The sequence below is a fragment of the Choloepus didactylus genome, chromosome 3 (assembly GCF_015220235.1).
Source record: "Choloepus didactylus isolate mChoDid1 chromosome 3, mChoDid1.pri, whole genome shotgun sequence".
In the NCBI taxonomy this organism is placed as follows: Eukaryota; Metazoa; Chordata; class Mammalia; order Pilosa; family Megalonychidae; genus Choloepus; species Choloepus didactylus.
The window spans coordinates 212303008-212375096 of NC_051309.1; the positions used below are offsets into that span (position 1 = coordinate 212303008).

Consider the following 72089-nt stretch of genomic DNA (forward strand, 5'->3'; position numbering starts at 1 on the left):
GGCAAAAATGAAAGAAAATGTCATTACACCCATTTCCATTCTTTGCACTAAAATAAAGAACAAAAAACATTTGAAAATCATTTTGAAAAAAAAAAAGAAATAGGGTTCTACTAAGATCTGTTTCAAACATGGTTGTGATTCTTGTAACCAAGAAGTTAGGATTTAAGGGATGGTTATGATTACTGAATCATTATTTAGATATTCCTTTTTACTTTCTGGTATATTAGACAGAGGGAAATAACTGAAATCTCTGAACTGTAATCCAGCTGCCTTGATGTCTGATAATGATTGTATAGCCTTTATCTTGTGCCCCTGTGACAGTAAAAACCTTGTGACTAACCTTCACTTGTACCCATTTTATTCAGTTTTTCAATTTTAGAGTCTTATGGTCACTAAAGATGGCCCCAAATCTTTATTAATGAAGGATCTTGGGTCAGCCCAGAACTAACCCACCCCAAGTCCAAAGTTTTCTTGATAACTGAAGCTGGATCTAACCAAAATAGGCCCACCTGACATGTACAGTAGCTTAGACTTTAGTCTATAAGCGACCTATACCTTATTACAATACTAAAAATCATACCCATCAACAAATTAAGGCTGCCATTTTCTTACATACTGTTCTGTGACTAAGTGTGTAATCAATCTGCGCATGCTCAATAATTAGATCACCTTTATTTACATCATCTGGAGCCATTGTGCTCATTATCCCAAAATCTGCCCATCTTTTAATACTATAAGACTATCAGTTACTGGACTTCAGGAGACAGATTTTTTAGGCCAATAAGCCATCTGCTCTCCTGCTTCACGCCTAGCAGTAAACCATCTCTTTGAAACCCCAATGTCTCAGGAACTGGTCCTCTGAGCACACTGGGCAGAGAACCCACTGCCTTGGTCCAGTAACATTCTCATTCCTGGTTTTGTCCTCTAGAATGTTCCAAAGTATTTCAAAACAGTGTTTATCTAACTTTAATTTTTAAAAATAGTTTTAATTTTAACCAATAATTAAGGTCATACACTCCCATTGTAAGAAAAATGGAAAATACAGAAAAGCATTGTCAAAGAATAATTTTTAGAAAAGTATAAAACCATTACTGTCACACAAATGTAAAAGGAACACATGTCAAATATTTTATTTAACCAGTAAGATGTTTCAAACCGTTCAAAAGAGAATTTAAAGAGCACACAAATACAAGCAAAGGAGCATGTTAAAATGAATTTACAAATTATTGCAAACCAGTCAGTATCCATTGGGCAAAATCAATTACATTTCAGCTGGACGAATTCATTTGCATTTCTACGGACAAAATAATATGCAATACTCTTAAGTTTTCTTCAATTGACAGTTGCAGTACAGCTCAAAGGCAATGAGTACCTGAAAAATGTGGGAGAGAGGCTACTCCTGAAAAGTGTGGGAGAGAGGCTACTCGAGAGCCTCCCCCCTTTTTTTGTCCACTTGTCTTTCACAAATCTGAAAAAGAAAAGAAGAATACGCTGTAAACGCACAACACAGAAATACACATAATCCAGAGTATATATGGAAATTAAACAATGGACCTTTATTAAGGAAAGCTTATTAAGCAAATTAAACAAGTGCAACATTTTAGGTCACACTTCTCTACCAGGTGCCCACCTGCACAGTGCGCCTCTGGCAGCGTGAGGAGCGCTCGGCGCCGCCCTCCTTGCTCAGAGCACTGCAGGTAAACAGAGCAAAACATTTAGGGGCCATCGGATACCCGCTGGGAATCCCTCAGGGGGCGCAGAGAGGAGAGGTTATATCCACAGGGCCCACGGGCAGGGAAGGCAGAAAAACTTTCAGAACTGAAATCCGCTGAGAAGCAGTAAAGCTGCGCAGCAACCCAGACGGGTGCGGCGGCCGGGGTCGCGCCGCCCCTTTCCCTCCCCGCCCACCCGGCACCGCGGAACCAGGGGCGGGGCGACCTTTGCTCGGTCCCCAAGGCGTCCGGGCCGGGCGGGGCCCAGCGGCCTGGCTGCGGGGCGAGGCGCCCGCGCCTCCGGGAGGCCGGGGCCCAGAGCCCCGAGAGCGCCGCGCACCGGGTGGCCCCGCCGCCTCCTGCTGGCACCTTGGGCCCCGCCCAGCCAGGGACGGGTTTGGCCACGGCGCCCGCCCCTCGACGGCCGCACCTGGGCCCGCGGTTTCGGTCAGACCCGCCCGCGAGCTGGTTTCGATTAGAGACGGCGGGAGGGCGGAGCGGCCCGGACGCTGGGAGGCAGCCAGGAGCCCGAGTGAAGACGGGACCGCGGCAAGCGCCGCAGACGCCGCGCAGGAGACAAAGAACGGGTCGACAGTATCAGGGTGCAGGGGCGCAGGATCCGGCACTCTTGGCGCTGACTTCGGGAACCAGAGTCCGGGGCGCTCTCCGGGTGCGCAGGAGCGCGCCAGGGACGGCGATTCGAGGACGCGGCGGCGGCGAAGGCAGCAGGTGCACCGGGCGGCGGGAGCGCGGCGCGGCGACCGGGCATGCGGACGCCGCTGGTGATGACGCTGGGCATGGTCCTGGCGCCCTGCGGGCTGCTGCTCACCCTGACCTGCACGCTGGCGCCCGGCTGGCGGCTGGTAAAGGGCTTCCTGGACCAGCCGGTGGACTTGGTGCTGTACCAGGGCCTGTGGGACACGTGCCGCGAGCAGAGCAGCCGCGAGCGCGAGTGCGGCCGGCCGGACGAGTGGGGCTACTTTGAGGCCGAGCCTGTGCTGGTGGCGCGGGGACTCATGGTCACGTCCCTGGCCACCACGGCCCTGGGGCTTCTGCTGGCTTCGCTCGGCGTGCGCTGCTGGCGGGACGAGCCCCACTTCGCGCTGGCCGGCCTCTCCGGCGTCGTGATCTTCGTCGCGGGGCTCCTTAGCCTCATCCCGGTCTCCTGGTACAACCACTTTTTGCAGGACCGCACCGTCCTGCCCGCCCCGTCCAGCCCCGTCACTGTGCAGGTCAGCTACAGCCTGGTGCTGGGCTACCTGGGCAGCTGCCTGCTGCTGCTGGGCGGCTTCTCGCTGGCGCTCAGCTTCGCGCCCTGGTGCGAGGAGCGCTGCAGCCGCTGCCGCAAGGCGCCCGCGGCCCACCCGCGCCGCAGCAGCATCAGCACCGTGCACATCGACTGGCCCGAGCCAGAGCTCACGCCCGCCATCAAGTACTACAGCCAGGGCCAGCACTTGCCGCGGCCCGCCGAGCTCGGAGACGCCCGCAAGCCCAAAGTTGGCTTCCCCATGCCGCGGCCGCCACCTAAGACCTACACCAACCCGGTGGACGTGCTCGACGGGGAGGAGAGGGCCGAGTCCCAGGGCGGCTCCTCACGCAGCACCCGGCCCTGCCGCAGCTCGCTGCCCTGCGACTCCGACCTGTAGACGCCGGCCCCCGGTCTTGTCTGCAGGCTGGGGTCTCATGCCGGGACTGAGGGTGACAAAGGACTCCCCTTGCCACTCCCCAATCCCTGCAGGCCTGAGTTTGCGTGTCGTCTGGCCGCTGGCCAGACACCTTCCTGTAACCGATTTGGAGGGTGATCTTCCTTTCCTGTGGACTCTAGACTCTTTGGACAATTCGTTCACGTTGGGTTTGATAGGGTTTGGTTTTCACCTCCAGAGGGATTTCAGGGCCGGAGAGAGTGGCAGGCCTTTTCATTTTTTTAGCTGAAGGATATAGAGGGTGGCCTGAGCATCGCATTGTTAGAGAATAATTACCAAAAAAAAAAAAAAAAAAAAAAAAAGTTGATCTCAGCAAATAGAGGCAATGAATACCTTGAAGCAACAATATTCTGAAACAGGATGATTCTTGCGTCAATTTAAGTATTATATTATCAATTTCGGCTGTATAACTCATTTTCATGCAAACTCACAAGAAGCCAATATATCTCTGGCTGTTTGATTGAAGCTCTTAAAATATCTCTCAAAGCCATGGAAATACAGCACCTTTAGTGACTTTTATGGAATGAAACATCCTGATTAATTCATATCTACATTTCTTCATGCATATGTAGGATTTATCTTTTCTATCACTTTTGGTGTGAAAGTTGAGCTTAACTCCAGAGTTTCTCTTCTAGAAGCCAGAAGGAAAATGAAGGGACTAACTTTATGCTGTTTTGTATTCCTTGGAAACCTCACCTTTTACATAGTGGACTCTACATTTAATATTTGGTACAAAGTGGAAAATACAGGCAGTTCAAAAACATGTTAGGTTGAAGTATGTATTTATATATTTTCTATTTATAAATAAAATATGAAAACAGTTTCAGTAAATCCACAAAAGCTTTGTTGTATCCAGTACCACCTTTGGGAGTTTAAGTGTTCCTTAATAACTATTTCTTGGCCTCCCAGACCCCTCTTTGAAATCTAACACCCTGATTTTTGCAACCCCTAGCATACAACTACAAAAAGAAACCAACAGGCCCCATTTAAATCCTCAAATGCTTTGTTTTCAGGTTCATGCTATTTTTTTCTGCAAAGCCAAGTCTATTGTTGAAAAAACTAGAAGCACCAGTTTCCACTAGAGGTAAGAATAGAAATCTTTTCCTCTTGTAGCATAAGAGCCTAAAATCCCAGGTAGGCAGATAAGTGTTCCCTGGGACTAAATCCCCAGCAGAGCTGACTTTAATACCACGTAGTTGATTTAGGGGTGCCTTTAACTGAACTGAATCTCATCTTAAAACCCACCTTTGATAGCTATTTTGGAGGTAGATTATTCAGTTCAGTAAGCAATAATAGAGAGCTATATAGTGGAATTAATGAAACAGCACATGCTGTTTATTAGCAGTGGAAGAGAGTGATTTAGGCCATACTTCCCTTGCCATTTTGCACTAAAATCACTGGACTCTTTTTGAGACCAGATTTTAATGTGCAGCCATGTCACTTGGAGATCTTTTTCAAATGCAGATTCTAATTCTGTAGGTCTGAAGAGGGGCTTGAAACTCTGACTTCCTAACTAGCTCCCAGAAGATGCCAATGAGAGTTCAGGGCCCACACTTGCAGCTGTAAGGCTTTGGTTGGGACTGTCCCGTCCTCAAATTCCAATTCCAGCTGGTGGTGCATTATCAGACCCCTGAGCACCTGCTGCCTTGATGAGCCAGGGGACTTGCCCCAGGACACAGAGCCAGCCAGGTCAGAGAGATGATGGTGCTGCGCTTTTCAGCTAACACCTCAAAAGGCAGAGACGTCAGGATCTAGCAGACAACATAAGGATTTGGGGTTTCTGACAAGTTCTACAGAATCTTTCCTGCATCAGAATTCTGAATATTTCTAGGGAAGTCTTGGCAAAAACAAACAAAACTAGCATTTGTATGCAACCCCCCTCCCCCCATTATTCTCCACTGACTTACATTCAAAACACTTCCTCTCCAGTGATGATGATGATTTTGTTGCTGGTAGTTAAAACTGTATTTTTCCCTATTGACACACACACAAAAAACCCAAAACACCCTTTAATAATTATTAACTTTTATTTGCCATAGAAACATTCAAGATGGCATGGAAAGGGACTCCCACATCAGGCTGGAAAGTTTGGGGCCAGGGAGTGGTTCTCCGCCACAGCAGTGTACACTGATGATGGGCTTCAGATTTAAGGTGTCAGGTGACGCTTAGCCTCAGTTGAGGGACTGGCCAAGCAACTACACTGCAGTGAAACCAAAAACATGGATCAGTAGTGCCGCTTGCTTCAAGCCCTTTACAGCTATGATGTGCCATCACAGCTCATTTGTAATCCTCCCATTCACCACCTGCAGTATGTGTCCCCATTAACGGGTAAAGTCTTCAAAATTACCCCAGCTATGCCTGGAGGAAAGTAGAGCAGAAACTGCATTAGCACAGCTCCTGCTCTAAGTGTTCCCCAATCTGGCTCTGATCTAGATGCACGCCCTCAGGAAGGAGGAATGAGGTTTACCAGCACGCAAGCTGTTTAACCGTTGCAGAGGCTCTGGGAGGTGCTGTTAAATGCATTTTGGCAATCACCCCCATTTTCATTGCATAGATCATTCACTCAGTAAGTTTTGAACACATGTCGTTTTACCAGAATGCTTGTGGGAGCCGTAGAAAACAAAACCATTCCAGGCCCCCTGCGTTTGTGGAACTTACATATTCTAGCATGGGAGACAGTGTTCCTGCAAAATGAAGAAAAACAAACCAGAGACAAGGGCTAGAGAAAAAAAGGATGGTATTTTGGAAAAGGTGGTCCAAAGGAAGCTGTACTTGAACAGAGAACTGAAAGAAGAGAGAGGTGAGCATTCCAGGAAGAGAGAACAGCAAGTTCCAAATCCCCTCTAAGGCAATATCAGTAAAAACAGGCTGATGGAGCAGTCTCAGTACCAGCATGCTCTACTTCCTTGTAGAACTGGGTGATGGGGACAGGAAGCCAATGGTGGTAAAACTGAGTAAGCAAGGCTGGGTAAATCTGGCTGTCTACTCCCTATAAGCTAATGACCCCTTTAGGAGGGAACACACTCTGGAACATTCTGTTCTGCCTGTATTTAGGCAGCTTCACAAATGCAGTAGATGGAGAAGACATTAGAACCTCAGAGCCTTACCACATCCCCAGAAGGGCTGGAAAAGTTCCAAACCAGGAAACCCACCCCAAATATTCAATTTGGCCTTCCTATAATGAAGGTCTGTCATTCATCTCTTTAAAACTCTCAGGATCTTTCTCACATAATATCCACTCTTAGGTGAGCTAAATTCCATTCATGATTTCACTGAAGATTTTGCTTACCCATGTTACTTTCTCCACCCACCCCTCCCCCACACACCTTAAAATACTCCCTCACCCCTTCTGTTGGGAAGTGTATTTAAAAGTGTCACTTACATGTGGTTTAATCCCTGGTGTATATTCCCCCTTTACCTCTAAATTGAAGCTAAGGGCACAGATAGTTTCCATTTACCTTTATAGTCCTAGAATAGATACTAACATTTCCTCAGGCCTATTAACAATTTAATAAAGTTATTTCTAAAACCTGTTTCTGTACACTGTGTTTCCTCACTTCCTAGACAACCCAGCCACTTGTAGAAAGTGATCTGTGGCCCCAGGGGTTTCTGCAACTCTGAGTGTTTCCATTTACCTCTAGCCCAGGGGAGAGGGCCCCTGGTGGGGAACCAGTGGGCCCCAGTAGCAACATTGCTTGTCAGTTATAATTTGCTCACAAGGAGCAGTCAAAGCACAACTCAAGCCTTCTCCTTTCCCAAATCACTACGGAAAAGGTCTTTCTCCATGTGTGGGAAAGGAGGAACATAAGGGACTCAATCATGACTTCAAAGGAAAGCTTATTTGGTATTCTCTCCCAATATTCCCAACTTCCTCTCACCCACATTCTTGTATTTCCTCACTGCACCCAATAACATGACTTCCAGCAACTCTCCATCAGGCAGGATCGAACATAGGAAAACAAGGCTTAATTTGTTCAAATCCAGAAAAAGAGAGACAAGGCTAAGCTGGGGGACAAGGCTGACTACAGAGTTTGATTCTCTAGGAGGAGCGTGTTGAGATAATGGCTTAAGTCCAGGCTTGATTTAAGCATGACTACCTAACTCTTGTCCAACTGGCCTGTCCAAGTTATACACAGTCTAAGGAGGAGGTGAGCAAGCAGTCCCACTTGTAAGCTAGTGAGTGTGCTAACTAGGTGGAGAGCCTGACAGAGTAAAGGCATTTCACAGGTACTAAGTGCCTTGCCCATGCGTATTGCAAATGTCCCCTCCCCTCCGCCATCGCTGCTTCCATTCATGTTAGTGGCTCTCAAAGGGCTGCCATTAACCATGAGACTGAAAGAGGCTAAACAAGGTCACTGCAGCTTTTCTAGAACTTAGGTGATATACCCCTCCTACAGTGTAAGCCCTGCCTTTGCTGGGCTTTAGTTTCCTCACCTGTATAAATGGGAAGAGTGAATCAGATGTTAATAGAAAACCAAAATTTAATGTTGAGGATGAAGGTTAAGAATTAGATGAATCCAAGGAAAGAAAGAAAATCTGATCAGTGGAGGCTAGGGAAGCTGACTGACCTTAAAATTAGTACTTGGTCTGATAACAACACACTCCATCTCTTACTTCGCAGTTTTCTTTAATTCCTCAAATTTCCCAGGAGTATTTAATAGTAGAAACTTAGTACATCCATCACCCTCCCCCATTTGTTTCCTAAACAGTGCCTGAGTTGACTCTTAATTACTGGCAATAGATACTGTTTCGATTTGCTAATGCAGCCATTATGCAAAATACCAGATATGGATTGGCTTTTATAAAGGAGATTTATTATGCTACAGATTTACAGTTCTGAGGCCATAAAACCGTCTGAACTAAGGCATCAGCCAGAGGATACTTTCACTAAGGAAAGGCCAATGGCGACTGGAATGCTTCTGTCAGCTGGGAAGGCATGTGGCTGGCATCTGCTGGTCCTTTGCTCCCGGGTTCTGGTTTCAAAATGCCTTTCTCAAAAATGTCTCTGGACTTCTGTCTCTCTTAGCTTCTCTCAGCTCTCAGCTTGGTTCTCCTGGGGCATTTCTTTTTAATCTGGAAGTTCTCTCTTAGCTTCTCTGGGACAAACTCTGGGCTTCATCTCTTAGCTTAGCATCTCCAAATGTCCTTCTGTCTGCATCTCCCAGCATCTCCAAACATCTGGCTCTGTGTGGGCTCTCAGCTCTCTTAAAGGACTCCAGTGATCTAATCAAGATCCACCCAGAATGGGCGGGGTCACACCTCCATGGAAATTATCTAATCAAAAGGTCTTACCTGCAGTTGGGTAGTCACATCTCCATGGAAACAACCTAATCAGAAGGTACCACTCTAATCAAGACTAATAAGTTTGCCCCCACAAGATTGCATTAAAGAACATGGCTTTTGTGGGGGACATAACAGATTCAAACCAACACAGATACAAAAGGTCATGTTTTGAATAGGTCTCTTTCAGCCTAAAGCACAAAACAATTAACTTTTCTAAAGCTCCTTGTTCTTACAGAAAAGAACCCAAACCTATTACCGTATTACAGAAGTTCAGTTTCTATAAAGAAATTCAAGTCTCACACTGTTCCGTGTACAGAAATTATTTTAGATATTAGAACAATAGAAGACTCTTACAGTTGATAACATACCATTTCTTTAAATAGAGAATATTATGAAATTGAGTTATTAAAACTCAGAATTAAATCCTTCTGGCAAAAATGAGGTGAGTTAACATTCAGATCTGTTTTGTAAATTCTTGAATGGGAATAGCATAAAAGGATATGTTGAACTAAATTCAGGTGGGATAATGCTTAGGCATACACTCACAGCAAAACAAAGATAACAAAAGGGTTATCTAAGTTTGGGTAAAGGGGGCATATATGGCATACTAGGAGATTTGGCTGCAGTCAGCTCTCTTTTTCCAAGGAAGGAGAAATAAGAGGTGTTTCTGGGGTCCAAACAGGAAACAGGGCCTGCAGACTAGCAGGGTTAGGCTTAGAGTAACCTTCCAGTACAGAGCTTGCAGAAGCAGAGCCAACCATAACGCACACCCTAGAGGTTTGGAGGGAAGGTTAGGATCCCATAGCAGACCAAGGCAGGATTTAGCCTGTCCAGAGAGAATGGTGATACTGTAGAACATCACTCATACATCATGACACACATCATGCTGTAGAACCTGATTCTTCCATATTGTTCTTATATACTTGGTGCAGAGGGAGAGGCAGAGTCTTGCCAGGGGCAAAACTTGGCAGAGAGGTTGGCTATGGGAGAGGGTAGCCAGAAAAACCTGTGATTCACCCTCTCAGATGCAGCTGAGCCCCTGAAGCAATTTAGTGACAGTCTCCAAGCTGGAGACAAAGCCCTGCCTCTTCATCAGAGGTAGAGCCCCCAGCGTTTGTTCTTCAGGTCAAATTGAACTTTATTTGGGAATTTTGATTTGTCTCCCACACAAGCAATTAATATTGATTATATGACATTTCTCAGGATATCCTAGGGAATCCCCACTGGCAAATTAACTTAGAAGCACCCAGAAATTGTTCAATATCTTCAGATTTGATTGCAAAGCACAGTTTATTTAATGTATGGTATGTATAGTAATAAGCCTAAGATTTACATGCCTGGAAGTCTGCACAAACTCATTCTGCAAGAAGCCAAATATGTATAGTCTAGAGAAGATGCAAGCAAGAAAAAAATCTTCCAACTCAAGTTGGGTTTATTATAATTTGTATTCATGCTATCAGACCCAAGTAGTTGGCTAAGCAGTGTACAGGCATTTCCATTCAAGGCGCAATAAGGCCTGTGTTAGGTTCTGTTATTCCCATTTTTATAACTGGGGAACAGGTTCAGGATTAAGTGATTTGCTCAAGTTTGCTGCTATCAGATTTTAGACCAAACTCCTGCTGCGTTACTCTGTCTCCCATCAAAGACTCAACGCACTTGATCCCTCATACATGGGTGTGAATAAAGTAGTAATCTGGGAAGACAAGCAGACGTATTAGCAGTCAAAGGGGAATTGAGTTTTAAATAGCATTTCCATATTTCCCTCAGAGTTCAAAGATAGTTGAGAAGAATCCTGGTCCATACCCTACTATGTCCCTACCTACAGTATCCACCCTAATTTCCACTTTAAATAAGGCTTAGAAAATAATTTATCAGAAAAAGTATATTTACCAGTTCTGTTATTTTCAGAATCAAATGAGAGCATAAGAAAAACACTGCTTTTACAGTGTTCATCAAGTATACACTTGATATTCATCAAGCGTATACTATCTTAGCAGCAAAATATAACAGGAGAGGGAGTGGCAGGAAATAACATCTGAATATTACTACCCTGCAGGAGCTTGACCTTTATCTTAAAAGGTAAAGATTCACAAGAGTTCATTCTATTTTGTAAAATGGGGAAATAGGCTCAGAGAAGTCAATTTGCTCAAAGTTAGCATCAGAACCAAGATTTACATCCAGAACTTCTGACAGGTACTGGCCAGGCACTTTGCTTCTGTGGATAAACCATAACTGAAATTACATGGAGACTGCATGTAAATCTGACCCTACCTATGAATATTCAGTCATTCCACACCAGATACAAACCCAGGTGAAGTCCTCCAATTTAGAAACAAGCAAGTAAAAAGTTACTGTTTACCAAAACATGTTACAGAAATTAATACAGTACACTACACAATGAAATGTATAAACCATTTTTATTGAGGTGTTTCAGCTCCTTTTTTATCTGGTTAGTCACTTTGTAAAGAGGTTAATAATTCCTGTGGGAAAAGAGACAAAGTTAGAGAATATGCATTACCTAAAGCAAAAATGTAGAGGTGTTTGAGCTTGGCAGGAAGTTAGCAGAGATTACATAAAGTTTATGGAAAACACCAATTAATCCTAAGAACATCCCAACCTACCCTACGATAGGATCGAGCCCTATTTGGAAGTCCACCAAAAGCTGAATTCCTTGGCTACTATTTCATGCATGTTTCACTTTATTCAGCCTTTAACTGTTCAAACCAGAGTCTAAAGAAAAAGTTACTATTAGTTTGATATACATAATAGCAACATTCACCAATAATAAGAAGCCCTATAAGTCAATGTTGCTTATTTTCACTTAGCTAGGATTTTCAGAAAGGACATTCTTTAACTGTGTCCCACAATCATATTTTCTCAGAGAGATATCCCAGCATACCTGTTCATCGTAGGCTTCATTGACAAAAGTTGCACTGTTCATTAGATTCTCTTCCTCTTGGTCATTTTCTTTATAGCAGGTCAAATTTCTTGATGATGCTGTAGTAGTTCTAGAGGAAGGAAGGGAGGGAGGGAGGGGAGGAGGAAGGAAATCAGAAGAACTGTTCCTTGACATGGAAATTGGGATTGGGGTATTGTTAATATGTCCCCTTATTGTAAATTATGGTTATAGGAATTATGCCTTGTTTTAATTATCCCTTTAACAAAGCAAAAAACTTATGATGTTTTGATAGAAACACCATTCTGTTATTCTTGTTTTTTTTTTTAATCCAATGAATTTCTTGCTCTTGGATGAAACTTGGTGCTCTTGCTTTAAATTCTTCCTGAGTTTCTTTTTTTCACCTCCTAGCAAAGTTTTCCTCCAAACTATCATTTGAGGTGAATCTTCTCACTTTATTCCTTATATTGTGCACTGACAGCTGTTTAGGCAGATTTTACCTGCATAAATACTAAAACCACGTGATGTTGTTAAAAGACGTCCCGAATATTATTTTTCCAGATCATCTAACAGATGATGGCTGCTGCATCACGTAAATTCTTCCTCAGAGGACAAATTTCTAAGAATGGATTTATAACTCCACTGTTAATCTTATTTTATAAACATTAAACTGTTCCAAGGAGATATTAAAGCTGCTCACCTCTTAAATTCATGTTCTCTCCTGAAATACACAAATGCTCCCAGAGCTGCCAAAACCACTGATAAGGCAGAGGTTACACCGAGGGCGATGTGGCCAGGGGACAGTGTGGGTGCTTCTTTTTCACAGTAGTCACCACCATATTCCCTCAGACAGCTGCACTTTCTCAGCTCTCCTTCCACTGTACAGATCCCCCTCCCATTGCAGAAATCGCTGCTACAGGGTAGATGTTCCACCCTCTGTGAGTCCTGGGGATGAACAGAACGTCCTCTTTCCTTGGTTTCTAGAGTCTTGCTCTCCCTAGCTGGAATAAGAGCAGTCAGTGTTTTTCTGACAGGATAGTCCATCACTTTTTGACCTGAGTGTCTAGCCTCGGTGGTCTTGGTAGTTTGGAGAGGTTGGCTAGCTTTTGGAGTTGGCCTTTTTCCAGGCTCTGGTTTTTTAAATATTTGTGTCGGATGTGTTTTCTCTGGATAGATACCTGCAAAAACAGTAGGTATAAGGTGTGGTTATATATATATATTTGTTATATATACATATTTGTTAGTTAAGAACCATTTTGAGAGAACAAGAATTTTAGTGGACTTAACCAAATAAGTTTGGATTTACGAAATCATAACCACTACCTGCGGGACACTGATTACGTGCTTCAACTTGGCGGGCCTGGGCCAGGGGACCTGATCAGCCCCTGGGGAGGGTGGTGGGCACGGGCGACAGCGCCCTCCACAGCCCCCCAGGCCTGGGAAAGTGAGGCCGGAGGCAGGCCCCATTTCCTCACCCAAAATACCACCGTTAGGGGAGGCTTGCCGGAGGAACCGCCTTTTCCCCACCCCCTTATCTTGCCCGGACACTCCCCGTTGCCAGTGCAACTCCCATCACCACCAGTGCGCATACATTGTTGCCAGACACCGTTGCCAGAGGAACTCCTGCCCCTTTTCAAACAACCTCCGTGCTCTCTTAGAACCAATCCTAACCTCCGCACCCTCTCAGAACCAATCCTAGCCTTTATCCCCTCAGTATTGACTTGTAACAACCCCCGCCCTCTATGCCAGCCTATATAACCTGTGCTCACCCCTAATAAACTCTCTTAGCTTCTTCACCCTCAAAGAACCGTGTCCTGCCTGTTCCTTCTCGCCGCCCTCCACACCTTGCACGCCTCCGCAGGGGACCGGGCCCAGTCCCCCGCCTCGCCCTCGCCTCCGGGAAAGAGCCCCCGCCGCCGGTACCCTCCGAGCAACGCCGAGAGCCGAGGGTTCAGCAACCGGCCGCCCCCCCCCCCCAGATAAATCAACTGCGACTGCAACTGGCGCCCAACGTGGGGCGCGACCTCTCCACGCAGCGATCCAGTACACCACCCGCTCGCCCGGACGCCTCTCCAGCTCCCCTTCTCCTCGCCTGCAAGGTAAGGGCCGCCTCTCCTTCGCTGCTCCCGGAGCCGCTTCTCCCTCGCCGCTCCGCGTTAGGGGCCGCCTCTCCCTCGCCGCTCCGCGTTAGGGGCCGCCTCTCCCTCGCCGCTCCGGAGCCGCTCCTCCCTTCCCCAATTATCCCGGCTGCCTCTCCTTCTTTTCTTCTATGACCCCCATTCCTCCTAACGCTCTCCCTCTTTCCCTCCATTACTTTGCTGTAGTCCTTTGTGTGTTTGTTTCTTTGTTTGGCGCCGTGTACCTCTTTGCAACCGCCCCCCCCCCAGACTGCTCCAAAATGGCGAACTTCCTCCTTCTTCTTCCACTAAGGGGAGGAAGTGCTCTAGTGATGACGTCAGCCCTAAGCCGGGCTGGAAACCGCATGCGCTTTACCCCGCCCTTTCAGAGGGCGGAGCTAGTCCGCCATCTTACGCCTTAGGCCCTGCCCTTTCACAGGGCGGAGCTAGTCCGCCATCTTACGCCTTAGGCCCTGCCCTTTCATAGGGCGGAGTTAGTCCGCCATCTTACGCCTTAGGCCCCGCCCTTTCACAGGGCGGAGTTAGTCCGCCATCTTATGCCTTAGGCCCCGCCCTTTCACAGGGCGGAGCTAGTCCGCCATCTTATGCCTTAGGCCCCGCCCTTTCACAGGGCGGAGCTAGTCCGCCATCTTATGCCTTAGGCCCCGCCCTTTCACAGGGCGGAGCTAGTCCGCCATCTTATGCCTTAGACCCCGCCCTTTCACAGGGCGGGGCTGGTCCGCCATCTTGTGTCTTAGCCACGCCTACCGCGCCGCCATCTTGCGACGCTTGGGGCCTCCCACTTCCGCCTCCCCCTTCGACAAGCTCCCCCTCGGAGCCGCTACCGGCAGTTGCCGCTACTCCTCCCACCCCGCCGACTAACAACCCCTGGCTGCCTTCTACACCTCAAGGCAACCCTTAGGACAGCGCTGCCCCTACCCCCACTGCCGTGGCAGGCCCTCTGCTTTAGGTGCACCCTGCTAAAAGCCGGCTTAGGAAAATTTGCCCCGCAGTGCGGCTCTGGATCAGCCTAGCTTCAGATCTAGTCACTCTGGCTGTTCATGTATTTGGAGAGCCACCAGAAAAAATTGTTTGGCCCCTGGACGCAGGCCAAACCCGCCTACTTATCCGTGATAACCCGGACATGCAAATCCTCTTGGAAGGATTTCAAGGGGAATTCAGCTGCCATTATCCTAGCCATCGACTGTTACAGGGGCTCGCCAAGCTTCCCTTCCGCAGCCCCTTCCATCCTTTCCCCTCCTCTGCACCCATCCCAGGTGCCACCACCGTCTTCACTGATGCCTCCAAAACCCGTTTCGCCTTTCTCTCTTATTCCCAGGACCACCCGGAACCCCGCCTATTCAGTTATGTCAACCTTCATTCAGTCCAAGTGGGGGAAATTCTGGCGGTGTCATACGCGCTAAACACCCACTGTAACCACCCAGTAAACATTTTCACAGACAGCCTCTACACGTATCAGGTCTGCCGAGTCCTCGCGTTTTCCACCTTTTTCCCGGGAAACTCGGCCATTGATAAAGCACTTTCTGACCTCAGGAGCATCCTGGAGCATCGACAGGATCCTTGGTTCATTAGCCACATTCGTAGTCACTCAGGCCTTCTGGGGCCCCTAGCTAATGGCAATAGTATAGTAGACCAAGCGGTCTCAGCTCAGAATACCCAAGCTATGCTAACCCACACGGCAGCCCCTCCGGGGGATGCTGTTAACCAGGCCAAGTTATTGCATTCCAGGTTTCACTTTTCGGCTACGTCGTTACATCATCTATGTGGCCTCCCCCTAAATACCTGTAAACATCTTGTCCGCAATTGTGCAACTTGTGCGCCCTTTGCGCCGCTTGGCCCCCTGCAACCTCAGGGAGTCAACCCACGAGGCCTAAAACCCAATTCTAGATGGCAAATGGATGTAACTCATGTTCCGTCCTTTGGGCGCCTCAAGTATGTACATGTAATGATTGACACCTTCTCGGCCATGTGTTATGCAGTCCCCCTCGCCGGGGAAACGGCCAAACACTGTATCAAGGCCCTAAGACAAGGAATTCTCTTCATGGGAGTCCCCTGGGACATAAAAACGGACAATGGGCCTGCCTATCGCAGTGCCTCCTTTGCGGCCTTCCTTCAGTTATATAACATCACCCATCATTTCAGCATCCCCTATAATCCTCAGGGTCAAGCCATTGTGGAAGCAGTCCATCGCCGCTTAAAAACACAAATTGAAAAAGAAAGGGCAATGCTCCCCCAGGCAACTCCAGGGGACCTTATCATAGCAGCCCTTATTCACCTTAATCTACTCACATTCAATAAAGAAGGGCTTTCGCCCCTACATAAACATTGGGGGCCCTCGTATAGGCCCACCCAGGCCCCGATGGTTTACTGGAAGGACCCAGAGAATAATGCCTCGAAGGGTCCCTCCCCACTCCTCGCCCAGGGGCGCGGGTTTGCTTGTGTTTTCCCAGATGATGCAGCACAACCAATCTGGATCCCAGGAAGGGCAATCCGGCCCGCCACCAGCAACCATGCGTCTAACGAGACGAGAACGCCGTCGTCTCTGCAACCTGGTGCACCAGATAACAACAGTACACCTGGGCCTGGACCCCAGTCCGAGTAAATTCCTCCAACCCCAATCTTACCTCCTCTTGTTGGCTTTGCCTCTCCACCTCCTTCCCCCTGTATGAGCCAGTTGCCTCCAACCTCTCCTTTTCAGAAAACACAGAGGACAGCCCCTCGAAATGCAATTGGAATACCTCTGCCGTCCCCCTAACCTTTCATTCAGTCTCCTTTACAGGAAAGTGCATCCACCCTCGCTCAAGTAACTCTCCCAACCTCACAGCTTGTGCCAACTACTCATCTCCCAGCAGCTCTGCCAAGTTTCTTATTCCCCACAACTCCTCCCAATGGCTCTGCTCCTCTACAGGACTTACCCCCTGCCTTAATGTGCAAACCCTCAATTCAACTAATGAAACTTGCCTCCTAATTGTCCTCATCCCTAGGGTCCTATACCACAGCGAGGAAGACTTCTTCCTCCGCCTGGAAAGAACTGCAGCTCCTGCCCCTCTGCAAAAGCGAGAGCCCATCACCGCCCTCACGATTGCCTCCCTCCTAGGTCTTGCAGGCGCTGGCACCGGAATCGCTGCGCTAGCCAGTCAAGGCTCCGCCCTAACTCACCTCCGGGCGGCCGTTGATGAGGACATTCGTCACCTACAAAACGCTATTTCCCATCTTAAAAATTCTGTTAACTCCCTCTCTGAGGTCGTGCTCCAAAACCGCTGAGGTCTCGACCTTCTTCTCCTCAAAGAAGGAGGCCTTTGCGCCGCTCTAGGAGAAGAATGCTGTGTCTATGCCAATTCCACAGGTCTCGCCGAAAACAGCCTAAAGAAAGTCCGAGAAGGACTAGAACAGCGCAAAAGGGACCGTGAAGCTGCCAACTATTGGTCCCACATCTTTACCTCCCTCCTCCCTTACCTCCTCCCCCTCATAGGCCCCCTACTAATAATTATTCTAGCTCTCACCCTAGGACCCTGGGTTATCCGCAGACTTCGCCAACTTGCTAAAAGCCAGGCCAATACCAATGCTGTCCTCTCATCATTTGTGCAAATCCAGTATCAATAACTTGCCTCCACTGAAGAAGCTAACCCTCCGCCGCGTCGCCACCCTCGTCCATCCCGCAAGCAGCGAGGCCCTTGTCGAGCGCCCGGGCGCCACACCAACGCCGAGCTCCAGCCTCGCTGAGCCACCGTCAACCCCTTTTCCCCTCCCCGGCCTCCCCCTTCCCTCATCCCTTAGCGGACCTCTCCGGTAAGCTTCTTCCTTCAATTAGAAAAGAAGGGGGAAATGCGGGACACTGATTACGTGCTTCAACTTGGCGGGCCTGGGCCAGGGGACCGGATCCGCCCCTGGAGAGGGTGGTGGGCACGGGCGACAGCGCCCTCCACAGCCCCCCAGGCCTGGGAAAGTGAGGCCGGAGGCAGGCCCCATTTCCTCACCCAAAATACCACCGTTAGGGGAGGCTTGCCGGAGGAACCGCCTTTTCCCCACCCCCTTATCTTGCCCGGACACTCCCCGTTGCCAGTGCAACTCCCATCACCACCAGTGCGCATACATTGTTGCCAGACACCGTTGCCAGAGGAACTCCTGCCCCTTTTCAAACAACCTCCGTGCTCTCTTAGAACCAATCCTAACCTCCGCACCCTCTCAGAACCAATCCTAGCCTTTATCCCCTCAGTATTGACTTGTAACAACCCCCGCCCTCTATGCCAGCCTATATAACCTGTGCTCACCCCTAATAAACTCTCTTAGCTTCTTCACCCTCAAAGAACCGTGTCCTGCCTGTTCCTTCTCGCCGCCCTCCACACCTTGCACGCCCCCCCGCCGGGGACCTGGCCAAGTCCCCCGCCTCGCCTTCGCCTCCGGGAAAGAGCCCCCGCCGCCGGTACCCTCAGAGCAAGCCTGGGAGCCTAGGATTTAGCTACCGGCCGCCACCCCCCCCCCCCCAGACGAATCAACTGCGACTGCAACTACCATTACTTTTGGTCAAACAAACAAACAAAATTGTTAAAAGCTTTTATTTAAAACTTCATGGCTTAATCTCAAGGCTCTTAAAATGTTTTGGTTTCAGGATAACTGGAGTCTATTTATAATACCCATCTATATTTAAATGATTGTATGCATAGTTTTAGCCAAAATAGACTCTTTAAGTTACAAATTGTTTTATTCTACAAAGATTATTGTGTCAGGTAGTAAATACCTGGACTAAGAAAATTTTTAAGATGTAAATACATTTATCTGCAATTATCTTAACGTTTTTGGTCCAAGCAAAGCATATTTAGTGAGATCTACAGGTTGCAAATACTGAACCAGATTTTAAGTTCGAAAGGCCCAAATATGAGACAGGAAGTAGGCAACAGTGTGCTTCTATCCAAAGAGGACTCCAAATATTAAGTTTGCATTTAAGGTGTGTGGTGGTTTGGAGCTATATGTACCCCAGAAACACATGTTCTTAAACTTAATCTATTCCTGTGGATGTGAACCCATTGTAAGTAGGACGTTTTGATGAGGCTACTTCAGCTAAGGTGTGGCTCAGCCCAATCAGGATGGGTCTTAATCATATTAACAGAGTCACTTAAAAGCAGAATAAAATTCAGGCAGATAGGAGAGAAAGCCACAGGAAGCAAGAAACTGATGGTCAATGGAACCTGGAAGAGATGGGGAGGCCAGGAGAGGCCGCCATATGCATTGCCATGTGCAGAAGAGCCCAGGATGTGGGATCATTGGCAGCCAGCTCCAGAACACCAGTCTTTGGGAAGAAAGCATCACCTCAATGACACCTTGATTTGGAGTTTTTCATAGCCTCAAAACCACAAGCTAATAAATTCCCAATTCCCACTGTTTATGGCAACTCATTGCATGGCATTTGCTTGAGCAGCCAGGGAAACTAAAACATGATGTCTCATCATGTTCTCCACTATTACGGACACAAGTCTTTTTCCTCCCTTGGACACTAAAGATGGGACTCCAGGGGGTGGGGAGACAGCAGCGTTAGCAGCAAAACTGCTTCCTGCATCTGCCTTGGATTGGTATCACAGGAGTGTTTCCACTCTTGGACAGTTTATGGCCCTTGGTGGTAGGGCATATCCAGCCTAACTCCATCCTCTCAGTGACCCACCCAGAGCTTTATAAAAGGGTCTGGGTGAAATCATTATTCAAGCACACAGTCATCTCTTTGGTCTAGGTCCACAGGAGTGGGAGGGCAAGAGAAGGTATGTTAGGTTTCTGGTTCAGTCCTAAAAGTAGGCGGTGAAGGGAACAAATTTCTCAATCACTGATCCTCCGCCTCAAGTCCCTGCCCACTCAGGACTTTTAACAGAATGTCCCTCATTTGCTGGACCCTGCAATCAACTCTGGGAGTCAAACCCATTATACTTCTTATTTGAGATGAAGTGATTAGGATTCAAAACAATTTCATCTTCCAGTCTGTTGGGTTTTAAAAGGAAGGGAATTTAAGTTGAGAAGTTAGAAAATGACTTTTAGAGTGAAGAGTTCTTGTCAAGATGTGTTCTTTCTTAGTTATGACCACTTTCAGTACAGCACCCACAGTGTCTTCAATTCTATAGCTTTCTGGACTTGGACACCATGTGAGCTATAGTTATAGGATTAGAGGATGGTGATTGCAACAGCATCAGATGGTCACTCAGCTGACTGGCCATGACAGGACTTTTCCATGAAGGCACTATTTGGTCCAGTATTTTTATAACAACCATCTAAGCTAGAATTTAAGTACTAAGATGATGGTGTTAAGTGCTTTATAAACATTCTCATATACATCTTAGCAATCCTATGAGATAGAAAGTGCTGTTTCCACCTTAAAAAGTGGGACACCAAGACAGGCCAAAGAGTTTGCCCAACATCCTTCCCTTAGGCTATGGCTCACAATAGGATCAATTTAAATGGACTGAATCAAATCTACCTTAAATGAGTGTTCTTTCAGACAATACATGCACTCTCGAATACTTTGGAGCTCACTATAATATTGCTTGTTCTAAAATCAAATCAGAGGGCACAGCAGCTTTCCACAAAGAGACCACATAGTCTATATCCAATTCCTCCTAGTTAGAAATTTCCTATTCTGTTTAAAGAGTCCACAGTGATGATGAGGTGTTTTAGTTTGTCAGGGCTATTATGACAAATAGCACATAATAGGTTGGCTTACACAACAGGAATTTATGGTCTCATGGTCTGGGAGGCTAGAAGTCCAAAATCAAGGTCTCGACAAGCCACGCTTTCTCCCAGAGCCTATAGTGTTCTGGTGCTGGCTTGCCACAATCCACAAGCCTCCTTGGATTGCATCTCTGCCCTGTCACATGGTTTCTCCTTCTAGTTTTTACTTGGCTTAGTCATGTGGGTCTGTCTAGATTTCCTCTTCTCCTAAGGAGGACTCTATTCATATGGATTAAGGCTCAATTTGGCCTCATCTAAATAGGATATTCAAGAATGCTATTCACAAATGAGTCCTTACCTTAACAATAACATTAATAATAAATATAAATGGGCTTGCATCCACAAGAACAGGGGTTAAGTCTTGAACACGTCTTTTTGTGGAGGACATGATTCAATTTCCAACCCAAAGCAATACTTCGGAGGCTACAAGCTTGAGGAAGATTACAGAATTAGATATTACTTAAAGTAAGCCATGCACGGTCATGAAGACTGGGTCCTGGGTAGAAGTTACTCACAATCCATTTCATCAGATCCATCCAGACAGTCAGCGTGACCATCACAAACTTGCTCCGTGGAAACGCATTTCTGACCATCCTTACAGGACTGCGAGAGGGCAGGGCATCTGACTTTTTCAATACATTTATTTCTGTCAGCCAGGTAGTACCCGTTGGGACATTTACAAGTCTTTCCTTCAGGGTTTGGTAAACAGATATGGCTACATCCTCCATTGTCTTTTGCGCAGCCATTACTACCTGTGGATCGCCAACCCCCACAAAACAAAACACAGTAAGCTGAGTTAGATTAGGTTTCAGAATTTTCTTCTGAAAACTTTCTGCAAATAAACTATCAGAGTCCATAGAGTCAGAATCTAGAGTATAGGTTACCAGGGGACAGATGGGGGAAGAGAATAGCAAGTGAAGAAGAAAATAATAATTAAAATATGAACTATTAGAGTTATAGGACCCAGATATTTTCCCCAAAGTAGATAGCTCTTCAATTTAATTTCTTTGAGTCAACTAGGTCCCAAGTAATTGGTGATTCTTCTTTATGGATAAGGATGGCTTTAGAAGCCTCATGGTTCAGATACAGGACTGGCTTAAGGAAAACTGTGGTTAATTCTGGTCATTTAAGACCCAGTGTGAGTTCTCTTCTCCCTTCACACCAAGCACCCACCATTCGAGCCAGAAGAGCCTGAGATATCGAGCTCTCTTTAGATGAATAAATGGAGGCCGTTGTTTCTATTATCCTTCGGAGAGTCTGATTAAGTTAACCATTTATAGCTCACCATAGTTCCCCAAGGCTTATATTTTAAGCTTTAACTTCTAGTAAGGTTTACCTTTTGAGATGTTCCAGTAATTGTGGAATAGGTATGTATGTAACCCAGATAAAATCTACTTTAGGGTGACAGGGACCCTCTTTCCAGCTCTCAGAACTAAGCCAGTAGATCTTCACTTGGTTGATCATTTATATCTCTGAAGAATCCAAAGAAGTTTCTCCCCACAAAGCCAAGATTTCAGGAGTTTAAACATGACTAACACCGGTTTATAAAGTTTAGTTATCAGAAACAAAACAATGGAGCAGTATTTCCTCACGACTAATAAACAGGTATACTGTTAGTGGTATGTGTAGTAAACTATGTGTATTAACTATTTGACCTCACGTTGTTGACTTCAGTCTCACCTGGGAAAATATTTTGTCTTTTACTACTTTAATCATGCCCATTATCACCCTCCCCAAACATTAAGTTGGATACCCCACTTGTGTTTGTAAAAAAAGGTGGAGTAAAACACCTGAGCCCACTAAGTTGAAATACTTGCTTGGTTTCAAAGCTTAGCTAACACCACAAGTAGACACAAATGACAATGAGTAGAATGATAACTAGCTCCACTGTAGAGCTAAAAGAGGATTTAGATTATACCACAGTTGTAGCAGATTCAGTCTACAATAACAGAACTGAAAATAGAGCTCAGGTCTACCAATCCCCACTCCAACATACTTACCACTACCCTATTTCCCAGAGAAGTAGCAGGACTAGTTATTTACCAGGACCAGACTGTAAATGAACGCATAACGACCAAAGGGTCACGCAGATCTAAAGGAACCTGCCAGGGAAATATTACAATTGGACAGGAAGATGCAGCATCCCCTCCATGGGAAATTCAGTAAACGTCAGTGTTATTTGTACAATCATTGCAAGTTTACTTACCCTGTTGACTAAATTTACTAAACACTTTTAAGTCCACAACCTTCTGGTCTACTGGGAACCACTGGTCTTCTGAAAGGTCTACTTTGCTGTACCAAATTTTAGTGACTTCGGCTGAAACAAAAGCCAGTGAACAACCATTAACAAAAATGAAACTTTAACTTAAGGCAACTTTCTGGGCAACGAACATTGCTTAGTATGAATACTGTCACTTGACAGCCTAAACTCTAGCTCAGTAGCAAGAGTTTCACAGAAGAGCCATCTGTTTTTCCAAACTTGTTTCCGGGAAGAAACTTCAAGACAAATAAAATCTGTTACATACCCTTCTCCACAATAAAGTTAAATGTTCATAAGCTGTGATCAGCACATTCACATATGTCCAGATATCCAAAGATAGAAAATTAGCATGCAGGACACTTAAATGCAGCCCATGCAACTGACGAATAATGATTTAAAACACTGTTTGAGAACATTTCTGAAAATGGCTTATTTGCAATAAGTCACTAGGCGATTTAAAAATAGATGGTAAAGGTCCCACTACAAACCTAATAAATTAGCATCTCTGGGAGTAGGATCTGAAAACCTGTTCTTAAAAATCTTTCCCTGCAATTCCAATGTGGTCAGCCCAATTCCAGCCATTCCCAGTCAATGGAATGGCTTTGGGGAATTATAAAGAGACATTTATTTTAAACAGCTTTTTCCAATTTTACCAAATCTAGATCATAGTCTGAGATGATATACTAGAGCACCACAGATTAGGACAATCCCTTTGAAATACTAAAGTGACCTACAAGTATAGAATGCTCTATAATTCACCCAGGATTTTCATGTGTATTTAGTCAATAAAAGAGATACTGTCCTCATTTGATAGGTAAGGTGTTACAGCTACTAATTGGCAGAGCAGACATATACACCTAATTTCAATTTGTGTGTGCTTCTCTCTATACTGTACCATAGTGTCCTCTAAGTACAGAGCTGCTTACGAAGGACGGAAACCTCAGGCAGAAAGAGATTAAGTGTACTCATATAAGGAATAAACAAATAAGTAAAAGCTTGCCCCTCAGTCACAAAATCACTGTTACACACATATTTAGATTAGGTAACTTTGTTAGTTACTCTCTCAAAATAATGGTGCTGCCAAGGATCAGTGCTAGGTAGTAGCAGATATGCTTTAGAGTAAATTCAGATCACAAGGTAATCAGATGCAGAAGTAAGACCTACCATCATCAACTGTTGTCCAGAACATCCTGCCTTGACCACACGTAAAGAGGTTAAGGCCCTGAACTCCCCTGCGGTCTGCTCTGTAGCTAGAGCCATCTCGTTCAATACTTTCTATGAGCTCTCTCCCTAGAAAGAGAGGTTCAGTTAATTTTGCTTAGCCTAAACAACAATGCTACACCCTTAAGCTGCTTACGTCTTATTCCACTCCTCCTCCAGGAGGGCCCTGTCTACCATGCATTCTCTGAAGGCCAGTTCTGCTTCATTCACTCTACTCTAAGGGTGATGACAAATACACATGAGAAAATTTTTGTGCAAGTTCTCAATCTCATTCTTGCACGAAGTGGTAATGGTTTGACTCTGCAGGCTACTTAGGATGGGGGAACACTGTATTTGTTTGGAAGGTCGTGGCAGAAAATGTAAATTTTGATCTAAAAGCTATCTGGCATTATGGCTCAAAATCAGCAAGCAGAACTTGGTTATTTCATTCAAGTCTCAAAGAGTAGGTCACCATGGCTTACCAGTATCAGCCCAATACAGTCGGGTCCCTGAATCTGAAAAGGACAGGCCAGTGGGGACCTGGGATTTCTGCCACAGCACCTTTCTCCTGCTGCCATCCATAGAAGCACATTCGATGCTGGAGCTGTGCCTGCTACCCTCCCGGGATCCCAGGTTCACAAAGCACATAGCTGCTGTAGGAGGGTGGAGCACAACAGAAGTTGGGCGGTCAAGATTTTCACTGAGCAAGACAATGGGGTACTGTCCTTTCGAGGAAATGACACTGATGTGAGGATTCTCACTGTCAATCCAATATATGTTTCCACTCAACCAGTCCACTGCAAGGTCAATCACTGCCCCCTCCACAGATACAATGTTCCTCCAAGAGAGCTTTCCAGATTCTTTGAGCCTCAGTAGTCTGATATCGCCATTATTCAGTTCTGAAAGGTAGAGAGTCTTTTCTTGGACCAGGTAATCCACTGAAGCAAGCTGGTTCACATTTGTAAAGGGAAGTATCCTATGTTCTGGTAAGGTTGCTTGTCCTTGTAAAACGTCTATGTTTTTCAGATAGACCTACAGAAAGAAAACTGGGTGAGTCAAGACTGATTCAGCATCTCGATTTTGCATTAACATTAAGGTACTGAAGTTCAGGTTTCAACGTATTCTATTTTTTAAAGCAGTTATTTTTCTCCCTTCCTGGGGCTCTAAGCACTTAAAATTCCTTGAATCCATGTGTTTTAAAGATTTGCCCATCTTTAAGTAGGGTTCTATTAAGATCTTACTGACACTGAAGTTAATCTTTCCCCCAAAAGCTTGTTTTGTCATTTTAAAATGCCAACATTGACAAGTCCTCTGGATAGAAGAAATCAGGGGTGACTTGCTTGTCAGTATCTTTTCATCCCCCTATGATTTAATAAAATGCCCTCAAAATGTACTTATCCCCAGGCTATACCCCAGCCAAGCTGCTTGCATGTGGAGTTACTCTGCCTCATCACGTAGGCCCTTCAACCAGTTTAAGCACACTCTCAGCTCCCCAGCCTCACTGGGTTCTCACAGACTAAGCATCTTGCAAGGGAATTTTAATAGGGTGGCCTTTACCTAATTATTTCAAGATATTTGATTTTGATAATGGTAGCCCAAGCTGCTAGCACACAGTGAATAACAATTTTTTTTTTGTATTTGAAGAATAGCTCAAGGGAAAGAGCCCCCTACTATTTATAAGCATAGATGAAGAACCCAAATTACTTAAGGTATGAATACTTAGAATGAAATCAAATATGGACCAAGGACTGTCATGTTAGTGAGTACCTGCATGATAACTGTGGGTGACACAAGGAACACAAAAGCAGACTCCTTGAGTGGAACACAGTGGATGCCATCATCTGCAAGCAGGAGTCCCACTGGGCACTGACAGCTTCCCTTGGATAGTGGGCTCAGAAGGCACAAGTGGGAACATCCAGCGTCCAGACAAGGGTTAGGAGACCTGGGCTGCAGCACTTCATGCATTATCTAGAACGAAACAGTGAGATATCACTATGCATTATTGAATCTATACAAAGAGGAAGTGAATAAGTCTTGCTTTTGCATCATTACAGATGCATGTCACCCAAGTTGCTATTTGGGCAGCTCATGTATATAGCCTGTTCAGGGAGAATCAGAGGGAAGTTTTGACGGGTACAGACCTTGAGTCCATAAGGCTGTCCCAAACGCTTGATGAGGACAGCCCTGTTCTTGCCTGTTGTCTTCTCCACACTCTGTACTGCTCTTGTTTTCATTTCAGACCAGAAGACTTCATCTTCAAACACAGCAATCGAAAAGGGGCTCTTGATTTGTTTTAGCTGCAAAATCTAAAACACTGAAGGTGAGCTTTCTGGGATAGGTTTTATACACAAGACACATGACAGTTCATACAACCTAGAATCAAAAGGACACTTACACTAATACCAGTACCATCTAAATTGGCAGAGCCAATACAGTGAAATTTGTCATCAGACCAGAATATCTTCCAACTCAAGTGGTCAAGAGCTATGCTACTTGGCCAGCCAAGTTCTTGATCTATGAGTATTTTTCTGCTGCTGCCATCCATTCCAGCTTGTTCTATTTGAGGTTCTCTTCCAATTTCAGACCAGTACATTAACCTGTGTGGATAAAAGTCAGTTTGAGATAAAGTATCACCTCATAGAAAAGAATTTCAATTCATTTCTTATAACACTGGTTTTCAGCCTGAAGATTTTCCCTTCAAACATAAATTGGGTCTGTTCCTTAAGTGTAATTGTGAAGTATTACAAAAAGGATTATATTAAAATGTTGTGGTGATGTACAGTCACCATTTGGGGATAAAGTATCTATCATGGCAATTGTTTAAGAATCCTAGGACTACAATAGTCCAAAACATGGAAAACATCCAGGGAACCTGGCAATATTTTCTAGGTTAGAAAGCAGGCTGTTTTTGTGGGCAGATGTGTGCCTCAAACCTTGTTCTTGGCCATAGGCTCTAGATGCACCAAAACCACTAAAAATTTCCTGGGACCATGTTGACAGAATTCTTGGTTGAGGATAAACAGGTGAGAAAGCAGAGGGAGGGTGCCTGATCTGGGTTACCTTTGGACCCTGAGTTCTGCTGTATCTTGTTCCCTTACATTTGATGCACATATAGCCATCCCAGTTAGGGAACTAGGTTTGGCTCTGACAAGTAGGAAAGTTATCTCTAAGTTCCAGTACCTTTACAGAGGGAAAGCAATTCTAGACAAAAGAACCCAGTCTCCACCCCAATTCACAATTATTCCTCCACCCCCACAAGCATGTTATTATAAGTTAAACACCTTTCCTTAGTTCCATTATCCCTACCCACTGCCTATTTAAAGCCACAAAAATGCTCTCCTGCTTTATTCAGGGGTACATTTATTATTTTTGCAAAGGAAAGTACAGGTGATCCACCAAGTGAAACGCACTTAGGTTTTGATTGTAATTCTTTACTTTACTGAAATAAAAGACTTTTTCCAGAGGTTATAAAGATTATATCGCTGTAAGATTTAAAGTCAAGTCAGATATATTTTCTATTCACTCATTCCATATTGAGTGAACACAACCAAAGTAGCACTAAGGGGGGGAAGCAAGCTTAAAGGACTTGAGTAGATATTTTTACCTCTCAACTCACCCATTCAGGGGATCTAAAGCCAAAGATCGTGGTTGATTCAAGTCATTGTCTAGGACAACTGTGTACTCAGATTTTCCTCTCCAAGTGGCAGTCAACTGGATTGCTAGGATCTGGCCAGCTGTCCCATCAGTCCAGTAGAGATTCCTCCCAATCCAGTCAATTGCAATACAGTCTGACTTTATCCCTGAAGAGACAAAACCATTCAACATGTGCTCTTATGTTAAACTACGGCTTTAACCAAGTTTGAGCTCACAGGCACTAGACTTGTACCAACCGGTGTATGCATTGCCATTAAAGCAATTTCTTTAAAATGCTCCCAAATACTATTGTCAGAAGAAGATGACCATTGTAAATAATGGCTACTGGCTGATAGTATGGCAGGCCCCTGTGTTGACTGAGATGACAATGCATCTTCACATTTCTAAGAAACTCACAAGTCTCGCTCTCTTTTCATTTAGAAAGTATAATTAAACCAACGTCTAGAAAACCAATGGCCACTCATTCTGGTTTTCATGCTATGTGTATTCAGTAGGCACAGGATGAAAGCCTGTACAAAGGGGCCTACCTTTTACTATGGTCCCTTTCTTCTTTGTGTCCATACTTATCCACTTAATACTTTCTCCATTGAAATCTGCCCAGAAGACTTTCTGATCCACCAAGTCATAGTCAATAGAGAAGATAATCAGGTTCTTGTCTGTAGTTGCCAGAACATCTTCTTTCAAACTCCTTAATCCGTAGAGGAAAAGATTAAACTGAATCGCAACAAGCAAGACTGGTTCGGTACCTGTCAAATAAGAAATGCTCTCAGCATGGCCTTAAAGGAGTTTGAACTGAGAACCCAGCACTGGCTAAGGAATTGGGGGACAAAGTAGTCCCGGGTCTTCTTATTGCCCGGGCTGTGATTACCGGCTAGACTGTAGCTAGTTAGTTCTTCCCTCAATGTAGTGCTTAGGCTAATAACTAGGTGTGCCAGTTTGAATACATTGTGTCCCCCAAATGCCATTATCTTTGATGTAATCTTGTGTGGGCAGACGTTATCAGTGTTGATTAGATTGTAATTCTTTGAGTGTTTCTTTGGAATGTGCCCCACCCAGCTGTGGGTGATGACTCTGATTGGATAATTTCCATGGAGGTGTTGCTCCGCCCATTCGGGGTGGGTCTAAGTTGAGTCACTGGAGCCATATAAATGAGCTGATGGACAGGGGGATCTCAGTGTAGCTGAGAGTGAGCTTTTGAAGAGGAGCTACAGCCAAGAGGGACACTCTGAAGAATGCACAGGAGCTGCAGATGAGAGACAGTTTGAAGATGGCTGTTGAAAGCAGACTCTTGCTCCAGACAAGCTAAGAGAAGACAAATACCCCAAGTGCAACTGAGAGTGACATTTTTGAGGAACTGCAGCCTAGAGAGGAACGTCCTGGGAGAAAGCCATTTTGAAAACACAACTTTGGAGCAGACACCAGCCACATGCCTTCCCAGCTAACAGAGGTTATCTGGACACCATTGGCCATCCTCCAGTGAAGGTACCCGATTGCTAATGTATTACCTTGGACACTTTATGGCCTTAAGACTGTAACTGTGTAACCAAATAAACCCCCTATTATAAAAGCCAGTCCATTTCTGGTGTTTTGCATTCCAGCAGCATTAGCAAACTAGAACACTAGGGTTTAAAAGTGTTTAGAATAAATGCATGATTAGCTTAAACTGAAAACCACATTTCTAACTGAATATTTGGAGGTAGGTGGGCAGGAAAGAAGCTTTTGCCAGGACTTCAGACACCTGCCCTAACTTCAAGTAAAGCTGGCCCATGGGTACAGCAGCCAGAGTCATCACTTTGTGTTAGAATAAGCCTCTTTGGTAGGGATGATGAGGCTCTAATTTAGTCTGAAGTTTGGGAGATAAAAGGGTGGCTTTGGAAATATGCTAGAATTACTCTCAAAATAGATGAAGCAGGTAGGAGCAATTAAGACCCAAGAAAGGGAGATTTGCACTAGTATTCCTGGAAGATGCAGGAACTTCAGAGCTCATGAGGCAGGGCTTAGATTCTAGTCCCAACTCTAGCATACCTGTGGCTTTACAGGTGTGGCCATCAGGCTCCAGAGAGTAGCCAGGACGGCAGGTGCAGCTGTAGGAGCCCTTGGTGTTAACACAGGTCTGGCTGCAGGGCCGACTGGCCACCTTCTGGCACTCATCCACGTCCTCGCAGATACGGCCACTGCTCTCCAGCTCAAAGCCTTGCTCGCAAGCACACACCTGAAAGGGAGATTGGAAAGCATTAAGACTTTCTGAAAACAGCACAGTATAAAAAAAAAAAGGACTCAGCATTGATAGAAAAAGCACATGGAAACTTCCCACTATGTGGGACCTGACTCCCAGGGGCACAGATCTCCCTGGCAACACAGGATATGACTCCCAGGGATGAATCTGGACCTGGCATCATGGGATTGAGAATATCTTCTTGACCAAAAGGGGGATGCAAGATGAAATGAAATAAAGTTTCAGTGGCTGAGAGATTCCAATTGGAGTCGAGAGGTCACTCTGGTGGACATTCTTATGCACTATATAGATAACCCTCTTAGGTTTTAATGTATTGGAATAACTAGAAGTAAATACCTGAAACTACCAAACTCCAACCCAGTAACCTTGACTCTTGAAGACAATTGTATAACAATGTAGCTTACAAGGGGTGACAGGGTGATTATGAAAACCTTGTGGATCACACTCCCTTTATCCAGTATATTAATGGATGAGTAGAAAAATGGGGACAAAACCTAAATGAAAAATAGGGCAGGATGGGGGTGTGTGATTTAGGTATTCTTTTTTACTTTTATTTTTTATTCTTACTCTGATTCTTTCTGGTGTAAGGAAAATGTTCAAAAATAGATTGGGATGATGAATGCCTAACTATAAGATGGTACTGTGAACAGTTGATTGTACACCATGGATGACTGTAAGGTATGTGAATATATCTCAATAAAACTGAATTTAATTAAAACAAACAAACAAATGAACAAAAAGCACATGGCAAGACATCCTATTTTGGTAACTCAGACTATTCTTCGGACCAACTCCAATTTGAATACAGTCACCTTCTTTGTCTTATCAACTCTTCCCTACACCTCACATCCCGGCCCCACCATGGAACCTGTCTTAGCAAGGGGTCAAGGTTCAGCCCAGGACACTAGGACCCCAGCAGAATCAGTCGGTGAGAAGGCACACAGACTTAACTGAGCTGGTGATCTACCAACAGAGATATAATTCAGACCAGATATCACAAAGCCGTTTTCTTCTACCTGTCCATCAGAATCGAATTCACATTGTTCGGTCAATAATGCTAGACTAGAGCACAGGTGGTCCACAATTTAAGGGCAAGGCATATTCCAAAACTCATTTGGAAGCAAGTACTCAATTCCTGGCAGCTGCAGCATGCAGGGATTGCTTGATTCTTGGAGCAATCCACAAAAACCTTGTGCTTTGCCCTAAGTGTCACCCAGAGCTCACAGGTCAGGGTGAGAAGAACCAGGGTAGCAGGTGCCTGGAGACTGGGTGGGGGGGTTGCAGGAGACACACACAAAAAGCTAAGGAAGGAGCAAGACAGGATGCACCAGGAGCTGGGAAAGGCTCAGGTCCAGGAAGCATGAGCAGATGGCTCTGTTGGCTCTGCCACGTAAGGCTGAGGAGTTAAGGAGTAGTCAGGGCCAACCTGAATGAGAAAGTTGCTCCCTTTTGTCCACTTTATTTCTAAGCTAAGTTCATCAGCTGCAAGAGAACAGTGACTGAACCCACTCACAGGTCCATCCGGAGACTGGTAGCAGGTGTGGGAGCATCGGCCTTGGCTGCAAGTTGACGGTGAACACTTTCCACCTTCATCGGAGCCGTCGGCACAGTCTTCCTTCCCATCGCACACCAGGCTGATGTTGAGGCAGGTATGGGAGCCGCACTGAAACTCATGGCTCTGGCACTCCTGAGGGAGGCCTGGAAAGAATGACTTTCTACTTAGGGTTTTCTAGTCTATCCCCACACATCCCTCCCACAGCAAGTCTTCCCTCATGTATAATTAAGTCCCCTGCATTCTAGTAAAAGAATGGGTCTCAGGCTTGCGAGTATTTGGTTGTTGGGCTAGTTTTCCACTTCAAAGGGCAAGAAGCAGAGGTCTCTTGGAAACAGCCTGCCTTCTGCCCTCGGAGAGAGCCTGCACTTACACCCAGCTTCGTCGCTGCCATCCCTGCAGTCACTCTGCCCGTCACAGAGCCAGAGGTCGGGCACACACTGGTCTCCACTGGCACAGAACCACTGCCTTGAGCCACACAGAAGTTCCTCAAGGCCACACTCCTGGGGAGACAGAGACTCAGTCAGTGCCACCTGCATTTAGAGCCCAGGAAGAGGTTTTCGGAGGAAGAGGAGACCTGGGTTACAAAACAGCTCTCAAGACCCATCCACACAAGACCATACAGAGCCTAAAAACCCAGAAGTGACAGGAATCATGAGACACTCCATCTGTGGTGGGAGATGAGGAGAGGAGTCTCTGGTGATCCAAACCTGGGTGGGAAGTGGGAAGAAATGTCTTATTTTGTCAAACTGACCCATCGGGAAGTCTTAACTGCATTTAAGAAACTTAAGCAAAAGAATCTTCTCTAGAATTCTTCCCATCAATTCTAATTCACAACTCATCAAATTAAGTTTTACAGCATATTTTGCACTTAATGTGATTTGAATACATTAATCTGGCTCTTGGTCTATTAAAGGAAGAGAGGTGGACATCTGTGTACTGGCTACACTTCCAGAATCTTTAGATGCATTCTCAACTCCTCAGGCACTCCAAGGCATATCCTGTACCCATTTTACCAATGAGAAATAAAACACCAGTGAGCAAGTACTTTCTTAAGGTTGCTCCCAAGCAGCTGGAATTCAAGTCCAAGTTGCATCTTCTTCAATGCTGGAGCTTCATCATACTTCATGGTGACACTTAAGTGGAGCTAGTATACAGGGTTCTTAAGTCCCTCAGACCATATCACTGGGTAGGACATTTAAGCCATGGCCATCAAGGTCTAAGACTGTCGAACCTCTTCCCATAATTAATAAAAGCAAAATAAAACAAAAAAACATAAACCCTCTTAAACATTTGACTTTCAGCAGGAGGATTGTTCCAGTTTGCTAAAGCTACCATCATGCAAAATACCAGAAATGGATTGACTTTTACAAAGGGAATTTATTAGGTTACAAATTTACAGTTCTAATGCCATAAAAGTGTCCAAACTAAGGCATCAACAAGAGGATACCTTCACTAAAGAAAGGCTGATAGCGTCTAGATCACCTCTGTCAGCCAGGAAAGCACATGGCTGGCATCTGCTTGTCCTTTGCTCCTAGGCTGTGTTTCAAAATGGCTTTCTCCAAAATGTCTATGGGCTTCTGGTTTTCTCCAAAATGTCTCTGGGCTTCTGTCTCTCTTAGCCTCTCTCAGCTCTCTTCTTGATTCACTGGGGGCATTTCTCTCTAAGTATCTGGGGGTCCTTTCTTAGCTTCTCCAGGGGCAAACTCTGGGTTTCATCTCTTAGCATCTTCAAACGTCCTTCTGTCCACATCTCCAAGCATCTCCAAGCATCAGTGTCTCTGTTGGCTCTTGAGCTCTCTTAAGTACTCCAGTAAACTAATCAAGACCCATCCTGAATGGCTGGAGTCCACACCTCCATGGAAATGATCTAATCAAAAGGTCTCACCTACAGTTGGGTCAGTCACATCTCCATGGAAACAACCTAGTCAAAAGGTTCCACCCTAAATCAAAAGACTAATAAGTCTGCTCCCACAGGATTGCATTAAAAAACACAGCTTTTGTGGGGGCCATATTAGATTCAAACCAGCACAAGGATCTTAACACTTTGGATGCTTTAATGAATTACAAGTAGTGTTCTGTGCAGTAATTGAAGGAGACTGCTCTGTTCTTGGATTTTTGTAGATTTTCTGCTGGGAAGCAAGCTATTAGAAATACACTCCTATTTTTATGAAAGAAGGGAGGACTACCTTTTCATCAGATCCATCTTTGCAGTCTAAGTCATGGTCACATATCCACTCTGCCAATACACATTCTCCACTCTGCGGACACTTCACTTCCCCTGTCGAGCACCGCAGGGGCCTGGGAACAGGGCAGCCTTCTTCATCCGAGTGGTCCAGGCAGTCTCGTTTCCCGTCACAATGCAGAGAAGAAGATATGCATTGGCCATTCTCACATCTAAATTCCAAGGGGCTGCATTTTTCATGAACTGAAAAACAAAGCTTAAGGTAAGAACTCAACTACATGTAGAAGTGATTCAATGGCAAACAAAGTGGTCTGAAGGCTCCCCAGTCTTCTGCTATAACCTTGGAAACCAAGCCCCAGCAGGAAATAGGGCAAGAAGGTTATGTAAGGGGACTGTTGACCAGAAAAGGCCTACGAATGAGCTGATCCCGCAAGACAGAAGCAGGCCTAGAAAATCCTCCTTCTGGCCTGGAGGAGAGAGTGAAGGAATAGGGATGGGAGGAGAGAGCCCTATGAAGCTGGCAGAGTGATGGGACTCTCCTCCAGGAACTTTAATTCATCCATGAAAAGAGAAATTGCCCCATGACATCCAAAATATCCTTCAATTTATGTTCTTGGCCTCAATTTCTACAGATAGATATTGCTTTATTTGGTTTAAGAAAAGGGACAAATCTTAGTCAAAACTATAACTATGTATTAAAAAGTAAAGTATACCTTGGGTTCCTTGTTACTTCCTTTCTTTCCCTCTTTTCTCCTGGTATGAGTCTTAAAAACCTAAGTGAATTCATATCTGCTGGCTATCTGATATCCTCCACTTCCACGTCTATCGTGCTACTGTGGGTACTCTATCCAGCATCCTCTCTTCCCTTCTCCAGTGCTCCAAATTCTCTCTTTTACCCTAATCCCACAAGATGACTAAGGTCTTTGAAACATATTAGAAAGAATAAAAATGAACAGTATCCCATAAAAACAAGGAAAAATCAATGCTACCTACACATGAGATGGCCTGTTACATGAGAAGACCTAGGACCAAATGAAAATCTTCAATGAGGACGATTTCAATTCAACAGGAAATAATACTTTGTCTTGGTGAGGAGCTTGCTAACCTTTAGAAAGCAATCCCATTTAAAATAATCTAAGTCCAATGGGACTTACTACATCCTTGCTCATCTGTTCCGTCAGAACAGTCTGGGTTGCTGTCACACAGCCAACTCTTGGGGATACAGCGGGTCTTGTTGTCACAATGAAGAGCACAGTGTTCAACGGGTTTCCAGCAATCCGACTCGTCCGAGCCATCCAAGCACTGCTGAGCTCCATCACAGTGGTACTTCTCCTCAATGCACTTGTTTCCATCCAGACACTGGAAAACCCCTTAGATGGAAAGAGCAAAAGCTAGTGCCATATAATCAGTCATACAAAAGGTTCATGATTAGGTTAACTCACCATTATGCAGGAGTTAGAGAGGTAGATGGGCTGCATCTTATTTGGATTTGAGTTCTAATAGCTTTGTTGGTCCACAAGCACACTTTACTAAAGTACTCAGCTCAATGAAGTTAGCAAGCTGAACTAGGTTGTTTTAATAATAAGGACTCTATTTCTAGTTACTTTGCTGACTTATTCGAATGAACACTACAAGTCTTTCGTAAATAAACCATTTGGGTCACTTTAGGGCTCAGCCTGTATAAGGACAAATAATGGAAGACTTAAACAGATTTGAGGAAACACAGAGACAGCAGTCAGATTATACAGTCGACTCCTGTTATTTGTGATAGTTAAGTTCTATGAAGTCGCCACCGACACTGGGTTAGTGAACACTGAACCTTTGCACCTTGGGGAAACACAGGGCTAGGTTTCTTGAACCTCTGGTCACCACATTTCATTAAGTTGATCAGTGTGTGATTCTGTTTAAAGACACCTCATTTAATGTATATTGTTGATTCATTAACACTAAATTCATGGCCAATAGCATTATACCTCATACCTGAACAAAGACTATCTAACACATGTATTTCCAAGCAAGGCATCTCACAGACTTCATTCAAGGAGGAACATTAGAGAGCACTTCAGCGCTGAGGGTCATTTTAAGCAGAGAACTCATCAACAAGAAGCACAAGTATGTAAAAAACATGGCACTAGATACACTGTGAAAAGAACCTGTTTACGTATGATAGCCAAATCAAGAAGGCAGAGATTTGCCTTGTTCGACCTCAGCCAGAACGTGTGCTTTATGTGACTCAAATTTTTCACTGCTCTGTGCATGTCTGCAAATGACTACCAAAGCATGGGGAAAATTAAATTGGGAGTTACAAAAAATTTTAGGGAGTAGTGAAAATTGCAAATATGGAATCCTCAAATGAGGATAAACTGAACCTGGTAAAACACTTAAATGTGATAAAATGGACACTCACAGGGGCAATATTCTGAAAAACTTTCAGCTACATTAGTTTATCTGGGGAAAGCAAGAATGATTACAATAAAATAAACACGCCAGCAAATGAGATCACGTACTCCAAGATGAATCTGTATATCTGGCACAAAAGATTGAGAGCAGGAGAGCACGACGGACCTGGTCTGTTACAGAACTGGGAACAGCTCTCCTCATCCGAGCCATCCTGACAGTCCCGCCGGCCATTGCAGAGATGCTCCCGGGAAATGCATTCCTTCCCATCCCGACAGGGAACAGAGGATCGGGTGCAGAGCAGAGGCGGGGGTGCAGGAGAAGTAGGCAGCGCGGGAGGGGTCGTTGCAGCTGCTCCTGCAACCTCAGGATCTAGAACCAACAGTTGCTTCAGCTGTTGTCAGTCATTAGGGATGTGCTTCCACTGTCCCCTCCTCAAGAAAACCACAGCATGTCCGAGCAGCTACATTTTTCTACTTCACAGGAAGAAAAAGCGAAGGGGCTGGACCCTAGATCCTTTCATTAAATGTGATACGTTTATTAGCCCATAATCTAACAGCTTTGATTTTGGGAAATTTTTTTCTCCCTTCAGTTCTATTAACGTTAACCTTAATTTTAGTTCGTAACTGAAGTTGTATTTCAGTCTGAAAAAAGGAAAAATAAGTCTCTGAAGGCAGGATGCCTCCTGACTTGTTCTGCTATAGCACCCTCTGGTCTAAGACAGGGTCTAGCACAAAGTGGGCATCTGTAGGATGGGATGGAAGGGCCATGCTGCAGAAGTGTATGAATTAGCACTCATCTGCAACTACTGCAGCAACCTAACAGATCTGCGGGCACGATAATCAAAATTGAGTTTGTTACTTAACCACTTATCAGCATACTTTGCCACCTAAGAAATATGTCTTTATACCTAATGCTTCTTAACTCTTAAGATTGGATTAAAGCAACCACTGAATCGGAAAGTAAGGCAGTTGAGACAGGTCAGGGAGATGGGAGCCCCCCGTGGCCTGGGCATGTAGAATAAGGAACAGTCTGTCCCTTTTTGCTTCTGTTTCTCCTGGGCACTCCCAGCCTTCTGCTGTAAAAGCTCCCTGAACCTGAGATACATGATTTTCTTTTTTCTGCCTCAAGAGCCATGGTCAGGTTTTTGGGGGCTCTGTGCCAAAGGTTTACACACAAAGAAGAAAGTGGATTAAGCCAGATGGTTGTGACTTTAGCAGGAGGAAGAGCAGTGTCTTTTCCAGCACCCACAGCTTCTCAAAGTTTCCTCTGCAAGGTGTTATTTGCCCTAAATGGGGTTCCTTGGTGAAATCAGTTTGGGGAACTGCTTTAGGTCAAATTAAATGGATTTCTCTACTGCCCGGCTAAGAACTTTTAATATGCTATTGTACATTTTGATTCCTAAAAGGGGCTATGGTGTGCAAACACTTTAAAGAACACTTTTTGGATACAGAACACTTTACAGAAAAGCTCAGGGATCTGTGCCCCTTAGATTCCTTGGGAAATGCAGTAGATTCTTAAATTTCCAGAACACAGGCTTGTTAGGGAAAGGGCAGCCTGCTAACTCATGGGTTGGGGCAACCATCAAAACAACTATAAGGACATCCAGCCTTTTATCCTAGAAAAACACACTGAGATGCTTCAGGTGACGCAGATCTCAAAGAACAATCTGACAGAGAAAGACTTGCCTGGAACCTCCTGGTTCTCCGTCAAGATGATCACCTTCCCTAAATAAGGCTCTTTTAACATGAAGAAGGGCTCCAGCCTCCTCCTGCTCCACAATACGAGAGCTGTTTTGTTTGCTGTCACCAGGTAGGGTTCATAGGCAGCGACGATCCCAGCACTCCAGGTCTTGTTCAAAGTGTATGATCTGTTTTTTAGGAGACTCAGACCGTGCAGCCCTAAGGAAGAGCCAAGTTCTTACAAGCTGATACAGAACAAGTAACCTGTGACAGAGGGGGCAGGGGTACCACTCTACCCGTGTTCAATGACACACAACTGAAATAAGTGCATATTTTTCCTACCGAGTTTTACAGGTTTCAGATTTCTATTTAAAGATGATCCAAAGAAGGGTTTAAATCTCCAGGAAAGCAAGGGGCTTAGGCCTGACATGTGGGAACATCAGATGTGACTTTACTCTCTTCGTTGTATGCTAAAAACACCTGAATGTCGGCAGGCAGCTGCCAGGCCTCCAGGATGGCTCCTGAGGTAGGAGGAATATCAGGTACAGCTATGAAGCAATAATGCATACCTGTTATCAGATTATAAATGCAGCCCCTGCCCTTCATATGCAATGGAAGTTTGGTTCTGTTTCTCCTACTTGTAGAAGGAGAAATATATTCTACACACTACAGAGAGCCATTAATGTAATTTCTGAAGTTTGATCTTTTGAATCATAAATCTAGACTTATCGATAAAAACTGAGGGTGAGGTAAGTGATTTGTCTAAGCTTTAACTACGAAAATCAGAATTTCAGATCTAAGAATGACTGGAACCATTATATTAAAAACCAGGTTCCATGTTCGGGGCTCACACATCCTCTCGAGCTTCTTTCAACTGCACTGGTTGCTTGGTGCTTACCTAACCCTTTGGTCCAGAGGATGCTAGATGAGCCTAGGTCCAAGGCCACCTGCGTGTCAGCTGACCAGGTGCCTCTCCAGACTTCCTGTCGGTCTTTGCCATCAAGGGCCATGCTTTGCAAGTGTTCACCACTTTCTACCCAGTAGAGCACCCTTTTGGGCCAATCTAGAAGAAGGTGCAGTATAACACTGCCTGTGCTATACAGGGTATGGGTGTCTGGGCCAGAAACTCTGGTCTTCAGAATGGCAGTGCGGTCACAGGGCAGCCAGTACAGGGTCCCGGTTGATATGTCCACATTGGCTGAGCAGACTGCAAGGAGAAGCAGCTCCCATTAGAAAGCACATTCAAACATGTCCATGTATTGTCTTGAGCTTTGGATCAAGGAGGGAAGGGAGAACGTGGGGGGATGCAAAGGCCGGTCTCCACCAAGCCTAAATGCCTCATTGCTTAGGAGAGAAGGCTGTCTCCTCCTGCCTGCTCTGGTTCTGGCATGTGGACATATGAGCTAATCTGATCCTTACAACCACCTGGCACACAGCCATTAACCACCTTCTATGGGTTAAATACCTATGAGGCAAGGCTGGGATGTGAATGCAGGTATGCAGTTTCCGATTCACATTCCTTCTTCCAACCAGTTTAAGGATGCCATCAATTCATCACATTTCTGAAATTACTATAGGAAAGTGGAGACTGTGCTAAAGGGACCCACAGCAGTGCTATGGAAAGTCATAGGTACAGTGGATGGACAGTGAGATCCACACCTAGAAAGCACAGTTATGACAGGATCCAAGTATATTAAGGCCATGAATGCCAGTTCTCTAGATGGGAACAACTGAGTTAGGTACTAACCTACAAAGCACTCCCCCTACTCCCTTCCCACCCACAATAACTAGTTGCGCAACTGGGTCTAAGCTAGCTAGCTAGCCAATCTGAAATGCAGTCCAACAGAGGGTAAGAGTTGTAGCATGCTTGCAAGCCAGACTGCCTCATTTGAATCCCTTTTCCATAATAAGGTGTCAGTTGATTTCCGTGCATCGGCTTCCTCAAAGGTAAGATAGGCTATTGCTTCTATCATAGAGCTGTCATGAGAACTAGAGTTAATATATGAGAAAAGCTCAGATTAGTGTCTGGTATTTTACAGTGAAGTGCTGGAGTAAGCAGGCTTGCACAAGCTCACAACAGCCAATTGTTCAATTCAGGAATTCTGTAATCTGGTTGCTCAGCACAGTCATTAATAAAAACTAAACCATATAAACAAATACATTTTTTAAAAAAACTAAGGTAATAAATACTCAACTCATCACTTCTTTGTTATTTTTCCTACATCTCACTATTATCTATGCTCTTGGTTATTTATGTCAATTGTATTTATATGGTGGAAATACCATGTACTGGGCATCTTTCCCCAACAATCCCACGTTGAAATCTGCCCATCCTGGGATTATTTACACCAAGAAAATAAGCAGGCATTACAAATCAGGGCTTGAGTCATTCTGTGGATTGTCTAGACCAGGTAATGGCAAACACTGACCCTTGAGCCAAATCCAGCCTGTTTCCTATTTTTGTTAATAAAGTTTTATTGAAACAGAACCATGCCCATTCATTCACATTACTGTGTAGGTTTGCTTTCATGTTATAATTGTAGAGTGCCAAGAAAGCCTAAAATATTTACTACCTGACCCTTTACAGAAAAAAAATATGTGCCAACCCCTGGCCTAGGTTAAGACAGTGACTGATAAAAAGTTCCCAATTTAAAACTTGTTAATAATGCAGATTAAACATAAGTGTGTCATGTCTACAGTCACTACATTTTAAAAACAACAAAAAACTGAAGAAATATTTTTCTATCCAGTTCAGCAAAGTTCATTAATGTTATTGATGAACCAAAACCAACAAGTCTTTGTGTCATCGCTTTCTTCTCACTGTGTATGGAAAAAAAAGTGTTACATAATGTTGACATCAGGACTATACTCACTCATCAATGATGTCAGCAGCTTCTTTGCCCAATAGATAGTGATCAAGCATTTATTCATCATTGAGTATCATTCAATCTTGCTTAAACTGGAACTATGGATAGGCTACTGATCCAAGAATCCAGAATTAAAAAAGCATTCCATGAAAGCAAATTGGTTATATGGGATTTACAATAAAGAAGACTGTGTAGTTTATTATTTGTATACTGTGTACTTTACATCCTTTATATAAGTAAACTATTAAAACTCTTGTAGGTATAGATACTCCCACATTTTTCCTAGAGAATCGGTTATTGAACTTTTGCCAGCACACCACTGGGTTTGTATGCAGTAAGAACTCAAACAGCAACTACCAGGGAAGTTGACACACAGGAAAAGCATAGAAGTTGGGTAGGGGTGGAAGCCAGTGTAGGCAGGGCCCAATGTGTGTGTTCTTCCTATTTACTGGAGGTAAACGTGGGAGTGGTTATTTACTATTCTCAAGTTTTCACATGGCGGAACTGCCATAGACTTACACACCTCAATTCTCCTTACTTCCTTTCAAACATTCCTGCCCAGGGAAAGACAAGTGATTTAATATGGGCAATTGAATAATAGTCCAGCTGCTCTCTCCCTTTTTTTGGGCTCTGCCACCTGCAGAGAACTTGGGCTCTCCTTTGCTCAAAGCCACCTGGGGTTAGATTTAACATGGGCTCTGAGCAGTTTTAAGGATGAAAGGACAGTCACCATGGTCACAAAACGTTCTTTGAGGGATGCTACACAGGAGCTTAAGGAAATGCACTCTTCATTTCTAAAACAGAATTTTGCAGCCCTCTCATTTTGGACTAAGAATTTCTCCTGTATTTTCCAGCCTCGAATTTCAGTATGAGGATAAGATGAACATACCCAAAAGCAAGCAACATTGACATCAGTATACTTGCATATAAGGATAAGTTGAAAGAGCATGCTCATGGGTGGAAGGGGGCCCTGCCATCTGTAACAGGCCTGGATGTCACGGGTGAAGTTAATTCCTACCCATAAAAAGCCTGCTTGCATTTGTCAACCTTTTTATCCACCTACCATGAGGACTTAATCTTCAACATTAGTGCCAGATCAGAAGAAAGTCAGTCCCTTACAAATCCTTGATATAATGACTCTAAGGGATAAACCAATTAGCCAAGATTAGCTAGCTGGAGGAAGGTGGCATTTTAATTAAATGGGAAGAAATTCACAAACAAGGGTTCCCTAGGCAGCCACCGCATCACAAGGTCACTGCCCTATTTCGGATCTCCTGAAAGTTTCCACATCAAGTGTTGGAACCTCCTCTGTGCCAGGCAATGCACTTCTCCACAGGACAAGGGGAGAGAACTCTGCCTCTGAAGGATGTCTCAGGAACATGTATTTAAGTCCCGGACTTCCGGCCATAAGTACCCAGGGCACAAACATCCAGAAATGATTACTGGCTCATGAGCTCAAGTCTCTGTTCTCCTTTATGAAATGGATGTTTGCATTTAGACTGAGTACAGAGAACTTGAGGGTAAGCTGTGGCATTTGGACATGTGGGAAGAGAGAGAAAGTATATATATATATTACCATGTTAAGAAAATATCATGTTGTTTCTCTCTGAAATCTGCATAGCAAATGACATCTAAATAAGTGTAAGAAAAATCTGCAATGCAAAATTGAACAAATTGAGTTCCATTTCTACTCTACTCAGACTTAAGATCAGAAAAATAAAATAACTCGTCTTATCACCACCTCTAGGATTTCCTGAATCATGGTAGTCTTTTAACAGCCTGCACACACATTGTAAGAACAAGAGTAAATCAGAGATATTTAATACTTAAATCAGTTAAGACCATCTGTAGCATTCATGTTGATTCAGATAAGGAACAGGTAGGACTATCTGGCCCTACTTCAAATTTAGGGCCAGAAAATAAAAGGAAAGAGGTAATCAGATAGTCACTCAAGCATACCTGTACGTTCTGTCCAAATTTCTTGCTTTTCTCCTGAATAGCTGGTTGAGTAGAGCAGATGTCCCTGGGCATTTGTCCAGTAGATGAGGTTCCTTTTCCAGTCAATATCCAGTAAATACGTGTTCCTAGGATACTTATGAACCAGGGTTTTTTCTATAGCAGTTCCCATAAAGCCAACTTTCAACAAGTAGAGATGTTTGCCAGAAGAAAACACAAGTTTTAACTCTACCAAGGAGAAGGAGAGATTTACTGTTGGACCATTTGTCAGATGACCTCCATGCTCCCTTTTTATTACTGTTATTGGTTTTATTTACACACAATCCATATCCACCCATGCTCCCTTCTCCAGCTGTGCCCCTCTCTGGAGCTGAGTGTTCCACCCATGAAAAGGGAGTTTCTCAAGTTCGCCTCTGAAGCACATACACAACATGAATCCCATAGCTTCCTTGAATAAACGAGTCGTTTAAGCAAATAAAAGTGTTGGTGAGCTTTTGGATTTCTGTTGAAACTTTTAGGCCAAATCATGAGGATTAGGACTAAAGTGCTGCTCTACTTCATTCAGTAAAGTCATCGAGTCTTTCCTTGCAGCATGGAAGTCTCAGAACTAAGAATTTTAAGCTCTATCAACTATTTAAAGAAAAGTGACTCAGGTATTTGAGCTTAATTGTAAATATAACATACAAAATACAACTTAAGCTGCAGTCCTGAGTTTAACACAACAGCTTATTATCTCTTTCAGTGATCTCTTTCAGTGGCTACCCATCATGAGCTGCATGTTTTGAAGGTGGAGAGATGATAAACACATCTACATCCTTTATTCCTAAAGCCTCTATAGAGAAAGTCAAGTAAGTTGACTATCCTATGCCCAGTGCATTACATAGCCTTTAATTTTTTGAAGAACAACAAACTGATGGACTTACATTAAGAATACTGAAGTAGACACCCTGCTTACAAACAACAGCCATTAGACTATAGGATTTATTTCTCATGCCAACTGAATTTAATTGACTAATTTTTTGCATATGTAAAAATGACTGGTGTAAGCTATTTTCTTCCTTCTTTTAAACTAATCAAAGTTGGCTGTCAGTATAAAAGAGATCCAGAAATGGATACTATCTTATTTCCAGGCCTATCATGGAATGTGTCCTCTTAAGCCAAGCCCATTTTACCCCAATACTTACCACTACATGTACCAGAAGGTGAAAGAAACATACCCTCAGGACAAGCACACTTGTAGCCCTTCGGATGGACAGGGGACAGGAGACATAAATGGCTACAAGAACCGGGAACACATGTTGGGTATCTGCCTATTTTAAAATAGAAACGCATTAGATATAGCTTCAGTTTTGTTTATCCACACTAGTACAAAACAATACTCAAGGAAAGTTAAGTCATTTTTGCCTTAACAGGAATCCCAGTATACTTGTTACCTTCTGTGTTAGGTGTGCTGAACTTTGAACTGTTATGGTCTCCTGACTGTCTTCCAGATAGTGACAGCTGCCTGTCTATTACAGGCTAGGGCAAACTAAGCTTCAACCAGCAGCATCTTCTCCCTGAGAGTTAAGGCAAATGACTGCCTGATGTGTTTATGGAAGACTCAGAGGTACAGTTGATCCTCGTTAATCACGGACTCTTTATTTCCAAATTCACCTACTCAATGAAATTTATTTCTAATTGAAGCAATACTTATGGCACTTTCACAGTCATTCATGGACCTATGAAGAGCAGGGAATTTTTGGGTCATCCTACGTGCACACTCCCAGCTGACCAGAACATCAAACAAGGCAATGCTCTGCCTTTTATTTCAGCTCTCATACTGTAAACGTGTCCTTTTTGTGGCATATTTACTGCCACATTTGTCAGATTTTTGTACTGTTTGTTGGTGATTTTGCTGTTTAAAATGGCCCCTGAGCATAGTGCTGAAATGTTAACTAGTGTTCCTGTGTGCAAGAAGGCTGTGATGTGCCTTACAGAGAAAATATGTGTGGTAGACAGCTTCATTCAGCATGAGTTACAGTGCTGTTGGCCATGAGTTCAACGTTAATGAATCAATAATATATATTAAATAAGGTGTCTTTAGACCAAACTGCACATAAAACAAGGTTATGTATTGGTTGGCCTACAAAAATTTGACCAGAGGCTAGCCAGAAACTAATTCCTTATTTCCCCTAGAAGCAATGCTTCAGTATTTGCTAATTCAGTGTTTGTGATGACTTTATAGAACATAACCACCATAAATCATAAGAATCAACTGTACATAGTGATCTAGGGTCTCTCTACTTTTGTTAGTTTCTCAAACCTATTTAGAAAGAATTGTTTGAGTTCGAGCCAACATACAAGTTGAGGTTAGCAAAAGCTTTTAACTTAGTGAATATTTGACTTCTTTCTACTGGCAGGACACCAGGCTTGGTTCAATTTTCTGTCAGCAAATAAGCTATTCTACTCCTGTGAACAGCTTTATTTTCGTCCCAATATTTTTTATATTTCAGACATTAAAAACCTGGCCAATGCATTGGACAGACACAAGGAACATGCCTAGAATGAGTTTCCCAGTAGATGCTTTTGTCCAGTTTATTTTACTCAGAAGTGCTGTGTAAGTCTGGAATGATACCCAGGACATTTCCCCCACCTTAAAACAGCAAGTTGCAACTTGCTAAGGTAGTAATTATAGGCCGTTTCCATTTAGTGTACATTCTGATTCATAAGCATATAAAAGCAAGCCATTTACTTACTTCTAGGCTGCTGGAATTTGTGGAGGACCGAGAAAGCAGACACAGAGGCATTTAACAGCACCTCTCTCTTCTTTGGGTTGTGGGGCAAGGAATGAAACAGTTGCATTCCATTTGCCCAGAAGAAGCAGTTCTCAAATACAGCTAGTCCAACTGGATTTTCATCTTCCAAGAAGACCTCAGGAAAGGTGTACCTCCCACTGCTGTCCACTTTTACCATCTCTATGGACTGAAGGGTCAGAGTCTCAGGAGAACACAGCGGCATTACCAAGAGGTACTATATCAGTGTCACCTCAGTTTCTGGGTCACTGATTAAATATCTTCAAGTGATATCACTCAATAGAGGTGAACTCATCTAAAGATTTGTGGATACCAAAGCCAGTGGATTGGACTGATGTTTCTTGTACAAATTAAGATCACAGATGTGTTGTACAAGTAATTACTATAACTTACTGTCTGCACCCAGGCTTTGCACCAAATCCTTTAACTACACTCTCAAACTGCCCTATGAGGTAGGTATTCTACCTGTTTTCAGAGTGTGAAATTCTCAGGAGCTCAAAGAGGCACCATGACTAGCCAAGGTCATAGTTAGAAAGTAACAGGCCTAAAAACATGACCCACAAGTCTATGATTTCAGCTCTCATGTCATACTGGTCTTTGATTTTCATGTTCCCCCAAACAAGGTAACATGAATTGCAATATTATAAAGACCTAGAAATTTGAGTAGCAGGCACTGAAGCATGTAAGTAACTGTATGCTTTCAAGGAAGTTGTGTGCCATCTTGAAAGCTCTGGTATCCTAGATACAATATAAAACATGACTTATGCTACCAGGAAATTTCAGTGCTAACTTGGTTTGACTGTAGAGTGTTTAAGAAAGTGACACTAAGACACCCAACCTATATTGACGCCATATGGCTCTGCCCTAGAGAAACTATGATTCTCTCAGTTTTCATGGCCAGAAGATGATACTTCATTAAATTGGTGCAAGACTTACAAGAGCTCTGTACTTACCCATAGAGTCAACATCAAGCCCCCAACAAAGGGTTTACTTTTTCCTCTGGAACTATCTGCAGTACCTGTTTATATTCACTGATCCAGTACAGCCTGCCAGTTACATGGTCTAGTGTCAGTCCAAAAGGTTCCTCCCCAGTTACAACCACAAGCACCTTCCTGTCAGACCCATCCATCCCTGCCGTTTCGATAGTCCTTGTATCTTTTTCACCTTGATTTACCCAGTACAAGTACCTGAGAAAAGCGAGAGTGCAAGATGTTAGAGAATTCCCTTAGTTGCACCCATGCACGTGTTATTTGGCAGAAGGGGACCGCCTCGGCTCTCATATCAGTCTCGTATGGTGGCACTGCTTTTTGGCTTCTAGACTCAGTGTATTTAAACATTTGGCCTATAATATTTGATTGAGACTTCAAAATTAAGAAGTTTGGGGAGCAAATAAGAAGTAAGTTGCAAAAGGCTGATGTGCTCTCTTATCTTAAATGTCTACGATAACCAGTGATTTTGGATATACTCCCAAAGAAACACTACTTACTTCTTTGCAGGAAACACTATTAGCTGCTCTGGTATGAGATCCTTTTCCAAGATTTTGACGTAGCCTCTGCCATCACTTAAGCCAGCACAGATGACCCTTGCGTAGCTGCTGGCCCAATATAGTTGTCCCGTGAACCAGTCCACAGAGATGCTGTTCACTGTTTTAAGTTCTAGAGACACAGGAGACAATGTTACGTTTCTGCATTCTTCTGTGCCTATCTTACCCTATGCTTGGGACAAAACTCTACATCTTCTGATTCCAAGCTATACAATGAAGCAAACAGGACCAAGGAAGTAGCAGCTAGAAATGTTCAATAGGGCTTCCAATATACTATGGGTAGAATAGAAGTACCTTAGCAGAAGCATAAACAAAGAAACCAAGAGAATGTGGCCTCAGTTTCAGGCACTATTTATTATAGAAGTTTCCAGTGAATTGCTATTAATGCTCCCTCGTAATTGCTAACAGAGCACTTCAATGTGCCCAACACTATGCTAAGTATTTCACATGCATCATTAAGTGCAATCCCCACACTCACCCAGCGAAGCAAGTGCTGCTTCCCATTTTTTATAGGAGGTCATCCAAAGGGACTAAGAACTCACCCAAGGGCATGTACCTAATGATGAGGCTAGAACTAATTTAGGCCTGAGCCCATGTTCCCAAGACTTTCTGTCCTACTTAATAGCCATTTCTTGACTCGAGTTATGCTCTACCATGTTCCAGTGCAGCCAAACTACCACAATCTTATCTCAAATCTGGATACTACGTACTTGATGCTTTGTGACAAATTAGTTACAAAAGACGGCATCTGGATGAATACATATGGCTCTTATGCTATGTTTAAAGTAGAAACAAAAAGCAAGGGCTCTTAATAGCAATACATATACCCGGATAGAGAGGGACAGAGGTCAACTTCCCAAGAACAAACACGTTTAAGACTTCATCCACCCAGAAGTACGTGTGTCTTTCAAGATCATACGCAACAGAACGAGGCCTTGATTTTGTACGCAGCAGTGTCTCGTGGATGCCTGTTCCTCCATCTAGGATACCAAGCTCTTTATCGGCCGCTATAAGAATTTTAATAGCATCACCTGCAATAAAAGTATGGTAGTGATAATCCTTTGAAACTTTCATGCACACCATTCCCAACTAAAGATGTTGTACTTCTCCCTCTCCTAAACCTCCAGCCCCCGATCTACTTATCCTTGAAGTCTGGACTAAGGAGTGTCTGAGGACTTCTAGTTGACCAACTTGGACGGTCTCTCTCCCTATGAACTCTAATGCATTAAAACTAATCTTGAACTTTACTACCTTATTTCATTTCAGATTCAGTCCCTCTCGCCACTTAGACATATTTCCTCTCAATGACTCACACACAATAGCCAAATGTAATCAAGTGCTCAAGTAGAGGCCAAGTTAAGATTATGTCACTTCAATCTCTAGAGCACCTAGTTTTATAGCCCATAGACTAAGTCTTCACATTTAATAGCAACAGACCCTCAAATTGGGTAAACAGTACTCTAACTCAGCTTCTTTATGGAAAGAATAAAGTCATGGTTCTAATCCTGGACCTTAAAATGAATTATCTATCCCATTTTGATTTGTAATTACTGATAAAAAATAAAGTAGGAGTTAGACTTTGCTTCAGGTATTGAATCTCACCTGTAACTTGACAGTCTGTGCCATTGTGGAGCTGGTAACCCTGAATACAGTCACAGAAGTAGGAGCCAGGTACATTATGACATAGCTGTCCACAAGGACCATATCCCATAGAGCACTCATCTATATCTGATGGCAGAGAAGCAGGAAGTTAGAGAAGAGCCAGGAACAATAGCTTCAGGATTTTTGTTCTTTTGGCTCACTTCTCAGATGCTTACTGAATGCTACTACATGGAAATCACTGTGCCAGGGACTGGAGTACATAGAGTCCCAGCCTTCACAGAATTCCTACTCGCTTGAATTTTGCTCCGTAGAAACATCGATATGGGACCCCAGATATTTGGCTGGTGCAGAATACAGATCTATGTTGCCCTGGCAACATTCTTGGAGACACGTCACTCATGAAGTCAGCCAGAGTCTAATTTAGAATGACAAATGTCAGTGTGTATCATTCAATACTAATTCCATAGGACAACTCATTCAAGAAGACGGAAAAGGCTTAAGCCTCACAGGTATAACTGGCAGAATTTAGATAAGGTGCTGTTGTTTCTCAAAGCCCCATAGCAGGGACCCTTTAGAGGGTGACTCACAAGATTAATAGAGTTTTATTTTGTTTGTTTTTTTTTTGTTGTTTAGCAGAAAGGAATATGTTTCCTTAGGGGAACTGCCAGAAAAACATTCTTGCTCCAAAACCACAGGGTCCTGAAATAGAAGAGTGCCTTCCCATCCTAGGAGAAGGGTGATCAAGGTATAGCTACAAGTCAAGCCCTGTGGCCAGTCAAGTCATGTTTCTCTTGTATCCTTCCCACCTCTGCAGGTAACCCCATGAAAAGAGAGGGAACTATTAAGGAGGACTCATCGACCAAGATGGAGGTAGCAAAGCATATCTACCCTTCAGGCCAAAGCATCAGGACAATAAATCCTTTACCTTGTTTGTCACATTGTAACAAAATGCTGTGTGGGTTTGAATGTATTATGCTCCCCCAAAATGCCATGTTCTTCAATGCAATCGTGTGGGGACAGATGTATTAGTGTTGATTAGGTTAGAACCTATTGATTGTTTCCATGGAAATGTGACTCAATCAACTGTGGGTGAGACCTTTCATTGGATAATTTTCATGGAGGTGTTGGCCCACCCATTCAGGGTGGTTCTGAATTAGATCATTGAAGTACTTTAAAAAAGAGCCACACAGGCCCAGATGCTGCAGCAGCTTAGAGAGACATTTTGGAGATGGCAGTTGAAAGTAGACTTTTGCTCCAGAGTTTGCCTGGAATAAACTAACACAACACCCCCAGATGCCTAGAGAGAAACATCCTGGGAGAAAGCCATTTTGAAACCAGAACCCCAGAACAGACGCCAGCCACGTGCCTTCCCAGATGACAGGTTTTCCAGATGCCATTGCCCATCCTTCAGTGAAGGTACCCGATTGCTGATGCCTTACCTTGGACACTTTATGGCCTTAAGACTGTAACTGTGTAACCAAATAAACCCCCTTTATAAAATCCAATTGATTTCTGGTATTTTTCATAATGGCAGCATTAGCAAACTGGAACAAATACTATGACATATTTTTATGGTTAAGTGATACAAGGTAATGGCCATCACCCATTCAGATTATTACTTAATAGTAAGGATGTATGAAGTTTATCAGTCACTCTGGTGTCATTAATCCCATTCTACAAAGGGGAGAAATGAGACTCAGAAGGACCCAGTGACTTGGATAAGATCACCCAGCAAGAGCAAGCAAGAACCAACATACAATGGGCTCTGATTTCAGAATCTGCCCTGCCACCCGGCCATCAACCTTAGGCATGACCATGAAGTGACAAGTGTATTTCTTCCACAACAGAAATCTTTATGCTCTATAAGAGAAGGGTGCTAAATGTAGCACTTTCTCATGAGGCAACGATGACCTGCAATTCCCCTGAAAAAAAGGAGGAGCCAAATGAGCTCTGACCTCCACAGCTCTGACCGTCAGGCCGTAACTGCCATCCAGCTCCACATACACACTGCACACCCCAGCTTGTGTCACTGCACTGCCCTTCGCAGCCTCCATTGTCCAGAGAGCAGTTTTTACCTAGCGGAGACAGGGCAGCTGTCAGCAGACTGAACACAGCAGAGATGTTATTACAAACACATGTTATGCTGTTTGGTGTCACATGCCCTCTATACTTGTGCAAGGAATAGACAATGGTTTAAGGATAACCTTAGACCCCTCCCTCCTGCCTAGGAATGGGGAGGTCTGGGGTTAGGCTGTAGAAGAGGCAAAGATGGACTCCGGGGAGCAGGGAAATGGTATTTCTTTCTAGGCTGACTACCTGGACAATATCAAGTGTTGGTATATTGTCCACCCGCAGATGGGCTGGCAAGCTTTCATCTATTTTCTCTAGGATTTAAGGGTGACTGGAACCCTGACCTCAAGAAGCGGTAGGATAATTTACCAATCCTAATGAATTTATATATGGGATCAGAAACCCGAACTCTGTCCCATTGTTTATGCTTTCAGTATTACATGTTTTTATTCCCTTGGTAAAAAGTTTCTTTGAGAGCCTTTAACAGTACTAAAGAGGTCTTGTCATTCATATGTAAGACCAAATGTTTTGTGGGAAATCAGAGAGAGAGATGACAAAATATCCTGGGTTGGGGGACAAGGGAAGATGCCCTTTCCCCACTTCCCCCCAAACCATCACTGTTTCTTCTGGTGAGGATCACAAGGGATAAAAAGTCACAGCTGATTGCTCAGTAGTTGCTCTCCTCACTAGGAGATGTACTTGCTAATTCCTTTCTCTGTTAAACCCTTAGACAATTCTCCATTTTGCTTTGAACAAATGATATGCTCCTCAGTGGCATAGTCTGTGTTCTTTATTCTAGAATTTTAGAAGCAGTATAGTTTGAGGAGTTTTGCTAGTCTATGACCCTCAAGCTATGAAATGAAGAGTCCAAAAAGTTTTACAGTGCAGGTAATCTTAGCTCACACTCAAAAGAACAGAGCCAAGGGCTGGAACTTGTAAAGTGTAAGGGACTCTTCACTGAAGGACAATAGCTTATAAACAAGTTTTAGTCAGAGCATTTTCTTGGAGAGTAGACCCTTATGGTAACTAAGATATTAAGTTATTTAATCTTACTCTCCCCCCTCCCATCTTAAGCAAAGCAAGAGGTTTCTTACCACATGTCGCGGGTTCATCAGTACCATCTGTACAATCTGCTTCCCCATTACACATCTGAGATTCTAGGATGCATCTTCCTTCATCGCATCTAAGCATCCCTGGTGGACAGGAAGCTGTGTAGCAAGTTCAACATCCTTTTTCATTAATACTCAGAAGGAGGGGAAGAATAGACAACTTATTCAGTGGGTAAGGTGGCAATATCTGTATAGCACAGGCTATTCTAGGTAGGAAACAGTGTTGTATCTATTTAAGCAAATTTTTCAAGGAATTAGGACTCAAGATGATTTTTTTAAAAAGATATTAAGACAGCTAGGCATTGATTGAAGTAGTATTAAAGCTACTGACCCACAGCTAACTTTATATTCAATGGTGAAAGACTGAAAGCTTTCCCCTAAGATCAGGTACCAGACAAAGACATTCAATTTCACCAATGCTATTCAGCATTGTTCTGGAAGTTCTAGGCAGAGCAATTAGGCAAGAAAAGGGAATAAAAATGTATCCAAATTGGAGAGAAAGAAGTAAAACTCTCTATTCACAGATGACATGATCCTTTATGCATAAAATCTCAAAGAATCACACAAAAGCTATTAGAGCTGCTAAATGAATTCATCAAAGTGGCAGGGTACAAGATCAATACAGAAATCAGCTGTGCTTTTACACACCAACAATGAACAATCTGAAATGGAAATTAAGAAAATAATTCCACTGACAATAGCATCCAAAAGAAAAATAAATCCAGGAATAAATTTAAAGAGGAAGGGGAAAGACTTATACATTGAACTCTATAAAACACTCCTGAAAAAAATTAAAGAGGATCTAAATAAATGGTTAGACCACCCACGTTCATGGGGTGAAAGACTTATTATTGTTAAGATGCCATTACTACACAAAGGGATCTGCAGATTCAATGCTATTAAAATTCCAGCAGCCTTTTTTAATAAAATAGAAATGGAAAAGCTGGTCCTCAAGTCATATGCTCTTGCTAGAGGCCCCAAATAACCAAAATAATCTTTAGAGAGAAGACCAAATTTGACAGTCTCACACTTCCCAATTTCAAAACTTACTACCAAGCTCCAATTAGCAAAACAGTATATAGCATTTGCAAAAAGATAGGCATAGAGACCAACGGAATGGAATAAGAATCCAGAATAAACCTTCACATCTATGGCCAACTAATTTTCAACAAGGATGCCAAAGGAAAGAATAGTCTCTTCAACAAATGGTGCTGAGAAAACTGAATCTCTGCCACAAAAGAATGTAGTTGGAACCCTACTTCACACCACACATAAAAATTAACTCAAATGGAACAAGGACCTAAACCTGGGAGCTAAAATCATAAAACGATTACGGGAAAACCCTCATGACCTTAGATTTGGCAATGGTTTCTTAGAACACCAAAAGCACAAGTAAGAAAAGAAAAAATAAACTGGACTTCCTCAAAACTAAACACTTTTATGTGACAAAGGACATACCATGATAGTGAAAAGACAACCTGTAGAAACCTACAGAATGGGAGAAAATAGTTGCAAATCGTATCTTTGAAAGTGCTTACTATCCAGCATATAATATATAAAGAACTTGTACAATGCAACAACAAAAAAGACAAACAACCCAATTAGAAAATGAGCAAAGTACTTGAATAGACATTCCAAAGAAGATACACAAATGGCCAATAAGCACATGAAAAGATGCTCAACATCATTAGCCATTGGGGAAATACAAAATCAAAACCACAATGAAGTATCCTTCACACCCATTAAAGAGGCTATTATTTAAACAACAGAAAACAAGAAGTATTGGTGAGGATGTAGAGATATTGGAACCCTCGTTCACTCCTGGTGGGAATGTAAAATACTGCAGCTACTGTGGAAAAAAAACAATGTGGCAGTTCCTCAGAAAGATAAACATAAAATTACCATATAATCCAGCAATTCCACTTCTAGGTATATACAAAAGAATTGAAAACAGAAACTTGAAGAGATAACTATACATCCATGTTCGCAGCAGCTTTAGTCACAATAGCTAAAAGGTGGAAGCAACTCAAGAGTCCATCAATTGATAAATGGATAAAAAAAGTGCTATATACATACAATGGAATATTATTCAGCTGTAAAAGGGAATGATGTTCTGATATATACTGCAACATGGATGAACCTTAAAATCATTATTTTGAATGAAATAAGCCAGATACAAAAGGACAAATATTGTACAATTCTACCTGTATGAAATATCTAGAATAAGCAAACTCATAGACACAGGACTTATATTAGAGGTTCCCAGAGGGAGGAAGGAATGGGGAGTGTTTCCTCAATAGGCATAGAGTTTCTGTGTGGGGTCATGAGAAAGTTGTGATAATGGATGATGTTGATGGTAGCACAATATTGTGAATATAATTAATACCACTGAAAAATGCTTGAAATGGGAAATATATATATATATATATATATATATATATATATATCCACAATTTTTAAAAAAACTTTATTGAAGAGTATTAAATAGTTCTAGTTGAGATACTATTAAAGTCAGTCAACACTGGCCCAAAAAGAAGCATTCTCTAAGAAACCAGTTTTCACTTTATTTCTTTTAAAGTTAGACTATGAAAATATTAATTGTTGCAGATTTAACTCTGGGAAAGATTTAATGGGATTATGGTTCACTGGGAAGTCTGAGGGACTACTACATTGTGCATGTGGCGTAAAGGAAAGCCATGCAGTAACTCACCAAGTACATGGAGTTTTCCCTCCTTTAATGAGGATTTTCTCCCTTCCATATTCACTGCACAGGGGCATGAGACATCTATTAGGGGCTCCCTTCCCATACTGGTGCACAAGTGTTCCAGGCATGGCCATAATGGAATTGATGGAACATTCTAGGCAATGCTTAAGAGCATCCCTTGCAGCGTTACCCTTCAAGCACTGCTTTACGTTTCCATGGATAGCTAAGTGTCGGTTATTGCTAGGAAACATCCTGTTTTTAGATAGAGGATGGCAGATTCAGTCATAGAATTAAAATGCAGCCAAGCAGCCCACAGAGTACAACCTGCCCTTTAAGTGGAAAGAGGGAAGCAAGACTCACCGCACACTTCCTCATCAGAAGAGTCCCCACAGTCGTTGACGCCATTGCACTTCCAGCTGGCCATGACACACATCTTGTTCTTGCACTGCCACTGGCCAGCCGGGCAGTGGTCCTGGGGGCAGTACACCTCGTCAACCCCATCTTCACAGTCCTGATGGGCATCACAGAGTTCCCAAGCATCAAGACACCGAGAATTTCCTGGACACTGGATTTTTTGGTCCGGACATGCTGCCAATATGTTTAAAAGGCAGGGGTTGGCTCAGTAAGCTAGACATGCTGAACTATGGGCTTGTTTCTTTATTTAGGTATGTATGACTTGCTCATGGAGTTTGCCTAGAGAAAATCAAGACTTGAAAGGGCGGCTAGCCATTGGAGACATGCCATTCTTTGTATACTGAAGTTTCACCCTCCAAAAAAGTTTCACCCTTAAAAAAGTCAAGAAGGCTAACACTTATTTTTATTTTAGGTAGTCCTGAAAACTGAAGAAGTGAGTGAAAAAGTCATTTGTAGCAACAGAGAATTTAACAGATGGGTTTACACATACGACATAAGACTATTTAGTGGCTTGCTTGTTTCACTTCATGCTGTTGATATTAATAAATGCTACGAACTTAGAGAGAGAATATGACTGAAGGTAAACAAAAGTTGTACGTACCACAGTTAACCTCATCAGAGCCATCAGAGCAGTCACCAACCCCGTCACAAAGCCAGCTAATAGAAACACACTTCCCATCATCACACTGCCAGGCCTGTGGATGGCCGTGACATATTTCCTCTGAGGTTGGGCGGCAGCATTGGAGAAGCAACAGAAAGAAAGCATGTTTGTCAAGACACCAGCAGTTTTTTTTAACTTGGGTTTCATATTATTTCATTATATGAATCATATTATTTCATTTATTTTAGTTAGCAAAGAAACAATTAATTCCCAATTTGCCACTGAAGTCAACTGTGAACTTGCTAAGTCCTTTTCATGTTATCCCTGACAATATCACACAGTACCCCTACCTTACCAGGCGACAATCACCCAGCATCCCAATAAAGCCTAGCCTTCTCATCTTTCTTCTAGAAGAGCATTATCCAATAAAACTTTTTGTGCCTATGGAAGTGTTTTATATCTATGTAGTCCAAGTTTTATATCATCATATGTGGCTATTGAGCCCTTGAAATGTAGCAAGTGTGACAGGATAACTGAATTTAATTTTCAGTTTATTTAAACTTAAATATAATTGTCACATGTGGCTAGTGGCTGCTGTACAGCGCAGTTTTATAGATTCATGTCTTGGGATTCCTTTGGTGTTTGATACTATATTAAGATGCAAGACAACGTGAGAGTTGTTACTTTTTGTCTAATTAGACATTCAGCTATTTCTGCTTAAGTGTGCCTACTGGCTAAAGCAGATAAACTTGGGTGTAGGTGGGAGGGAGAGACACAGAGCACAAGTCATTTCAGTAAGTGTGAAATTTTACTCTAACCTGTAATATTACATGTTTTAGTATCAAATTTTCCTCATATTAAATTCCTTGCAGGATGTGACCACCCCAAGATGTGTATGGCATCCCTTCTGAGACTTTGAGCACCCTTGGCACAAAGAAACTTGAGCACTCTTGCAGTAAGATGTGACAAATGGTTAGCTTGGCTTTTATTGGATTCACAGTTTTATTTGCACTTAATTTTCAAAATTGGTTTTCAGTTCATAAAATCTCTAAGCCTATGGAGCTTAACTAGTTTATTGTATATAAATAATTGGGTGTACAGGGTATTGCAATAGATCCCTATAAAGGAATATCTGCATTATTCCAGGTTGAGTAACAGTGGTGCAGATGTGAAAGCCTGATTTTAAGGTGCGGAGCCAGACTGTCGCTGGATTTTCCATCCCAACTGACCTTCCACTTGTTCTGACAATGGTGCTACCAACATTTGAAGAAACATCCCTGCCCAGTAAATGCCTGCAACAACCCAGAACATCCACCATTTATGAATATCCACTAAGAAGGCAAGAAACCACGAGAATTGACACGGTCAACCAAGTTGATGGAAAAAGACGGCCAGATAGAGGTGAGAAAATGGCACAGGAGCGAGAGGCACTTACCACACTGCTCGTCACTCCCATCCGGGCAGTCCTGCTCCCCGTTGCAGAGCCAAGCCACAGGAATGCATTTTTCACCACACGGAGCTTGCTGCGTCACGTTACACTTCACTTCATCTGCATTGGATGACCAAGAAGCAGAGTCACGAGAGGTCCAGGCTTCCTTGTGCACAAGAGAGCACCTTTTCATGAAAAGCTGCAGTCAAAGGACATTTGGGAAGACCTTCCTTCAGCTAACGTCCTGGAACCCACCTGGGGAAGGCAGCGATGTTCCTTGGGAACCAGGGCTTTCTGGTGGTGTGGATTTGTCTTTACCTCCCTGCCCTCCTGTTAGAGTGAGGCAGCCTTACGTTTGTGCTGAAGGAGACATTAATAATTCTTCCAGCTCTGGTTTTGTCTTAAACGTTCAGAGTATGAATGCATACAAGGTTAGAGTTTTAGGCTTAAAGTACTTGACTCTAGTTTACTTTTAGACAGGTATAGACACATCTTAAAATGAGATTGGGGAAGGTAAACTTAAATTTTAGATTGCATGTATGTTATTAGAATAAAAATGTTAAAAAAAAAAAAAAGAAATAAAACCCATAGGACTATACAACATAGTGAATCCTAATGTAAACTATGGACTATAGAATAGTCATAATCATAATAAATTGTTTCATCAACGATAACAAAACTACCACACTAACATGATGTATTAATAACAGGGAAAACTGTGAGTGTGTAGGGGGGTGGTATATGGGAACTCTATTTTCTTCATGAATTTCTACAAAGTCTCTAATTTAAAAAAAATTTAATTTAAAAAATGAGGATTTTCAATTAATTTTTTAGTTAAAAAATTTTTGGATTAGGGTGGGCTTTTATCCAATATGACCAGTGCCTTTTGAGAAGGGGAGCAGACACACAAGGGTAAAAGGTCATGTGAAGACGGAGACTGGAGTTATGCGGCCACAAACCAAGGCATACCTGGGGCCACCAGAAGCCGGGAGAGAAACCTAAAAGGGAGCATGGACTTGCCTTGATCTCAGACTCCTAACCTCCAGAACTGTGAGACAACACATCCAGTTTGTGGTACCTTGTTACAGCAGCCCCAGGAAACTAATTGGCAGTAATTTCAAATTCTGCTAAAGCCAAGCCAAGTGTTGGTAAAGATGTGGAACAAGAAGATTTCTTGCATTCTACTTGTATTGAAAATAATTTTATTTTGTTTCAGAAAATAACTTTGCACTATCTAGTAAAGTTAAAAAATATGCCTGAAAAAAAGTGAGGTTGGCATTTTTGGTTCTACGTAACATCTTTATTAGACTGTCTCTACTGGCCTGGATACAAATATTTATAAGTTTTTCAGTTATTTGCAAAAGATTGATTTATACTACTAATTTTATTCAAGGCATGCATTTGTGTTTATTAACCTTGAATTCTTAATGGTCAAAAATAAAACTGAAGTTGAATGTGGTCTTCAGAGGGAAGCAGCAGGAAAGCCTGCCTATAACTAATATACTACACCATCCTAACTTTCAGAGAGAAGAGCCAATCCTAGGAACCATAATACTTTGTTCCTGTAAAACATAAGTCACATGCTCTGTACTAGTGGATGTCTCTACAAGATGCAGTGAAGGCCCAGCAAGTCCAACTCCCAGGGACAATCTGTGCAATGCAAGCGGACGATGACGGATTGCATAGATGACATCTCCTTTTGGTAAGGGATCATGTTGTAGGCTCACTTGTATCCTGCTGAGACAGTGCTTTTAAAATAATTTAATGATTTGTTTTAAAACTCTGACATAAAAAGTATTCTAAATAAAATACTCAAAGAATAGTGATTATTAAGAACTAGCTAACAACGTTGCCATCTATTCATGTACCATTCAGGCCATCTCACTTGGCTGGAACAAAACTATGAAGTTGAGCTTAGTCAATATTAGCAAAGTTGGTATGGGAGGCACAGGCTCAGTTACCAGGCTACTTGGCTGGAGTTTTGGTTGGACCACTTATTAGAACTGTGACCTCAGAGCATTACTTTCTGTCTGTGGGCCTTAGTTTTCTTGTCTATAAAAAGAGGCTAATAGATAAGTGATCCTAAGAGGAAGATTCAAGGATTAAATGAGCGCAAAGTTGACCTGGCACAGCACCTGCCAAATCAATTCCCTTAAATTGTTGACACTTTTGCTACCTCTCCCAGCAAAATCTTCAGGAAGGATCCCAATTAGATTGCAGTCAGCCTTTCAGGACTCACATTGCTTGGTGAGTCATATCTTGGACAATATTTTGCCCTGGTGATTCTCAATCTGGGGACCAAAACTGCATAAGGATTCTACACATCATCTTCAGAGAGGGCTCAAACATCACTTTTCAAATTTAAGTAGAATGCTTGCTGTGAATAAATAAGAAATGTACTAATGCATTTATTTACATATTAAATTTACAGTAGCTTTCTCATAGTCTGTCAATATTCAAAATACAATTATCAGGTGCTGTGCTAAAATAGACATTGTAAACATGCCTTCATGCTAGAAGGTGCTGCAAAACATTTCTCAGTAAAAAGACAAGTAACTTTAAATCCTGTTTCAGAAGCTGAGGGAATACACCACACAGAGGAAAGGCTCCCTGTCACAACAGAAATGTAAGACCAGGTTAGTCAAAATTTCTGAGGACTACAATCCCATCTGGGAGAAGAACTCAACTCAGATGCTGAAGGGCGCCTCCTCAGAACTGATTCGAAGCAACCAGACCAAGAAAGAGTCTGTAAAAGTTAAAACTACTTAACATCGGGCTTCCCTCCATGGCGGGGCCAAGCAGGGGCGCCCCGGGGGCGGGATCAGCAAACCTGCAGGCCTGGTTGTCTGACCACGCCAAGCACCTCCTAACTAAGTCAGCAGCCACTGGCTTCACCCCTTGTGATCCTTGCGTGTCTTCAGCCACCCTGAGACCCTGAATCAACTCAGTTAAGCGGGCCACCTTAGACACTCGGAACTACCACTATGAGCACCAAAAAGGCGCTGCTGGAAGACAGCTCCGTCACCGGATTCTGCGCGCACCTGAGTGTTAGCAAAAAAGCGCTGCACGGAGTTGCTTCCTAATTGCACCTCAGGCCAGAGCCCCACTTTCTCCAGGCTGTTTCCGGAATGAGGCACCTCTCCGCGAGGTCCTGGGCCCAGAGGGTAAATCTGCTGCCTGCTGGAACTTCTGTGGTGGGACCCAGCAGAGACTGGGCAACAAGGCAAACCCCACTCCGCCTCCACGTCGGGGAAAGGAGAGCCTAGGCGGGGTGGATGCGCACCTCACTCAGGTAAAGGGAGAGCGCCCATCTCCCTCAGCTTGGGGATTTGATAAGGGAAAGACACCGAATTCGTCCTCCGAGTCCCCCCACCCCCACCCACCCCTGCAACCCACCCTACAGGTTTGTAAAGAGGAGGAAATAGCCCCGCGGCGTGCCGAGCAGGAGGGCGCCCCGCGGCTCACCCTGCTCCCGGGGAGTCCAGGGCAGCCACTCCCAAAGGCCCAACCTAGCCCTCCCACACCCTCGATAGAGAGCCACTGGGTAATGGGGGGCTGGAGAGGGAGTGAGGGAGGAGGGACGCTGCGCAACCCCCAGCGAAGGTGCCCCAAGTTCCCCTCTGCCTCCCGCCCCTGCAGCGCCCCCTGCAGCGCGCGACCCCACCGCAACCTGCAGAGCGGGGTGCGGCCCCGTCCGAGGGCGCCCCGGCCCCGCGGGCCCCACTCACCCGCACCGGAGCCCCCGAGACTGCCCAGCGCGGCCAGCACTGGCGACAGGAGGAGCAGGAACGCCCGGCGCCCCATACCTGGGGGGACCACGGGGCGCGGGAGACCCCGCGCTCAGTGAGGGCTTCTGCGGGCTGGAGCCCCTGTCGCCAAAGGAAACCAGAAGCTGCGAGGAACAGAGAAGCGAAGGTGCGCCGGGGGCGGGTTTTATTTCCCCCTCCTGATTCCCATTGGGAACGGCTAGGGTGGGGTGCGATGGGGAGGGATTCAGTGGAGCCGCCGGCTCCCGGGGGAAGAACGATCTTCGACCAAGCCTGGGCCACTATGGGAGAACGGCTGCGCGCTCCCATCTCGTCGCGACGCCTGAAGGATGAGCGGCAGCGACTCCCAGGCCCGCGCTTGCAGTGGGACAGCAGACGCCCCAGGGACCGGCAAGGTAGGGGTGGCCAGCGACGCTTCACAAAAGACTTCTCAAACTTATGTGCACACAAATTACCTGAAAATCTTATTGAGGACGCTGATCCTGTGCGCTTTGAAATACAAGGGCTCAGGAACTGCAAACTGAGGGCATCTCTGTGAGACAGGTCTCCAGGGGCTTTTTTTTTTTTTTTTTTTTTTGGAGTCAGTGTAAATATTTATTTTCTTGCCTTTTTTTTTTTTTTTCTTAATTCAGGTTTATTGAAATATATTCACATACCATACAGTCATCCATGGCATATAATCAGCTGTTCACAGTTTGACCATATAGTTATGCATTCTTCAACACAATCTATTTCTGAACATTTTCCTTACATCAGAAAGAACCAGAACAAGAATAAAAAATGAAAGTAAAAAAGAACACCCAAATCATCCCCCCATCCCACCCCATTTGTCCTTTAGTTTTTATCCCCATTTTTCTACTCATCCATCCATACACTAGATAAAGATAGTGTGATCCACAAGCTTTTCACAATCACACTGTCACCCCTTGTAATCTACATTATTATACAATCATCTTCAGGAGTCCAGACTACTGGGTTGAAGTTTGGTAGTTTCAGGTATTTACTTCTAGCTATTCCAGTACATTAAAACCTAAGAGATGTAGTCTATATAGTACATAAGAATGTCCACCAGAGTGACCTCTCGACACCATTTGAAATCTCTCAGCCACTGAAACTATTTCGTCTCATTTTGCATCCCCCTTTTGGTCAAGAAGATATTCTCAATCCCACGATGCCAGGTCCAGATTCATCCCCCGGAGTCATATCCTGCGTTGCCAAGGATATTTACATCCCTGGAAGTTGGGTCTCAAGTACGGGGGAGGGCAGTGAGTTCACCTGCTGAAGTGGCTCAGTTAGAGAGAGAGAGGGCCCACATCTGAGCAACAAAGAGATACTGAGGGGGAGACTCTTAGGCACAATTATATGCAAGTTTAGCCTCTCCTTTGCAGTAACGAGCTTCATAAGGGCAAGTCTCACGATAGAGGGCTCAGCACATCAACCCGCCAGTTTCCAGGGGCTATTTTATTTTATTTTATTTTATTATTTATTTTATTTATTTTATTTTTGAAAGGATTCCTTCTTTGTCTCCTGTCTTCCCAGGCCACTTAGGCATATTTAGACCTTCCATGCCCCTGAGTCTGTGATGACAGCTCTGGAGAGGTGAGTCTGCTTTGGATGGAGAGCAACAAACTGTAAATACATAGAGTACCACGAGGTAACACTACAAAAGCCCTAACCAACAGCACACCCCTTTCAGTTCTGTATCAGTGACAGGAGTAGGATGCTTTAACAAGCAGTTGAACTGGGAGATAGAATTGGATGGGTTTAAACTGGAGTTGAACATAAGGTCATAGATATAAAGGACTGGAAGCACTTTATCCAATTTTATCCCAATTACATCATTTTGGGATGAGAGGATAGACAAAGATGAGAGTCTGTGACACATTTCCACCAGCACAGAAAGCCCCCTGCCCCCTTACTTAGCTAAGCTGCTACATTGCTTTTTTTCCAGTACACTAGGAGACTTGTGTGTCATTTTCTTGGACAGAAGATGATGGAGTTACTACAGTCGATTTGTTCAAACACCACAATTGCATGGAACTTTGAATAGGAATTGAGATACGGTAGGTTAGTATAGGCTGGAGTGAAATAGTGACACATCCTAGAGTAATTTGGACAGATAATAAAAAATATATTTACAGCCTCCCCCTCCCCAGCCCCAAGGATCTGGGGGAAGGTGTGGATGTGTTGGACATCCTCACCTGGACTGGTGTTGATGTTGTCACAAACACTGGGACTGGCGGTTTGATGTGCTGAGCCCTCAAGCATGGGACTTGCCCTCATGAAGCTCATTACCACAAAGGAGAGTCTAAACTTGTATGTAATGGTGCCTAAGAGTCTTCCCCTGAGTACCTCTTTGTTGCTCAGATGTGGCCCTCTCTCTCTCTAACTGAGCCATCTCGACAGGTGAACTCGCTGCCCTCCCCCCTACATGGGACCCGACTCCCAGGGGTGTAAATCTCCTTGGCAACGCAGAGTATGACTCCCGGGGATGAATGTGGACCCGGCATCGTGGGACTGAGAGTATCTTCTTGACCAAAAGGGGGATGCAAAATGAGACGAAATAGTTTCAGTGGCTGAGAGATTCCAAATGGAGTCGAGAGGTCACTCTGGTGGACATTCTTATGCACTATATAGATAACACCTCTTAGGCTTTAATGTATTGGAGTAGCTAGAAGTAAATACCTGAAACTACCAAACTCCAACCCAGCAGTCTGGACTCCTGAAGACAATTATATAATAATGTAGATTACAAGGGATGACAGTGTGATTGTGAAGACCTTGTGGATCACACCCCCTTTATCTAGTGTATGGATGAGTGGAGGAATGGGGATAAAAACTAAAGGACAAGTGGGGTGGGATGGGGGGATGATTTGGGTGTTCTTTTTTCACTTTTATTTTTTATTCTTGTTCTGGTTCTTTCTGATGTAAGGAAAATGTTCAGAGATAGATTGTGGTGATGAACGCATAACTATGTTATCATACTGTGGACAGTGGATTGTATATCATGGGTGATTGTATGGTGTGTGAATGTATTTCAATAAAACTGAATTTAATAAAAAAAAAGATGATGGAGTTAGAATTTAGTATGGAAAACTGGCAAGTAACATTTATAGTGTTTGGGAATGAAAAGCAGCAAAACACCAGGAAAAAAAATAGAAACAGTAAAGCAAATTGCAGATTGCCTTCTTATATTTTATTTGCAACACTATCCTCAAATAGCTTTCTTTTAAATGATGCCTCCTTTTCATGATCACCAAGGTCCCATCAAACCACACTTTGAAGACAGCAGAATGCCATATGCTCTGAAGTTTTCTTTAAACTCATTGTATGCTCTGATTGCATGGCCCAATTAAAAGGATCCTTCTGCTTTTAACAAAAATCTCCTAAGGTATCCATATTGGTTTCTGCTGAAAGATTGCTGCTTTGGAACCAGATTGCTTTAGATGCTTAACATTCAGTGACTCAACAGAGCAATTCAGAGTTCTAAGAACATAGTGTAGCTCTCCTTACAGAAAGGACTCAAAGATAGTGGTGAGTGCCTGTGACTGGAGTTGGATGGAGTTGTGTTCAAATCTCAGCTCAACTAAGTGCTAAGTGAGATTATATATGAATATAAATTGCAACTGTTGATGTTATAAACAGTCAACATCAGCTCTTAATAACCTGTAACAGCTGAGGAGGCCACCGAGTTGGCTGATGGAAACCATAAGTAGTTTAAATAACATTTAATTGGGCTTTAAATTATATCCTTTGATCTCTTTCTTTTTTAGCCACAAGTATTGTCTTTTTCTCCTGTGTTTCTCTCTGCATTTGACATTTCTTCTTAGAAATCTCCTTTGTGGGCCCCTGCAAGCTGCTGGGGCTTCTTCTCCCATCTGTATGTTTGGTAGTTTGAAGCTGAAAGGACCCCAGAAGATTATGTTCTTAAACTAATACATTCCTGTGGGTATGGACCTATTGTGGGTGGGACCTTTTGATTAGGTTATTTCATTTGAGGTGTGCCCCAGGTGGGTCTTAATCCTCTTACTAGAGTCCTTTATAAGAGGATGAAATTCAGAGAAGACAGAGAGAAAGACGCAGAAGCTGAGAAAGAAAGCCACAGATGGAGCAGCCGGAAGCTGAAAGCAAAGAAACCCAGGACAGATCAGCAGACGCGCTATGTGCCTGGCCACGTGACAGAGGAATCCAACATCACCGGTAGTCTTCGGGGAGAAAGCATCGCCTGTTGATGCCTTGATCTGGGCATTTTAATAGGCTCAGAACAAATAGCTTGTAAGTTAATAAATCCCCATTCCATTTTATGGTATCTGCATCTCAGCAGCTTTAGCAAACTAAAACAGTATGGTTCCATCACTGTGTCCTTCCCTGGTCCTTCTGCTTCTCCCTGCCCTCTAACTAAAAGAAAGAAATCACTGTGATGGTCATCAGTGCTGAGGGCATGGAAGCTTATGTGTTCAGGGACTATAAAGAGAAAAGAGCCTGTTCAGAATGATCTTTCTGTACCCCCATACCTAGCTAAACCTCACAGCCACTTCAAAACTTAGCCCATCTCATCTCCTGCATGGCGAGCTCCTCATCAAGTATTTCCTGCACTAGGCACCTCACCATTTAATTCATCTTTAGATCCTTGGTCTAGCAGAAGTGAATCTGTTCTTCCAAACTCTCCCCAAGATGCCTTGAATGCAATGAGCGTATCATCCATCTGTTTTGTATTTCTTATGTTTCTCACATGTTTAAATGCAGTTCCCCTACTGACAAACATAAAGATTCACACCTTTAATTCAATCAACAGAATATTGGGCACCTGCTATGTTTCAAGTCCTGCTCTAGGCACCGGGGATCCATTGTGAACAAAACAGACGCTTGCATTCTAGTAATGGTGTGAGGAGGATTAGACAGACAATAAATGAAATAAGGTACAACATCTTACAGTAGGTTAAAAAGTGATAACTCACGGAGGAAAATAAGACAAGGACAAGAGATATGGGGTGCTGGTGATGGTGTGGGAAGAGTTGCAATTTTAAACAGCATGGTCATGAAGGACATTACCGAGAAACCCTATCTGAGAAAAGACTTAAAGGAGACAAGAGAAAACCTCTGACTCTAGCCATGAGGGAAAAACAGAGTTTGGAAATATGCACCCACCATAAAGCATTGGAAAATTGAAGAAAATATAGGAAGCAACCATTTTCAGGCATGGGACAATAACGTTGTGATCATGGAGAGAAGGGAAACAGATGAGGTAAGCCTGGTCATTGCCCAGGGAGGGGGACCCCAAACAGAGCCTGAAAATCTTGCTAAGTGGAGGAGATAGAAAGCAGAGTGCAAGGAGGCTGAATTGTCTAGAATTTGTAGGACAGCGTTCCAAAGAGTAGGGATGGATGCAGAGAAAGAATTCCAGAATCTGCACCGGGGTCCCATTGAGTCTGAGGCTGAACCCCAATCTCTGAAACTCATGGGGTCTGATAAGAACAATTTCTGAGGGAAAAAAAAGGAAGCTCTAAAGCAAAGAATTCCCACATTTCATATAAGGCCAGGAGTCATTTGTGTTTCTTCCAGGAAGAGTGGAGAAAGCACTTGAATGCAAAGGCATCTGGTAGACACTCCAGAAGGCCCTTACCCCTGAGGTGGAATAACCTTGAGGTACAGATTCTACACCGAGTTCCAGAGTTCCCTAGCAGGATTAGGCTCCAGCTGGCCACAATGGAAACCTCACCCTGAATTAACTCCTTTCCTTCCCTATCCAATGTTCCCACTCACCAGTGATTGCTGGGATCACCTCTCAGATAATTTGCCTGCACTAAAATCTTTGTCTCGTGGTCTGTGTGGTGGATTAAATCATCCCTGCTCTTCTGACATGTTCAAATTCTAATTCCTGGGATCCCCATGGGATCTTCAAAGATCCTATTAAGATGAGGGCAGACTGAGGCTGGGTATGCCATAATCCAATATGATTGGAGTCCTTTGCTTATAGCCAAAGAAATTTGAGCCTGGAGGTCCATAGAAGCCACAGGAGACAGAAAGAGTCTGGTTGCCCACTGACATAGGCAGAGATGATTGCAGAAGCAAGCCACCACCAGAATGCTACAGACTTTGAAGACATGGCCTGCCAATACCTTGATTCCAGACTTGTAGCTTTCAAAACTGGTGAGAAGATAAATTCCTCCTATTTAAGCCAACCAGTTTGTGATATTTTTTATAGTATTTCTGGCAAATGAAGACAGTCTGCTGCTGGGAAAACTCAAACTAAGAAACCGTCCTAATATTTCATTTTCTTTCTACAAAAAGAGATGCCTTCTTTGAAACCTTATTTGTTGCACCAAGACGGTTAAGTGCTTTGGTTTCAAAAGGTTTCTCTGAAGCAAATTAAACTTGAAATATCAGTGCAAAAATAATCTAAGTTTCATTTCATGTTGTCAAGAGTAATTGCTTATTATCTGAAGTATAATCTGTTTAAACATAGTTGAGAGAAGAAATTCAAAAGATTGGAAAGATGAATTAAGACCTATCATTATAGAAGGTCTAAGGGCTCCTGCCAGGAAAGAGTTCCAAGGAGGGAGCCAATCGTCCCCCTCAAAATACTGGAAAACTGGTCAAATTGTATGAAACAACTGTTTTTAGGTCTCTAATAAAGGCAGCCCAGGACTCTGATCCCTGAAAGTAAGGGAGCAGATAACATGAGCCTTACACTGCCCTTGACTTTCTAACTGGTGCATTTACCAAACCTGGAAAGGAAGGGAACACAGTGGTCTCAGTGACCTGAGGAAACAGATATTGGAGTTCAAGACACTGGAATTTGAAGGCAGAGTCCCAGAGAAGGAATCTACACAGAAAATGAGCTTCCAAAATCTGTATGGAGGTTCTTTGAGTCTTTGGCTGAATTCTAAGCTGTGTGTATAGGGTAAGAACCCACAAGAGCAACCAATGAATAGCTACTCTACTATTACAAGCTGAACAACTACTGGAGCTTGACAGGGTTCAGAGAACTTTGAGATCCAAGCATTCACTGAATACCTGGAGTATTCAGCAGATGCCTGAAAGGCCAGTAGTTCTAAAGTCAAGGCTACTCTAGACAGGCATAAAAAGAAACCTCAAAGGATCATGCTAACCCGCAAGTAAATTATCTTCCTGCCAGGGCAAAATTCAACACCTTTTATACTAATGATTCTCAAATATTTTGGTCTCATAACACCTGTACACTCTTAAAAATTATTGAAGACCCCCAAAGAGGTTTTGTTTATGTTTCAATACTTACCTATACCTACCTATCGATATTCACCATGTCAGAAATTAAAACTGAAATTTTTAAAGAATATTTATTTGCTAACTCAGTTAAAATCACACTAATAGGCTGATTACATGTTAACATAAATAGCATATTTTTATGAAAAATAACCACATTTACAAAGTTTTAAAACTAATGAGAAAAGTGACATTATTTTGCATTCTTACAAATCTTTTTAATGAGATTAATAGAGGACAGCTATATTTGCATTCAATCTGTTATGATATATTCTTTTGGTTGCAGTATATGAAGAAAATCTGGTCTCACACAGATATGTAGTTGATCATAGGAGTATTTTAATGGCCTTTTCTGATAATTGAAGATGTTCTTCTTTGCTGCTATACAACAATTCAAAAAGGAGTAATTTCTTAAAGGTTAGTTGTAATGTGGACTCTGAAACCATATCAGTGAGCATTTTAAACTCTCCTTCATTAAAATCCTTTGGTTTGTCTTTACTTTGAGTGGATCTTTAACCCATGCATGACTTTGTAACATTGTACATTGATCATTTGGAAAATCCTGGCTTTAAGTTATGTTGTTATTCTAAATGCTGACGCTTTTTATCACATAGTATTTTTAAAATCATGGTTAGTATCATTACTGATATCATCAGAAAAGATTTTAGCTGTTGGGAAGCTGTCAAACTTATGATGACAGATTCAAGTTCTTAAAAAATTCTAATTTTCCCTTGAAAGCTCAAATTTTATTATTGGCAACAAATACTGTCATTGTTTTCCTTGAAGTGATAGGTTCACTTCATTCATTTTTAAGAATGTCTGCCAAAAACCCAAGTGTGAATAACCATAGATGTCTGTCAATCATTGTTTCAAGTCAAAATGGTGTTCTGTGAAAGGAGTGGCTAGTTAAGCTTGCAAATCAGATAATTGCACAAGTGCTTTTTCTCCAGACAAACTTCCAACTTAAGTATGAAGCAGAAGGGCATTATACAAACTTCCCAGGTAGCCATAAAGAACATTAAAAAGCTATGCACCAAAGATGGTGGCATAGGAGATGTGGAATTCAGTTAGTCTCCTACAGCAACTAGTAAATAGCCAGGAATAACTAGAAAATAGTCTGGAACAACTGATGGAGGGACATCCATGACTGAACACACATCATACACCAGTCCAGAATGGGTGGAATGGCTGAGATCGCAGCATATAACTGTAAATAAAGTTTCCCAAACTATAGCAATGGTGCCCCCTCCCCCACCACCACAGCAGGCTGAACTGGAACACTTCCCTGTGGGAAAAAGAAGCAGTTCCTGCCAGGAGCAAGGGAATGTAGTGCAACCAAGTTCCACTTGTGGTTTTAAGTAACAAATTTTGACTACTAAATACATGCTACAAGAACAGATAAACCCAGAGCAAGCGGGAAAGGAACCCAGAGCTTTCTCTTTGCAGAGAGGAGATGAGGCTGATGGAAAAAAAAGTACATAAATAAATAAAAACAGAGGCTTTTGGAGTCTGCTGAGCTCAGAATACTGGAAAAGGGCTGTGTCCCAAGAAAAGGGGGACATAGAACTGGGAAGCAACTCTGGTTCTTGCCTGGTGAACTGGAGGGCTGGGGACTGGCTTTGAAAAGGGGACTTCTTTTTTTTTTCCCTTTTTTTCCCTCTCATTCCAAGTAGCTCATTAGAGAAAGCCTCAGGCATTTTCAGTTGTCAGCACTGACCCAGGCAAGGGTGGAGTTACAATAGTCAGAGAGTCAAAGGAAAAACACAAATGTATAAGATAATTCCCTAAAGAGTTTATCTTCCCTAAGAAAAGAGGGGGGTGGGACCCATCTCATGTGGCAGCTCTCCCTCAGAGAACTCAGACCCCAGAGCCTGGGGGGGCGGGGTGAGGGGACAAAAACAGCTTAAGCTTGGCTTCATACACCCTCAGTCCTGGCCAGCACAGGATCCACTGAGAATTAAGTGCACCACACCTCTTTCCTCTGGTGGAGAGCTGTGGACTGGAAAGAGACACCTGCTGGGCAGGATAGGAAAAGCACAGAGTCTAGAGGCCTCACAGGAAAGTCTGACAATCTCACCCTCAGGGAAACCTGATACTGAATATGGCCTCCTCCTAAGACCTAGGCCCATCTGGTCTGGTAAAATCTGATTGGGGTAATCAAGAAAACCAGATGACTACACAACAAAAAATTGTGAATCACACTAGGAAAAACAAAGATATGACCCAGCCAAAGGGACAAAGTTACACTTCAAATAAGCTACAGGAGTTGAAACAACTAATTAAAGGTCTTCAAACAAATATGCTAAATCAATTCAAAAATCAAATCAATGAGTTGAGGGAAGATATAGCAAAACAGAAGAAGGATATAAAGAAGACTTTGGGCAAACATAAGGAAAAAAAGTTAGAAAAATCAGTTGGCAGAATTTATGGGAGTGAAAGGCATGATAGAAGAGAGGAAAAACACAATGGAGACCAACAGCAGCAGATTTGAAGAGGTGGAAGAAAGGATTCATGAACTAGAGGACAGAGCATCTGAAATCTTACACACAAAAGAACAGACAGGGAAAACAATGGAAAAATATGAGCAGTATCTCAGGGAATTGAATGACAATGTGAAGCACATGAATATATGTGTCATGGTTGTCCCAGAAGGAGAAGAGAAGGGAAAAGGGGCAGAAAGAATCATGTAGGAAATAATCAATGAAAATTTTCCATCTCTTATGAAAGACATAAAAGTACAGATCCAAGATGCAAAATGTTCCCCAGAGTAGGTCTGAGTAGACTGACTCTAAGACAATTGATAATCAGATTATCAAATGTCACAGACAAAGAGAGAATTCTGAATGCAACAAGGGAAAAGTTATCCATCACATACAAAGGAAGCTCAATAAGAATATGTGCATATTTCTCAGAAGAAACCATGGAGGAGAGAGGGTAATGGTATGATATATTTAAAGTAATGAAAGAGGAAAACTGCCAGCCAAGAATTCTATATTTGGCAAAACTGTCCTTCAAAAATGAAGAAGAGTTAAAATATTTTCAGATGAACAGACACTGAGAGATTTGTGAACAAGATACCCACTCTACAAGAAATACTAAAGGGGGCACTATAGGCAGATAGGAAAAGACAGGAGAGAGAGGTTTGGAGAAGAGTGTAGAAATGAAGATTATCAGTAAGGCTACTGTATGGTCTCACTAATATGGACTAATGTTGATGAGCAAAATTTGAGAGTTGAGAACACAGGTTATCAGGAGATAGTAAGAGGTTAGAGATTGGGCCTTTGATACTGAAGGAGTACAAATGTTTCAACAGGATTGATTGTATGGATAGCCTAATAGTGTGTGATGGCAACAGAATACTGTAAGTACTCTGAACAAAGACGAGTGTGAGTATGGTTGAAAGAGTAAAGCTGAGGGCATGTATGACACCAGAAGGAAAGATAGAAGATAAAAACTGGTATTGTATAACTTAGCAAAACCTAGAGTGGTCAATGATGGTGATTACAAGTACAAATATAAGAATGTTTTCAGATGAGGGAGAATAAACGAATGTCAACATTGTAAGGTGTAGAAAAATGGATGACTGGAGTCTATAATTAATGGTAACATTGTAAGATGCTTCCACTAATTGTAACATAGGCAATATATCAAAGCTGTATATCTGTAAGAGGGGGAGATAAAGGAGTGATGTGGGATTCTTGGTGGTGGTGTTGCTGTCTGACCTTTTCATTGTATTTTATTTTTATTTTTCTTCTGTATTTTATATTTTTACTCTTCATTTTTTTTCTCCTTTTCCTCTTTCTTTGGGGAAGAAATGGAAATGTGCTCATACAGGTTGTGGTGGTGAATGCATAATAGGTGATTATACCAGGAATCATTGCTTGTTTACTTTGAATGGATTGTGTGGTGTGTGAATAAACCCATTTTAAAAATAAACAGAAGGATACAAGTACTGGAGAAAATGTGGAGAGAGGGATGTACCTATTCCCTATTGGTAGGGAGGTAGAATGGCACAGCCTAGCTGGAGGGCAGGGACATGAGTGGACATTGCACACTGGTGTTTATGGCAGCAGAATTCACAATTCACAATCGATGGAGGTGGCCTCAGGGTATATCAACTGATAAAGGGAATGGTGAACTGTGGTGTATACATATAATGGAATACTGAGCGGTGGCAAGAAGAAATGAAGTTGTGAGGTATACAACTAGGTGAATGGACCTTGAGGACAGTATGTTGAGTGAAGTATGCCAGAATTGGAAAGACAAACATTATAATGCTTCACTAATATGGACTAACTATAATGTGCAAACACTGAGAATTGAATCTGAGAGCATAGGTTATTAAGGGAAGGCTTATGGTAAACGCTCCTAGATTGTAAGTTCT

At 43.3% G+C, this 72089-nt stretch overlaps 2 protein-coding genes across 2 annotated transcripts; one reads left to right on the forward strand and one right to left on the reverse strand.

Moving 5' to 3' along the window:
- The first annotated feature begins 2345 nt into the window (after positions 1 to 2345).
- On the forward strand, positions 2346 to 4178 carry CLDN23 (claudin 23). The gene has a single exon (XM_037829125.1). It carries the CDS (start codon positions 2480 to 2482, stop codon positions 3356 to 3358), a length of 879 nt encoding a protein of 292 aa, XP_037685053.1. The 5' UTR covers positions 2346 to 2479; the 3' UTR covers positions 3359 to 4178.
- Positions 4179 to 11133: 6955 nt separating this feature from the next.
- LOC119528971 (prolow-density lipoprotein receptor-related protein 1-like) lies at positions 11134 to 60497 on the reverse strand. The gene is made up of 33 exons (XM_037829126.1): positions 60422 to 60497; positions 56700 to 56813; positions 55265 to 55384; positions 54610 to 54867; positions 51531 to 51644; positions 50322 to 50441; positions 48367 to 48492; positions 47592 to 47795; positions 46708 to 46876; positions 46240 to 46408; positions 45165 to 45390; positions 43614 to 43739; positions 42433 to 42657; positions 38505 to 38813; positions 37620 to 37825; positions 36093 to 36288; positions 34682 to 34897; positions 33532 to 33770; positions 31716 to 31845; positions 31304 to 31488; positions 29580 to 29766; positions 28082 to 28300; positions 27517 to 27700; positions 26296 to 26497; positions 26042 to 26206; positions 25668 to 25868; positions 24383 to 24932; positions 23865 to 23990; positions 22643 to 22757; positions 20956 to 21188; positions 12295 to 12772; positions 11598 to 11706; positions 11134 to 11178 (listed from the first exon to the last, which is right to left on the reverse strand). The coding sequence occupies exons 1-33, from the start codon at positions 60495 to 60497 to the stop codon at positions 11149 to 11151; spliced, it is 6327 nt and encodes a 2108-aa protein (XP_037685054.1). The 3' UTR covers positions 11134 to 11148.
- Positions 60498 to 72089: the final 11592 nt, after the last annotated feature.

Bases quoted from the DNA above. Each gene is read 5' to 3' on its own strand.
- CLDN23 (XM_037829125.1), top strand. From the start codon at position 2,480: ATGCGGACGCCGCTGGTGATGACGCTGGGCATGGTCCTGGCGCCCTGC.
- LOC119528971 (XM_037829126.1), bottom strand. From the start codon at position 60,497: ATGGGGCGCCGGGCGTTCCTGCTCCTCCTGTCGCCAGTGCTGGCCGCG. The intron at 42,658-43,613 runs GTAAGTATTGGG...TCTCCTTGGTAG, and splicing joins ACCTTCTGGTACATGTAGTG to AGTTAAAACTTGTGTTTTCT. The intron at 38,814-42,432 runs GTATGCTTGAGT...TTCTCCTTGCAG, and splicing joins AATTTGGACAGAACGTACAG to TCTGCTCAGCCAATGTGGAC.